Source organism: Hyperolius riggenbachi, chromosome 6 (genome assembly GCF_040937935.1).
Source record: "Hyperolius riggenbachi isolate aHypRig1 chromosome 6, aHypRig1.pri, whole genome shotgun sequence".
In the NCBI taxonomy this organism is placed as follows: domain Eukaryota; kingdom Metazoa; phylum Chordata; class Amphibia; order Anura; family Hyperoliidae; genus Hyperolius; species Hyperolius riggenbachi.
Window position 1 is genome coordinate 275,231,755 of NC_090651.1, and position 72,089 is coordinate 275,303,843.

The following is a 72,089-nucleotide window of genomic DNA, read 5'->3' on the forward strand; positions in this document are numbered from 1 at the left end:
AAATCAAAACCTGGACTGTGCAATACATATGTTATGTAAGTAGAGCAAGTATTTATCTACTTATATATGTTTTTTTCTGAGATAGTATGGCTGACAGCTCCTCTTTAAAAGGCATTTTATGATTGGGTGTGAAAATATAACCCACAGGGCTGGGTGGCCCATGATGCCAAGTGAAGTAGCTTCCTCAGATGGCATGGGCCCTGGAACGGCATCCTGCTCACCTCCCCTCACCCCCCCCCCCACTCAACAGCATCCTGCCCACTCCCCCCTCCTTCCCTGCGGCCGCCGCTCTGTTACCTTCTGAGCTGGCGGCGGAACCTGCTTCCTCTATGCTCTTCTTTGGTCCCCGCTCCTCCGTCATAGAAGACTTCTGATCAGACAGTCACAGCAGCACGATCCGGCTGCTGTGCAGAGGAAACAGAATAGCGGTTCGCCTGGTAACGCGATATACAGGAAGTAAGTACTTCTTGTAAGTACAGATCAATTGATTTTTTAGTTTCAATAGATTTTTATTGAAAAAAGTAATAAAATTGAACAGTACAAATATAACGAACCAACTGGTGAGTCTTTTGTGCTTATACAATGTAGTTGTACATCAGATTGCATCATTTTTAACAGTTCCAAAAAGCGAAAACATAGAATTATGTCATTTTACATATTTGAAAAGAAATGATACCTCAAGGAGGAATGAAGCAGTCGGCAGAGAACTTTCTATTAATTCACATAATCTCATGCAAGAGGAGAGATACATACAACCATAAGTCACATTGTTCAGGTATGCTTATATATAGACTAAGTATACTATTAAAGTGTAGTATAAGCTGGTATAAGCATTAGCCCTTAAAGCACACCCTATTACATCATGTCATTAAGCACCATATTAAGGCACTAGATGGTCATTATAGATAAGAAAGGAATAGAAAGGAAAAGAACGAAGGAGTTAAGGAGATGAAGGTTGAAAAGGAGAGATAAGATGGTCTTGTCAGGGATCAATTGATTTGTAATCGATTTTGACTAAAAATTGATTGAAAGTATCGATTGGACAGAATGGAATTTTTTATTAAATCGTGGTTTGAGCCAGAGCATTGGCAGATCGATGGGCCTATAGCTTTGCACTGCGTCACACAGTGCAACTCTGCAGTTCAATCAATTGTCAATTGATTCCCTGCTGGAATCTACTGGAAATTGATGTGAAGTGCATAGTAGGAGTGGATTTCTTCTGAATCAATTTTTTTCAGAAAGGAATCGATCATTTTGGAACATCAGGTGGAAATCTATAAGTTTATGGCCAGCATTAGATTTATAAAGTGATAATATTTGATTCTTCCCTCTCAATTATTCCTCACATCAACTCCCTAACCAGCTCCTGTCATCTCCAACTCAAAAACATAGCACACATACAACCTTTTCTCTCTCAGGACACAACCAAAATTTTAGTACATGCTCTTATTATATCTCATTTGGACTATTGCAATATATTGCTTGGTGGACTTCCAACTAACCGACTGGCACCTCTGTAACGATTGTGGAATTATTTCCGTGGTCAGAGCACAAGATGCGCGCCGACACTATGGAAATCCTCCACAAACGTCTGAATAACAGAACCCAGCTGCGGTGCAATGCACCTGTAGAGGGGAATTCCTGCCGGCAGATGGAGCTGTGGAGAACAGAGGAACAACCCCTCTGTACTACCACAGATGCCAGATAGGAATTGTACGAGGGGAAGCAATACAGGGCAAGATAGGCCCTAGTGAAAGAGAGTGAGCACAGAGACAGAATGTATGTATGTCCACCAATCTAGTCGCCACCTGGCGACGGTGAACACACAACAGTGAAGACCAAGTGGGAAAGCAATCACAAGAGATGGCGATTGCTAACAGCGACATAAGACTGAATAAGCACAGAAGATTGGAATGTATGTATGTCCACCAATCTAGTCGCCACCTGGCGACGGTGAACACACAACAGCGGAAACCAAGTGAGAAAGCAATCGCAAGAGATGACGATTGCTAACAGCGACACAAGACTGAATAAGCACAGAGATAGAATGGATGTGTGTCCACCAATCTAGTCGCCACCCAGCGACGGTGAACACACAACAACAGAAACGAAGTGGGACCGCAATCGCAAGAGTGGCGATTGCCAATAGTGACACAGGACCGAATTTAGACAGAGCACAAGTGTAGCAAGAAAGACACAGCAAACAACAACGATCAGAACGTCAAAGAAAACAACAAACGCTAGCTAAACGCGAACTCCGCACTCATTCGCATTAGCGAACGTGTTTAAGACACGTTCACTGCGCGTTAGGTGCCCAGTGATAAGCGTGCCACCCTAACTAACCAATGTAACACAAACACGAAATAGAGAACGCGAACGCTTGCTAAACGGTTACCTCACCAAGCCTGCCGCAAGCGTTTGTTCCAGACAAGACAGACAGAAGGAGTAGCCAGTAGCAACTGCAGCTCTGGCCTACACACCCAGACAGAGTGCTAAAGGAACCACCGCCACTACTGCTAGAGCGGATGTGATCCAGACAGACAGACAGATGGAGCAACCAGTAGCAACCGCTGCTCTGGCTTGCACCCCTAAGACAGAGTACAGAACGATTTCCTGTCGACCGCCGCTGGCGACAAGACAATCGCAACAGATGACAGTACAAGGCAAAAAAGATAATACAACCTGACTACGCTAGAAGGGATGCCTAGTGCAGTCCCAAGGAATTAATCTAAGATAATCTTAGCAAACAATAGCAAAGGCTGATACTCCAGGTGAGTAGCAGGAACAAACCATCATGACCAGCAAGGAATTCTGGGAGCAAAAGGTATTTATACTGCAAACCATCAAAGGGAACAACTAAGCAATTTGCATGCCAAGTGCACGTAAATTCCTCCCCAGAACAGCAACTCTGCAGCTTGCAGAGTAGAGCTAGCACTCAGACCTAACAAATGGTCAAACAGCTGTCTGTCTGTGCAGACAGCAGCGCAGATCATTACAACCTCCAATCTCTACTAAACTCTGCTGCTCGTCTCATGAATCTCTCTTCTTGCTCTTCCTCTGCTGCTCCTCTCTGTCAAGCTCTTCACTGTCTACCAATTAACCAGAGGATCCCGTTCAAACTCTTAACCCTAACCTACAAAGCTCTCCACAGTCTCTCTCCTCTGTACATCTCTTCACTAGTTTCCAGATACCAACCCAACCGCAATATCAGATCTGCACACAAGCATCTTTTATCCTCTTCTACAATTACCTCCTCACATTCACGTGTACATGATTTCTCACATGCCTCACCCCTCCTCTGGAATGCCCTTCAACAGCAAATCAGCCACTCTCCCACCTTTAAAATCTTTAAACGCTCCCTCAAAACCCACCTTTTCCGACAAGCATATGCTCTAACTTAGGCTATACACCCTTCAACCTCACGTCTAGTTTTACTCCTTACTAAATATCCTAATCACGCACTGCCAGTACATATACTGTATACTTCCCCACCTCTTGTTTCCACCGCATTACTTTAGATTGTAAGATCGCAAGGGCAGGGTTCTCACCCTTTTGTGTCTTGGAATGTTATTCATTTAATAGCTTGCACTTTGTTATACATGTTAAATATGTTATTATAATCACCAGTTCTGTATTTTGTACCAGTGTCCATATTTGATGTATATCATTGTCTGTATCATTATGTATCCCTTATTTGTTTTCTTACATTGTACAGCGCCATGGAATATGTTGGTGCATTATAAATAAATACATAAATAATAATAATAATGCTAACAGCAAGCTCTTTGTACCAAGTCTCCCCATACTAGTACTGTAGTCAAGAGACAAGTTAGCAGCAGACAACTGCCAAATAACTAACTTAGATATTAAAGGAATAGAAAGCTCTTTGTATCAGAACTACCTGTGGTACTTTGTGGGTTTGAGTACAGCCAAACTGACAACAGTTTTGACCTTTGTATGCAAGTTTTTTTTCAACCAGACTGGGTATCTGCCAACAGTGGGTGGTTTAGAAATCTATATAAGGGAAAAAGCTCTATCAGTTCATAAGCCCTGAAACTTTACTGAGCTGTGAGTAAATCAAATATGTTTGTCTTTTTTTTCTGTGTATTTTTGTGATTGTTGTAATCATCCTATTTTTAAAATAGTTTTGCCCATTTTAAGTGCTACATTTTGAAGGATTAAAGAAATAACTAAAATAATGTTAGCCGTAAAAGCTGTGCCTTTTTCTTTGTTTGTCATGCTACATTAGCTGTAGCATTGATCAGCATAAACCGAAAAAAATCTTAGTATTAAATTGGCCTTTTAAAAATAAGTATTAAAAAAATTAAAATAAAAAGAAGGGCATGCCCAACAGAAAGAGGTAAAATGTGATAAAAAAAAATAATAATACAGGCACTAAAGGAAGGATAGAGGCAATAAAAATGGGGACAGTAACATTTGGCTACATGTTTTAAGCTGGAAGTCCAAGTACTTTTGTTTGTGTTGCAGATCAGTGAAAAAAAATGAAGACTCTCTTACTGTGTGCGGCGCTGCTCCTCTGCACAGGTAGGAACGCCCATTTTTGTATGTTTGGTATATTTTAATGACCCATAGTTTAACCATGAAATGCCCCTCCATCTATGAAATGCCCCTCCATAAAGGGGTTAAAACTGGTGTGCGCACTGCCACGGGACGCATGCACATACATTTCAGCAGAATGAACATTTATTAAACTTCTAATTTACAATAATTAGTGCACAAATAGGACGTTTATAAACATCCATTTTGCTTTGAGTGGTTAAACCATATAACCCCATTTTCTTGTGCTTTTATCTAAATCCAGAAAAAAACCATTACCTCTCCTCTCCCCTCCTCTCACACATCACTGCTTTTCACCAAGATGTGATGTGCCCAAATTTGTGTTCAAATAGCTGTTTTATAAATCCGGCCCAAGCTTACTGGATCACTTAGATTCTCCACTATTCTGTGGTGGCCTTTTTTGTAAATAAGGCCCCATCGGTGTTTCAAGCATGGTAACTAAGTGGTTAGTACTCCTGACTTGCAGATCTAGTGTCTTGGCATCAATTTTTACTATGGACAGTATTTGCCCTGTTTAGGGTTGATTGTGTACGTTTGAATGCTTGCTTAGGTATTGTCCAGGCGGACTAGTGTACTCCCACTTCTCAAAAGCATAGTGGCAGGCTAACTTCCAAAATGAGTTTTAGATTCTAGTAGATGCATTACACCGTGAACCCCTTTGAGAGACTTTGGCCTCAATTCACTAAGCTTTATCAAACACTTTATCAAACGTTTGATAATTTACCTCATGGGTAAAATCTAATTTTGAATTCACTAAGGTGTTATAGATTTATTGAACGTTTTATTGATAAAACGTTCAATAAATCTATAGCATCTTAGTGAATTCAAAATTAGATTTTACCCATGAGGTAAATTATCAAACGTTTGATAAAGTGTTTGATAAAGCTTAGTGAATTGAGGCCAATGGGCCTGATTCAATTTACTTTTTTCTCCTAAGTTTTCTCCAGAGTGATATGTTCACATTATAAATAAAATGCCTTTCAAGAAACCAGCAAGTTAGAAAATAATTTTGACACTACTTTTTCACCTGCTTTTTGGTACTTTTTCAGTCGCAGAATGCAAACGTTATTTTAAACAGAAGATGAAACATGATCTCCTTGGAGAAAACTTAGGAGAAAAAGTGAATTGGATTGTGCACATTTAATGGCCCTTAAAATATCAGCCCCTTTAGACAAAGACAAGACAAATAACATTTATATCGCGCTTTTCTCCTGGCGAACTCAAAGCGCCAGAGCAGCAGCCACTAGGGCGCGCTCTATAGGCAGTAGCAGTGTTAGGGAGACATGCCAAAGGTCTCCTACTGAATAGGTGCTGGCTTACTGAACAGGCAGAGCCAAGATTCGAACCCTGGTCTCCCGTGTCAGAGGCAGAGCCCTTAGCCATTACACCATTAGGCCATTGATTCCCTCCCCGTTCTCCTGTACTGCTCCGATGCGTCTGCTGGCCAGCCTGGTCTCTTCTTCCAGTCAGCTCAGTTGTACTGTATTGCGCATGCACAACTCAGCAGCGCATGTGCCCCATCACGCTCCCACTGCCTGGAGTGTTCTGCTCCTGCACAGTAGCAGGGCCGGGCCGAGGCATAGGCTGGAGAGGCTCCAGCCTCAGGGCGCAGTGTAGGAGGGGGCGCACAATTCATTCAGCTGTCATTCCTAATTGTGTATGAAGCAGAAAGAAATAAGAAAAGGGGATACATAGCAGTGACTGCAAGCCAGATAACTAGATATTAAGGTGTTGGGGAGGTTGTGGGCCCTGTGGCCCTCTTAGTCTAATAGCAATCAGTGTGTGACAGCGGGGGGGGGGAGGGATGGAGGGGCGCACTTTGGTGTCTCAGCCTTGGGTGCTGGAGGACATTGTCCCTGCTCTACACAGTAGTACCACACAGCAGGAAAAAGGCTCCTAGGGAAAAGAATACAGTGGGTGCGTGTGTGCTGCCGGGCCACGCATGCAAAGTACAGCGAGCCTCATAGTGTCTGAAAGAAGAGACTGGCCCAGGCCGATAGAAAGGGAGCCAATGGCTGTAAGGGGGCTGAAGGAAGCCCCAGGTAAATATAAATGCTGTAATCATTTTCATCTCAGGTTTCCTTTAAAAGGCATTTCATTTATAGCCTCATATGCAATTATCGTTTTCTCATAGGAGATATTTTATCTTGTATTTAAAATAATTTTTCTGCACTTTGCAATTAAAAAATATATCAAACGTAGGTGAAAAAGTACTCTCAAAATTATTTTGAGTATTTTCTTGCTTGCTGGTGGAGCTGGTCCACCTACAATCAGCACAAATAAATATCCCATCATGATTGGTTGGTGCCACGTTTGTGCCGATTTGTGCTGCAAAAATTAAGATTTGTGCTGCTTTCATTTTGAAGATATTAGCACTTATTAGTTCCAAAACAATACCATCACCCAGCCCCCATACAACAACCTACAGGCATGAAACTGGTATGGGTGGGTAGTGCTGCGCATGTGCTCATTTGTGCTACAAAAACCATTTTTTTAATCTTTTATAGTTTGAGATATTTACGTTTTAATAGTCAAAATAGTCATAGTTTAAGTTCAAAAGTTCACTCGGGCTCACTCAGCCTTTGCAATGTTGTAGGGGGCTGAGTGAACTTTTGACCTTTATAAAAATGTTCATGTCTTTAGGCTGTTGTATGGGGGCTGGGTGATGGTATTGTTTTGGAACTGATAAGTGCTATTATCTTCAAAATGAAAGCAGCACAAATCTTAATTTTTGCAGCACAAATGGGAACAAACGTAGCACTAACCAATCATGATGGAATTTTTATTTGTGCTGATTGTAGGGGGGAAGGGGAGGCTAGCTCCACCAGCGAGCAAAAAGATACTCAAAATAATTTTGAGCGTACTTTTCACCTACTTTTGATATGTTTTTTTTTTTTTTATTACAAAGTGCGTACAAATATATCTGTGCTGATTGTAGGGGGGCCAGCTTCATTGAGCTAATTGCATATAGCCCATAATGTTAAAATATCACCTAGGAGTAAACTTAGGAGAAAAAGTGAACTGTATATGGCAAATTAAGTGATGTGAACTGTTCAACATACTCCGTAAAGTTGGCATACTATGCACTGATACTAATCCCCAAAATAAATAAATAAACATGATTCAAGTAGTGTAAGTGGTAGCCCAAAGCACCCAATCAGATATAGGATCTATGCAATATAATTATACAAGCCCAGATAAGCAGAAGATTCCAGAAAGGAAAATGAATCTAGCTACCATATTTTTCATACTATAAGACACACCTAGGTTTAGAGGTAAAAAATCAGAGGAAAAAAAAATACTAAACCTGGTGCGTCCATGGTGCAGTGGTGACTTATGGACCTTTTCCCTCAAACTGTCTCAAAGCTACTGTATGTAAGATACACCGACCATCTACACTCCATTAACCCCTGCTGCCCCACCAGCTAAGCTACACTACACTACCCCTTCAGTACTTATACCTTACTGCATCCAGTCACCATGCTCCTCTCCCCCTTCCTCCAGTCCTTCTGCTCTACAGGTGTTCCCCTTCTCCTCCCTCTCCCACTGGCCATACACACTGCGACTGCCTGCAGCTATACATGCTCCAGTCCTTCTTCCTGATGGGCCCTGTACTTACTGATCAGTGGTTCCCTGTTACTGCGTGACCCCACCAGTGCACAGCATGCCTGACGCTGACACATGTGGGGTCATGCAGTTACCAAGAACTACTAATCAGGAGGTACAGAGCTCACCAGGAAGGAGAACTGGAGCGTGTGTAGCGGCAGGTAGCCGCAGTGTATATTGCCAGCTGGAGACAGAGGAGGAGAGGAAATTATGTAGAAGCAGAACCGGAGTGCGGTAAGTACTTCCTCTCACACTCTGTACTACTTTTTTGCCATATATTCCGAATATAAGACTGTTTTGGAGAAGAAAAAGTGCATCTTATATTGTGAAAAAAAGGTATTTTAGCAAGCAAAGGCTTTGAAGGGAACCCTATGTCAGAGTGATACAGAGGCTGTCATATTTATTTCCTTATAAACAATGCAAGTTGCATGGCAGTCACACTGATCCTGTGTCTCTAATACTTTTGCCATAGACCCTGAACGAGCATGCAGATCAGGTGCTCTGACTCACGTCCGGTTGGATTACTCACATGTTTATTTCAGGGTTGTTGGAACGATCGGTGTCTGCACGCAGAGAGAATCTGATTATTGGTGATCTGCAGTATCACCAAGAATACAGATCTATACCTGATTATGGATGATCTGCAGAATCACCAATAATACAGATATAGTGCTAACCTCTGGACACCTCTAGATATATATGGTGAGTGTGTGGTGTAACAGTATGACTCTGAGCAACCCACCTGAAGAACAGGTGACCCAAAGCAGTACAGAAGACACTGCTATGGAGAGTACAGAAACCTTCCAGCAGCCTGAGAATCTCCAAGGGGTGGAGTCAGGCTGAAGGTAGGAAGGACCAGAGAGTGAGTGACACCTGAAGGTGGATGTCACTGACTGATCTTGGAGACTATCTCTTAATGGAGAGAGATAGCTCTCAAGGTCGGGCAAGCCAGGTCGGCAACACACGGACAGATAAAGTATAAAGACAGAATGCTGATTCGGTATCCAAGTCAGGTAGGGTTTGGCAACGTGATATCAGATATGCGTGGTACCGAATCAGAAAGCAGAGGGATAGTCAGGAAAGCAACAGGTCATAACAAATATCAAACAATGCCTAGTCTTGGGTGTGAGGTCCATGGTCTCTACACCCTGGAACTAGTCTGATGTATAACAGAATGATAACACAAGTTCCCTAGTCTTGGGTGTGAGGTCCATGGTCTCTACACCCTGGAACTAGTCTGAAGTATAACAGAATGATAACACAAGTTCCCTAGTCTTGGGTGTGAGGTCCGTGGTCTCTACACCCTGGAACTAGTCAGAAGTATAACAGAATAATAACACAAGTTCCCTAGTCTTGGGTGTGAGGTCCGTGGTCTCTACACCCTGGTACTAGTCTGAAGTATAACAGAATAATAACACAAGTAATCTGGCTCAGTGTGAATTCCCAGGTCATCCTGGTTCAAACACACTGTTGGATCTGACTAAGGTCTGAGTGCTTCCACGCAGTGATCGCAACGGCAGACAATTTGAGAGTGGCCAGCAGTAACCATATATAGGGCAGTGCTCTCTGGCGCCACCCTAAAGTGATCAACCAATGGTTACCAGCTCTGAGGTCAGCTGACCGGCCTGGTCAGCTGATCCCCCCTTGACCATCATAAAAGTTCTGCCTTTCAGCGCGCGCGCGCGTATTCCTAAACCTGTGTGAACTAACAGGCTCAGCCACACCAGCTGCACACTGCTGCGTGCAAACCGCCACGCTGGACACGGAACCAGCCGCCTTGCTGTCAGTACATGCGGCGGCTTTTCCGCATTCTGCCATGTCACTAGATGCACGCTTCCACGTGCAGACCGCCGCGTTGGACGCGGAATCAGCCGCCTTGCTGTCAGTACACGCGGCGGCTTTTCCGCGTTCTCTCACAGTTGTGTCTCAGACACTACTGATGCCAGAAGATCAACAGCACTGCCAGGCAACTGGTATTATTTAAAAGGAGATAAATATGGCAGGCATATTACTCTCATCTCAGGTTCACTTTAAGCTGCTGGTTAATTAACCTCCTTGCCAGTTATCCCAAGCTCAGCTCGGGGTAACCTGCGCAGGAGGATTTCTCAGGCCCCACTGGGCCGATTTGCACAATTTTTTTTCCCTACACGCAGCTAGCACTTTGCTAGCTGCGTGTAGTACGCGATCGCCGCCGCTCGCCACCGATTCGCCGCTACCCACCGCACCGGGCCGCCCCCCCCGCCCCAGACCCCTGCGCAGCCTGGCCAATCAGTTCCAGGCAGCACTGAGGGGAGGATCGGGGCTCCCTGTGACGTCCCCACGTCCATGACGTCGGTGACGTCATCCCGCCCCGTCGCCATGGCGACCAGGGAAGCCCTGCAGGAAATCCCGTTCTCAACGGGATTTCCTGCATACTCTGATCGCCGAAGGCGATCGGAGTGGGTGGGGGGATGCCGCCGCTTAGCGAGCCCTGGGCTCGCTACATGATTTTTAAAAAAAAAATCAAAAAAAAGTGCGGCGCTGCCTCCTTGCCGGATTTTTTAGACCGGCAAGGAGGTTAACCAGCTGTCAGATTGGTGATCAGCAGCTAGAAGCTTTCATTTGCTACATTCAATTTCCTTTTTGGGTCAGCATAGATTTGCATGTTATAAAAAGTTGCTCTTAGCACTAAAAAACAATGTTTGGTTGTTGGCCAGGTTACTGAGTGATGTGTAATCACAGACCTTGCACTTTGCACTGACTTATTACATGAGCCCATGTGTTCTGAATATTTAGTGTGCAGGGCTTGAAACTCTCACATTTTCACTAATCTTCATCTTACTTTATGTGTATTATAGCTTTTCTGCACTCAGCAAGCAAACATACATAACGCATCAGTGTGCACTAAGGCAGAGCTCACATGTCCTACAACGGGTCTCTAATCAATAATGCAATATATCCATATTATTCATAACTAGCGTTACATGTATTTTAAAGATAAGAAAAAGTTGGGATGTGAAAACTGATGAGAAAAATGTTTTATGTATAAAGGCTGCTCTCTATCTGTTATCTGAAAATGAAGATCAGCAAAATTCTCTTCTTTTTCTTTCTCCACTATTTTCCATGAAATACCAGGGCCCATATGCAATTCATTTTTTCTCCTGAGTTTTCTCCTAGAAGATAATTTTTCACCATCGATGTAAAATAACTTTTTAGCACTTGGGTGTTTAAAAAGTACTATCAAAAGTATTTTGAGTATTTTCTTGCTTGCCGGTGGTTTAAATGGCATTTTACTGACAAGTTTGAAAATGTTACCTAGAACGTTGTGTTCCCCAACCCCGTGCTCAAGGCCCACCAACAGTGCATGTTTTGTGGAAATCCACACAGGTAGTTAAAGCGGACCCAAAGCAAACATTTTTTTTAATTAAAAATATTTAGTTGCACCACTCTGACACATACAAAGATAAATAAACACTCCTTCAAACCTATGATCATTTCAGTGCCTGCTTTTCACCCTTCTCTTTTCATAGCTTGGGTTATACTGGGGGCAGCCATTAGCAATTCCTCCATTGCCAGACACCATCTACTCCACCAGTTTGCCGGAAAAATCCCGGCAATATGAAAGGAAGGGAGGGGTTCCTCCAATAAATGTAAAATATTTTATATTTGTCATCATGCAGCTGAAAAAAGGCTGCTATTTATTATTATAATTTAGAAAATAGGTTTTATTTCTGAAATCTTGTATTTTTAATTTGGGTCCACTTTAACCAGCTCTGCTGAGACACTAATTACCTCACCTGCGGATGTTTGTGGTTTTCTGCAAAACATGAACTGTTGGTGGGCCTTGAGGACAGAGTTGGGGAACTTTGACCTAGGAGAAAACTCAGGAGAAAAAAGTGAATTGCATATGGGCCCATATGCGTTAAATAATTGTAGTTCTGTTATAGCAAAAGAAAATATCAATACAGTGGTGCAGCAATAGGGGCAGGGGCGTTGCTAGGATCCTAAGAGAACTGGAGCACTTTTGGGCTCTCCAGACAGAAAATGGGTGTGACCACAGTCCATTATGTGGGTTTGGTTATGGGTGGAGCCAAATTTACTTGAATTTAATAGTTGTCTATGTAGGCCTGCTCAGCAAAATGTTGGATGAAGCCCCCTCTCTATTAATACACAAAAATTGCAGCATATCACAAAAATAAGCAGTGTCACTTAAACATAATTAGGCAGAGTTACCTGGCTTCTGTGCTGGCTGGTCTGGCTTTCTGCTATATGGGTTGGCCTGCTGCCAGGTTGTCTGGCAGTCCCCCCATAGCATTCCCTGACCTTCTAGTGGGCCCCTCCCATGCTCCCATAGGCCTCCCATTGAGACACCATAACTCCCAGCCCCCATAGAACAACTACAACACCCTGCATGCCCCCATAAAGGCATCACAGCACCCAGCATGGCACCACAGCAGTATGCCCATATAGAGACACCACAGCACCCAGCATGCCTGCCATTGAGGCACCATAGCCATGCTGGTTGCTGTGGTGCCTCTATGGGGCATGCTGGGAGTTATGGTGACATGTTGGAAGATGTGGTACCTGGAGCCTCCATAGGAAGCATCGTTGTGTGTGCCCTCACTGTTCCTCCACCCGACACCCCGCCTTTCAGTAGAGTAGCACAGCAGGAGGAACTACTCATCTCCCTCATCCGCTCTCCAAGTCGGGAGACATCTTCTGTAGCTTGCGATTCTCCCCCTGGCATCAAATGCTGGGGATACACGGTACGTTCCTGTACCGTGTATCGAGCAGCTGATGCGGCCAGCTGATAATATTCAGCAGGTCCGATGATGCTGCTCGATCCCCGCCGGCGGACAATGACAGGGAATCGAGCGGCTGATAAGGAAGCGCCGGCGGGGACGAGCAGGAATCGATCCGCGTGGACGAGCAGAGACGCGCGGGAGTTGATCCGGCGGCTAATCGGCCGCCGGATCGACCCGTGTATGCCCAGCATAAGAATCAGATGCTAGGAGCTCTAGCATTTGATTCATTCTCAGACACTAGAGGGACAAGCCCGGAAGAGAAGATGTCTGCAGAATCTGGAGAGCAAGTCACCAGAGGCAAGTACTGCCGTCCTCTGCCTGACTCTGCCCGAGGGACATTCGGGGCACCCCAGAATAGATCCGGGGGACGTGCCACTGATTTTTGGGGCTAGCAATGCCCTTAGGAGATGCAGAGGTTGCTGACACACCGGGGCCCCTGGACCAGAGGGGGTCCACTAGTGGTCCTCCTTTATCCATCTTATTAGCATTGCATTGGTGCTATGCTGGTAATGAACATCTGTCTATGTGCATTGAACAGTAGTGATCGTTAACTAACTGTTTCTTTACTCTGATTACACTTCTCTGACACTGCAGATGTCCTTGGTAAATTTTGAGGCTCCATATCAATTGAATTCTTGGGGTGCCATTAAAAACTCACCCCAAGCTCCTTACTTACGCCACTGTATCAATATAAGGGTTGCGCTCCCCAACAACAGAGAATAAATGGGAGTTGCAAAAAATTTAGATCTAGGAACAGTCACAGTTCAAGAGATGGAGTGTTCAAATACGTGATATAGGGAATTGCTTGCTCATAAGATTACATCAATCTTTACTCCAATACAGTTTCAAAAAAAAGCAGCACTCAGATCTAAATGCAGGGCAAGATTTTCCATAAGGCACTGTAGACTCTTGCCTACAGGCACCTGATGATGGAAAGGCGACTTGGCTCACTCCCCTCCCTGAGCGCCTTCCTCCTTCCCTATGCAGAGTCCTGATGAGAGTGTAAATGAGAGGTTACGCACCCTGCTCTCTGCATTCCATTGATGAGATGTCCCTGCAGTCAGGGTCGCCTCTAGCTACTTAATACTGAGGTTCCTCTGGCTACTCAATACTTGGGGGCACCTCTAGCTGCTTAATACTGAGGATTGCTCTGGCTACAAAAACATATGATATACCCTAATAGAAAAGTATTAAAACTTAACTTTTATTAAAGTTTCATTAAAAAGAGTCCAAATTGCTGACCATATAGTATTAATGCGAATAGGTTGACTGGAGGTAAAGTATAGGGTCAAAAGACCATCCTCCTAGTTCACATTAGTATTTAATAAAACCCCTACACCAAACTCAACATGTTTCATTTCCTCAATTGGAAACTTCGTCAGGAGAAGTACGTGCCCTAGTGATAGAGTAACAAAGTGCTCAACATAATAAATACATAATATAGTTCACATATTAACAATTGGTTAGCAAGAGACAGAGTAACGGCCACTACAGCAGCCTGCTGAGAAGTGAGCGTCCAGTCTCTCCTTTTATACTGTTAGCAAGCCCTCACAGGATGCTGGGTGGGGTGGGAACAACCACACCCCTCCTCCGGGTACATAGATCCACTCCTATTGGATCCTGCCATTGTCCATCAAATTATTAGGCCAATAGTAAAAGCTGGCTATACTTGGCCATGCATCTATAAAAGTTATCACAAAATACCTGTAGGTGAGTAGAAAACGCATGCTAAATACCTAAGGAAGCCCACATTCGATACCAGAAAGCCGCACTCTCTCCGCTGCCTGGAAAGCAACGAAAACTATTCCTCAGTATATTCCTTATTCTGATTGGTGGATGCGCGGCTGGAGGAGGCGGGGATAGGCGCCATGTGGAGGAATAGATGGACAGGTATGTCGGCCAATGGATGCGCCGACCACACCTCCTCAATGGATGCGCCCTCTCAGCCATCATTCCGCCGGGTGAATAAATTAAATGACGTAGGTGCGCATAGAGTCCGCCCAGCTGTATACGTGATTGCCATGGCGACGTGTAGGCTAAGCGTAAGGGGCAGTGAATAAGTTAAAAAACAGTACGCCATTGGTTAGCATACTTTTACATCACAGTTGCCCCGGAGATGCATCCTTGTCAAATGTAAACAATCCCCTGCGTACTAATAGCCGTATCCTCGTTAGAGATCACATTATAATCAAAAATAAACTTTCCTATGCGTACTAATAGCCGCATCCACATTGTAACTTACATTAAATTCAGAGGAGGAAAAAAAAGGGAATATAGAGAGACACACAGTAAACCGGATTAGCGCAGATCATGATCAATCACAGGGAGGGACCACCATATAGCCAACATAATGGTACATTCGATGTATGAAGATTTATGCATTAAAGCCAAACATACCTATAGATATATCAATGGAATTATTATAATTACTTACAAAAGCAGGGCAGGAGACGGAGGATTCATTATAAAGCATTTTAGGAGAAACTAACATAAGACCAAAAGCTACATTCTAGGTGTACACATGAACAAAAGGCAGTTATGTTCCTACCAGTGCTAGTTATATAAAGGGAGCAAAAGTGAAGCCCTCATTCAGACCGTAGGGATTCAGAGTTCCAAGTCTGTATATCCATTTTGCCTCCTGTTGTCTCAATTTTTGATCAAGATTGCCCCCTCTGGGGCCCATTCTCCACTTCTGTATCACCCAGAATTGGAGACATGTTGGATCACTTTTGTGTTTATCTTGCCAATGTCTAGAGACTGAGGTATTGCGTTTATGGGAGATGTCTCCTAGATGTTCCAAGATCCTTTCTTTTACCGATCTTGTGGTTTCACCAATATATAGGAGCAAACATGGGCATTGTAAAGCATAGACGACACACTCTGTGTTACAATTATAGAAATCCAGTAAATCAAAGATTCTACCATCTTTTGGGGCCTTGAAGTTTTTACATTTCAAAACATTAGCACATGCCTTACATCTCCCACACTTATACATACCCTGTAGGGGGCCACCGAGCCATGTCTTTTTAGTTATACCAATGTGATCACTTTTAACTGGTAAGAAGGAGTGTGTGAGGCTATCCCCCAGATTCCTCCCCCTCCTATATGTTATCAGTGGTGATTGTGGGAGATATTCTCTCAATTGTGGATCCAATTTTAGGATAGACCAATGTCTTCCCAGGATTCTTTTCACATTATTTGTGAACTGTCCTTTGGGGATCCCCTTCTTGAGGGGTTCCGGATGGAAGCTGTTCCATGCTAGCAATGAATTGATGGCCGTAGGTTTAAGAAAACTCTTAGTATCAAGGCCTCCATTTTTGTTTTTAGAGATTTGAACATCTAGAAAGTTTATCTTGTCTGTGTGTATCTCATGTGTGAAGAACATACCAATATCATTAGTATTAAGTTGCTCAACGAAGTCCACAAAAAGGGTTCTGGGGCTGTCCCACAAGATGAAGATATTATCTATGAAATGGCCCCAGAAAAGGACATGAGAGGTGTAAATTGCCAAGTCCTCCCCAAAGACAATCTGATCCTCCCACCAACCCAGAAAGAGGTTGGCATATGAGGGGGCACACGCCGTCCCCATAGCACAACCACTCTTTTGCAGGTAGTATCTGTTCTGGAATAAAAAATAATTATGAGTTAATATGAGCTCAAGTAGTTCCAGAACTAAGGAGGAATGTTCTTTGAAATGGATACTCCTTGATCTGAGAAAAAAAATGGTTGCATTAAGGCCTAGTCTGTGGTCAATGTTATTATATAATGACTCCACATCGAGGCTAGCCAGTAGAGTGTTCTCACCAATATGTATATCATTTATTTTATTAAGGAGATCCATAGTGTCTCTAAGGTAAGATGGAAGACTTTCCACAAAGGGTCTTAAAAAAGAGTCCACATATCTGCTAATCTGTTCGGTAAGGCAGTTATTCCCTGATACAATAGGACGTCCCGGTGGTGTATGGAGATTTTTATGTACCTTGGGGAGTGCATAGAAGGTTGCAACAGTGGGTGATTTAGTTAGTATACAGCCACAATCTTGGTCATCAAGAATGTTTCTACTTTTTGCAACCTTTAACAAACCTTCCAGTTCTTTATAGAAGGTTGCTGTGGGGTTCCCTTCTAACTTTTTGTATTGCTTTTTGTCCGTTAGAATATTTGGGCACATTGTAATATATGCCTTCCGTGACATCAAAACAACATTTCCACCTTTATCTGATTTTTTTGATGACAAGTTCATCATTCATCATCAAACCATCCAAAGCCAGTTGTTCACCTTTACTGAGGTTGTGGATAGGAAAACTTCTCATTTTCGCTAAATCCTCAAGATCTCTTACCACAGTATCAACAAATGTTTGAATTGTGGGATAGCCACTGATGCTCGGGCAAAATTAACTTTTAATCGCAAGATCACTTTTTGGTGTCCCCAACTGTATTTCTTCTGTATTACTCTCCTCCAAGAGGTCATTTAAAATACTAAGTGCATTAGCATCTCTCTCCTCATTTCTTTTTGCCTGCATAGTAGGGGAATTCATATACTTATAGACTTAAGTAAAAGATGTTAATCTGGCGAACAGATTAACATCTTTTACTGTTTCAAAAAGATCGAACTCAGGTGTGGGTACAAAGGTAAGGCCCTTAGAGAGGACAGAATATTCGTTATCACTTAGAGCATAGTTTGTCAGATTTATGATACGCATCGTGTCAATAAGTTCATCGTTTACATCTACCACTCCTCCTCCTTCCTCCTCCATTGATGGGCCTTGTACCCCCATCTGTCCCTGTTCCTCAGTTGTCTTGGTGTTTCTGGGGACGTGGGATTTAGCTTTTTTGGTTGCCCCCTGCCCCGTGGCTTTTTTGGTTTTACTGGTCTCTCCCCAGATTTTTCAGTTTCTGATTCTGTGTCAGTGGTGGTCTCGTCACCAGATGACACAGGGTCGCGTGGGGTCTGATCTTTTATCGGTGTCTTTTTCCAGTTATACACGGGTTACCTAATTCTAAGGAGCACCTGTAGCTGCCGATGACAGGCAAGGGAAGTAAGGGAGAAGTGACAGCTGGGCCAGCCAGAACACTAGCAGTACAGTTTGGTGGGGGTTTGTAGGTTCATTGAAGGTGAAGTCTAGGGTGCCAGGATATCTGTGCATATAGGCTCCTGTAAGGTAAATCCGGGCCTGTCTAAATGTCATGAGATTGATACAACTTCCAGAGAAGTCCAGAGTGATCCAGAGATCACCCTATAAAGAAAAGATACTGCACATAATGCCTGAATCCAGCAGAATAATAAAAACACCAGTGTGAGCACCACACTTCAAACAGGGACGTGTCCACTCCAGGAAAATGTTACTTTATGGGAATGTAAGCCCTTTCCCATGAGCAGGTTGTACTCACCATGTACCCACTTGTCACAATGCTCTTCAGCCCCCCTACGATCTGGGCAAGGATCTTCCTTAAAACCTCAAAGGATGAGAAAGGAACTTTCATAGTGTAAAACTGCTTTTTATTATTAAAAGCCTACCAATAAAAATGCTCATACAGTGTATAAAAAGAGAACAAGCTTATCTGAACAGGTGCTGCCATCTGCCGTGGTCAGATCATGCAACCAGCCTCAAGTTACACCACACACTTCCCTCTACCTCCGGGTACTTGCGTCCATGTATATCCAAGCTCCGACCTATGCGTTTTGTCACATGGTAGTCCCCTTTGAGTCCTGTTGGGATGAAAAAAGATACAGAAAAATGTACATTTTAAAAAGTAAAGGTAAATACTATATTAGCATGCAGTAGGATGCGAAAGTTTGGGCAACCTTGTTACTCGTCATGATTTTCCTGTATAAATCGTTGGTTGTTACAATAAAAATTGTCAGTTAAATATATCATATAGGAGACACACACAGTGATATTTGAGAAGTGAAATGAAGTTTATTGGATTTACAGAAAGTGTGCAATAATTGTTTAAAGTGAATAGGAACCGCATTTAAAAAAAAATGAAGCAAATACTTACCTAAGGAGAGGGAAGGATCTGGGTCGTATAGAGCCTTCCGTCTCCTCTCTCGGTGCTCTCTATCCTGTGCTGGCTCCCCCCCATTTCAATCCCCCACCGAAAGGGTATTTGAAAGTCTTCGGGAGCCGTGTCCTCCCGAAGACGTGCGGCTCCATACTGCACAGGCGTGAGCGTGCAAGAGAGCGTGCTTGCGCAGGCGCAGTACAGGGCCGCCCTTCTTCAGGAGCACTCGGGCCCCCTGAAGACTTCTGAAGCCTCCTTCGGCCGGGTAAAGCAGTATTTGACTAATTTAGTCAAATACTGCTACCGGGCGAGCCAGCACCGGAACGAGGGGACCAGGAGAGGAGCGGGAAGGCTCTATACGACCCAGAGCCTTTCCTCTCCTTGGGTAAGTATCTGTCTCATTTTTTTTAAATGCAGTTCCCATTCACTTTAAACAAAAATAGGCAGGTGCATACATTTGGGTACCACAAAAAAAAAAATGAAATCAATATTTGGTAGATCCTCCTTTTGCAGAAATTATAGCCTCTAAACGCTTCCTGTAGGTCCTAATGAGAGTCTGGATTCTGCTTGAAGGTATTTTGGACCATTCCTCTTTACAAAACATCTCTAGTTCATTCAGGTTTGATGGCTTTCGACTCCGAGCATGGACAGCTCTTTAACTCACACCACAGATTTTCAATTACTGTATATTCAGGTCTGGGGACTGAGATGGCCATTCCAGAACGTTGTACTTGTTCCTCTGCATGAATGCCTTCATGGATTTTGAGCAGTGTTTAGGATCGTTGTCTTGTTGAAAGATCCAGCCCTGGCTCAGCTTCAGTGTTGTTACTGATTCGTGGACATTGGTCTCCAGAATCTGCTGATACTGAGTGGAATCCATGCGTCCCTCAACTTTGACAAGATTCCCAGTTTCTGCACTGGCCTCACAGCCCCACAGCATGATGGAACCACCACCATAGTTTACTGTAGGTAACAGGTGTTTTTCTTGGACTGCTGTGTTCATTTTCCTCCATGCATAACGCCCCTTGTTATGCCCAAATAACTCAATTTTAGTTTCATCAGTCCACAGCACCTTATTCCAAAATGAAGCTGGCTTGTCCAAATGTGCTTTAGCATACCTCAAGCGGCTCTGTTTGTGCTGTGGGGGGAGAAAAGGCTTCCTCTGCATCACTCTCGCTTACAGCATCTCCTTGTGTAAAGTGTGTAGAATGGTTGAACGATGCACAGTGACTCCATCTGCAGCAAGATGATGTTGTAGGTCTTTGGTGCTGGTCTGTGGGTTGACTGTTCTCATAATTCGTTGCTTCTGTTTATCTAAGATTTTTCTTGGTCTGCCACTTCCAGCCTTAACTTGAACTGAGCCTGTGGTCTTCCATTTCCTCAATATCTTCCTAACTGTGGAAACAGACAGCTGAAATATCTGAGACAGCTTTTTGTATCCTTTCCCTAAACCATCATGGTGAACAATATTTGTCTTCAGGTCATTTGATTGTTTTACTTTTCTTTTAAGAGTAGCAACATGGGGGATGTTACTACTCTTAAAAGAAAATTAAAAGAGGTTGGAAACTTACAATTAACCCCCTTAAATACTTTTTCTAATATTTGGATTCATCAAGCTTACAAAGCCAATTTAAGTTCCAATGATTAGTTCTAAAGGTTTGGGAATCAATAAAATGACAACAGTGTCCAAATGTATGCACCTGCCTAATTTTATTCAAACAATTATTGTGCACTTTCTGTTAATTCAATAAACTTAATGTCACTTCTCAAATATCACTGTGTGTGTCGCCCATATGATATATTTAACTGAAATTTTTTTATTGTAACAACCAATGATTTATACAGGAAAACCATGATGATTAACCCATTCGTGTTCCGTCATTTTCACTTGAGAAATGTTCACCTCCCATTCATTAGCCTATAACTTTATCACTACTTATCACAATGAACTGATCTATATCTTGTTTTTTCCACCACCAATTAGGCTTTCTTTGGGGGGTACATTTTGCTAAGAGCTACTTTACTGTAAATGCATTTTAACAGGAAGAATAAGAAAAAAACTGAAAAAATTGATTATTTCTCAATTTTCAGCCATTATAGTTTTAAAATAATACATGCCTCCATAATTAAAACTCACGTATTGTATTTGCCCATATGTCCCGGTTATTACACCGTTAAAATTATGTCCCTATCACAATGAAATAATGGTGCATTTTTTCCGTTTTGCATCTATCACTATTTACAAGTTTAAAATAATAAAAATATAGAAATATTTCATCTTTACATTGATATTTAAAAAGTTTAGACCCTTAGGTAAATATTTACATGTTTGTTTTTTTTATTGTATTGTTTTTTTTTATATTAAACATTTTATTTGGGTAGTTTTGGGAGGGTGGGAGGTAAACAATGGGCTCGATTCACAAAGCGGTGATAACCCAGTTATCACGCCTAAAAGACTTTAGGCGTGATGACCTTTTCACCACTGAGTTATCACCGATTTTTCCTGCTCTTCGCGCGAAGTTACCGCGCGTAAGCGCGTTCGCGCGTACGCGCGTGAGAGCGCGCGCAAAGTCCCATAGGGCTTAATGGGAGCTTCGCGCGAAGCGTCGGGTGTTGCGCGCGCACTTACGCGCGTACGCGCGTACGCGCGCACGCGCGGCAACTTCGCGCGAGTTTCTACTTATCATGCCTAAAGTGACTTTAGGCGTGATAAGGGCCTTTTCACCACGGTGCTAACACTTTGCACCGCTTGGTGAATCGAGCCCAATATGTTTATAATATAAATGTGTGTTGATTTTCATTTTTTTTTACTTTTAGTTGTAGTATTACTTTTTGGCCACAAGATGGCAGCCATGAGTTTGTTTACATGACGTCACTCTAAGCGTAACACATGCTTAGAGCAACGCATAGGGGAGGTATCAGCCAGAAAAGGCGCAGCTTCCGAGAGAAGCTGTCGCTTTTTCAGCGGGGGAGAGGAATCAGTGATCGGGCTCCATAACCCGATTCACTGATTGCCTGGCTAACGAACCGCGGGCCGGTAAATCGGCCGCGGGAGCGTGCGGCAGCGCGCATGGTTCCTGGACGTAGTTTCTACGTCCAGGAATCAAAATAGGTTAACAAGGTTGTCCAAACTTTTGCATCCCACTGTAAATATATCAGCTTCTTTACCCCTCTCACTTCAAGTGTGCTTTAATTTGAAGCACATGAACACTTGAATCTCTTTTTAATGTTACAGAAATAGTCCCTTTAATGGCAGTTGCCACTGTCAATGTTGGGAGCAAACTTTGATACCTCTCACATAAAAGTTTTAATCTAACCAATTAAGCCTTTTGGACGTAGCTGCTACGTCCAAAAGGCTGCTGCCGCACGCTCCCATGGCAGTTCGCACACGCTCCCATGCCGCCACCTGCTAACCCGGAGATCAATGAATGGGAACACAGTTCCCATTCATTGATCTAAGTCCCCGTTAGAAAGACCGACGTTTTCTGAAGAAAAAAAAAGTTTCACGTCCTCTCTTCACTTCCTGTAAGTGTGATCTCACGCTTACAGGACGGAAAAAAAATGAGGCCGTCTTGTGGCCAAATAGTAAAACTACATCTACATACATCTTTTATTAATTAGTACACAATCAATTACATTTAAAATTAACTGTTTACCTCTCACACTCCAAAAAATACCCAAATATAATTTTTAATAAAAAAAAATAAAAAAAATAAAAAAACAAAACAAAACAGAAATAATTACCTAAGGGTTTGAACTTTTTAAATATGCATGTCAAGAGGGTATATTACTATTATTTGTAAAATTATAAGCTTGTAAATAGTGATGGACGCAAAACTAAAAAAATGCACCTTTATTTCCAAATAAAATATTGGCGCCATACATTGTGATAGGGACATAATTTAAATGGTGTAATAATCGGGACAAATAAAATATGCTGGTTTGAACCCTCCTGGTGGCTGGCGGTAACCCCGACCTACACTCGGGGTAGCCGCCGCAGAGGATTTCTCTGCCCCAGGAGGGATTTTTTGAATAAAACTTGTTGTATCCTTTGTAGCTAGCACTTCGCTAGCTACCACTGTCCCCCAAGTCCCTCAGCTCTTTTTTGATCGCCCCCCATCGCCACCGTTATACGTACTCCCCGCGGATCCCACGATGGCACAACCCCTCCAATCAGCTCTAGGCTTCGCTATGGGGAGGATCGGGATTGCGCATGACGTCATGACGATCATCGCAATAGCGACGACTGAAGCTCATTGGGGAAGCTGCGGCTCTCACGGGATTGCGGCTAGGTAACGTATAGTGGTGGCGATCGGGGGGGGGGGATATAGACGGGTTCGGGGGGGACTTGGGGAACAATGGTAGCTAGCCTAGTACTAGCTACAAAGGATACAACTACTTTAATTTAAAAAATCCCTCCCGCGGACGCAGCCTCAGAAACTGCGTACCGCCAGGGAGGTTAATTATGGTAGCATGTATTATTTTAAACCTTTAAAGGGCGAAACTGAGAAATAACAAATTTTTCCATTTTTTCTTAATATTCCTGTTGAAATGCATTTAGAAAAAAATAGTTCTTAGCAAAATGTACCACCCAAAGAAAGCCTAATTGGTGGTGGAAAAAACAAGATATAGATCATTTCATTGTGATAAGTAGTGATAAAGTTAATGACAAATGAATGGGAGGTGAAAATTACTCAGATGCATAAGGTGAAAAAACACTGAAGGCTGAAGTGGTTAAAACACTGTACAATAACTGTGTTTTTAAATGGACATCAAAATAAAATAAGCAAGATTTAAAAATGTTTGCCATTGACCCTCGCAATTCAAATCTGACGCAGGTGATCAAACTGAGCAGCTGAACAGAAAGTGCGAAGTGGGTGTGTCTAGAGATGAACATCAATTTTCAATAATCTGCCATGCCTGTGCAAGTAAACCAGCTCTGCTCTCTTGAGATCTAAAATCAATATTTTGCTTTTGCAGGGGTACAAGGTCGCTCCTTCTGGCAGAGTGATGAACCTCACCCAAAATCTGACCATGCTTTTTGGACTGTTTTAGAAAATGCATACTCCATGATAAAAGTTGCAGCAGATGTGGATTATGTGGAGATTGCAAAAGAGTAAGTAATGATAATTTATGTACAGCAGTAACTTTTTTTTGTCATCACTGTATGTTGCTGCTGATAGAAGACAGACTGCTCATACAGTTCAATTCAAAGCCTGTCTCCTAACATTAAACAGCACCTTCAGTGGTGGGCAGGATTGGCTGCAGGCCATAATCTGTGAAATTCCCAGTTTATAAGCACTGACTTTCATCGTAGCTGTAGAGAAAAATACATGTCCCTACTTTACTGAAGTACATTATTAATCTCACTTTGTTGACAACGATAACTATTCCCGAATTCTGGATCTGTCTATTAGTTTCTGTTTCTCTTCCTGGGCTAGGTGCACCCCCGAGAGTAACTTTATAGAAGTGAAAAAGCGTTTGGCGCACCTCCAAAAACAGGCCTTCGGGGGTTGTGTTAGTACACATTATTCCCTGTCTGGCATTCGGCCAAGCAGGAAGTGATGCATGTTTGTGGTCACTTCCTGCTTTGGGTATGCGGAAGTGCACGGAAGCGTATTACAAAAATACGCTTCTGCGCATGCGCACCGCAGCATCGTAACGCCAACGTGGTTAAAGAACCCTGCGTCGCCATAGACTAATATGACTTCTGGGCTGACGCAGGTCGCCGCACGGTAACGCAGGTTTGCGTTAGCGTTAAATTAAGCACTTCTGGCGCAGTGTGCCGCAACGTGGGAAGTATGAACTTCCCCATAGACTTTCATTGGGCTGCGGTAGCAGTGTGGCAATTTGACAGGGTAAGCTTACTTCAGAAGCTTACCCTGCCCCCCTCCACCTCTCCATTCCAGCGCTGAGATCTCCCTGAAGCTCCTCGACAAGGGCTAGTCAATGGGCTCATAGCCGCACCCCACAGGCACTGGTTGACTGCTTGCTCAATAGTATAGAGCCGCTCAGGCCTGGCTTTTTCCGCTGAGCATGACTGACTCTGAACTATTGTGCAAGTATGAGCTGTCCTGTGCCTGCACAATGTGGCCCCACGAGTTGACGGATGGAAGCACACCTGCAAACTTCCAGATGATGATTTCCTAAGTCACAGGTGATATCAAACGTGTTACATTGTGAAACTTCTTGGCAGCTGGGTATCTAGACAGCAGCTCATTCCTTGAGAATCAGAGCTCAGCAACTCCACCGAGGGACCAATGCTGTGACAGTATGTGGCAGTCTGAAAGCCTCACCCAATTCCCAACCTGAAGCAGCAGGGGACCTGTGATCATTTCATTGAATATATATTTAGTCAGTTTAGGCATGGGGCTAATTTATTACAATTTAGGAGTCCTCCCAATATACTGTGGTGGTCTATAGTTGCTTCTGGAGTCATACTACCATGGTGCTGAAGAGTCAATGTGATATCGTCCTAATTACCTAAAACAGCAGCTGTCTTTGCTAAAAACAAACCCTCAAATTTTTATGTTCATTCTTTCAGCCAATATAGAAATTTCCTCCTTTAGACATTTTGATTAGAGATCTAATATCTTCTAAGAATATATTGTTTTTATACTGTATGTTGTTAACTGCATACAAACTTTTTTTTTCTTTTTCCTACCAGGTATCAATTGAGAGAGAAGCTGGACGCTGCTAAAACCAGTTTTGATAAAGTGGAAACAGTAATGGAAGATTACTTTGATGAAATCTGGAAGAAATATGATGAGAAGCTTACCCAAAACTTCCCAGCTTTCAGGACAAAGGTTTATCCACACTTGGATGATTTTCAAGAAAAAGTAGGAGACGAGATATCAAAAGCTTTCATTAGTGTCGTGCCCGTTACATCTGAACTTGCACATGGTATGAAAACACAGTGGGATATATTTTGTGAGCATCTGAAAGAGATAGCAGAAAAAGCCAGAGACAAGCTCCGTGAAGATATGGATGACCTCCGCGGAAAGGTTCAGCCTCATGCTGAAGAGGTCAAAGCAGAGTATGAAAAATATAAAGAAGGTGTGAAGGAAGGATTTGATGAAAAACTCCAGAAGTGGAAGCATGAGGTAGATAAGGAATACGAGAAAGTAAGGGAACACTTGAAGCCCTATGCAGAGAGAGTTCAGTCTGAAGTGTCTCCACGTGCCAAAGAGCTGTACGACAACCTACAGAAACTGCTGAAAGCTTATTTTAAACAAGATTAATCATAAATGCGATGATTTCATTTATTGTTAATTTTGTTCTTTTCATGGACTAAAGTCCATAAAATGTTACGAGAAATTATTTGCATCTTAATGATCATCACTAGTAGCAATATATCTGCCTAAAGGCAAATTATGCATGCCCCTTAATGAGTTGCTAGACGAAACATACCGGGCGGAGCTCGCGAGGCAGTGACGTGGAGGTGTATCTGGAGGACCTGCTTATCCTGTGAGACGGATGCCTAAGTGTTTTAACAAAGCTCTTTGTAGGCTGAAGCCAATGTCAGTGTGCCACTGTTCATTTTTAATATGTAATAAAATGTTTTCCTCTTTATGTATTTTCTGGAGTTTTAGATAAGTTGTGTGGACTGTATGTATGCACTGAGTTTGGCTTGCTGGCGTGTGGATCGAGTCAACCCTAGCCGCTGATCAGTGAAAACGGGTGGAGAGGGCGAAAGGATAGCCTGTGAGACCGGAAGGTTATGCATATATGCATATGCTTTTACGGTCTGAAAAATGGTAGGCAACAGGCACTAGTGAGCTCACACTAGCATGGCATGAAGTTGCTAGTGATTGGGCATGCAAGGTGTTGTAGACACTACACTTTGAGAGGAGTTTATGGGGGAGGAATATTAAAAATATATTGTCTGAAGCAACAATACACGATTGTGTGTTTTTGTTTGGCATCTGAGGAAAGGAGTTTTCTACAAAGACAACTCTTCAGAGAATTATGCAGGAGAACAGAGGCGCCAAAAGGATAAAAGGAAGCTAAATGAGCTTAAAAACCAAATTCTTGGTAAATAGAGGAGGTAGTGGTGGACTTATCTCCTCCAAGTAGACACAAAACGACTGTAGTAAAGACAGTCAATATATTTTATTTATGAACTCCAAATATGCAACGCGTTTCACAGGTTTGATCCCGCTTCATCAGGCAATAACAACGGAGCAATAGCATATGTGGTCAGTAGAAGAGCCAGGCACCTCTGAGGGTGGGTGGGTGGAGGGTTGAACCCCCTTTTTCTCATCTACAGAGAGCGACTTCTTATTCCTGAGTGGGGTCAGGAAAATCTCCCCACCTCCCTTTACAGTGGCTGCCTAATGGTAACCCTGGTTTGTGAGTATTAATATTTACTCTATCTAGTAACCATTTACCAGTACATATTACACTATTGGGGCTCTTGGTGTTCCTTGTTTTAACTCGTCAGAGAAACTCTACATAAAATGTTGTTTAGATATTGTATAGTAAGCCTGAACTTGTATTATAAAAATATACTGTTCAGCAATAGTACACCGTGATATGTACTGTGTGTATATATTTTCTGTGTGTTTCTGAAAATGTATTCCCTTGGGAGGTGTTGTGAATCAGTACTGTGGGGAGGTTTCCTTTACAGTTGTTTTTAATAACATAGGAGTGCACTCTCAATCCATCGTATATCATGGCCAAATTGGCTGCCAATCTCATGAGAATCTTGTTAAAGAGGAACTCCAGTGAAAACAATGTAATGGAAAAAGTGCTTCATTTTTACAATAGTTATTTATAAATGATTTTGTCAGTGTTTGCTCATTGTAAAATTTTTCCTCTCCCCGATTTACATTTTGACATTTATCACATGGCAACCTCTTTACTGCTGGCAGGTGACGTCTGTGGAAGGGGGTGCTGCTTTTTTGGCATTTAGAAACAGCTGTCACTTCTCACAATGCAACAAGGCTCCCACAGCGTAATGTCAGCACCCTAGTGCTGACATCACACTGTGGGAGGGGTTTCACCCCAATTTCAGCCATACAAAGCCTCCTGATGATCCATTTGAGAAAAGTAAAAGATTTATCATGGGAAAGGGGATAAAAGGTGTCAGCTACTGATTGGGATGAAGTTCAATCCTTGGTTACGGTTTCTCTCTAAGCCGTTTATTAAAGAGTGATCACATTTTACGATATAGCAATTGGTGCTATGATTGCTGTACTGTTCTAACCATAAGGGGCTGATCCACAGTTCCATTCACTTGACTGGAGTACCATACTTTTCCAAGTAGAGACAAGCGCTACAACCTAAACCTTTAACCTTTTGCTGACCGCGTCACGCCGATGGGCGTGGCCGCGGCGGCAGCCCCAGGACCGCCTAACGCCAATTGGCGTAAAGTCCTGGGGCTCTGTTTAGCAGGAGATCGCACGCAGGCTGCGCGCGCATCTCCTGCTTGGTGGGCGGAGCTGAGCTCCGCCTTCAGTCTCGGAAGACTGTTACACGGCGAAAGTGCCATCAGCAGCAGCGCTGTACTGGGGACAGCCGTGTGACACGGCTGTCCCCCTAGGGGAGAAGAGAGCGATCGGCTCTCACAGGCAGAAGCCTATGACAGCCGATCGCCATGATTGGCCGGCTGGGGGGAGGGAGGGGATTTAGTTAAAAAAATAAAAAAAAATAGTAAAAAATATTTAAAAAGACACAAATAAATATTTATTTAAAAAAAAATAAACACAGGGGGGACGATCAGGCCCCACCAACATAGATCTCTGTTGGTGGGGAGAAAAGGGGGGGGATCACTTGTGTGCAGAGTTGTACGGCCCTGCAGCTTGTCCTTAAAGCTGCAGTGGCCAATTAAACAAAAAATTGCCTGGTCACTTGGGGGGTTTAACACCATGGTCCTCAAGAGGTTAAAAATAGTACCAACACACAGGTCCTAAGTTGGAGCTGTTCCTTCAATATTCAGTCTTCAACACTTTTCAGAGAAGGTAGGGCATACACAACCATTCAAAGTGAATGAACACCAATATTAGCATATGAATGAGTCCCAATCCAAGTAACAGTCCTCCTGTGGTTTAACAGCTTTTATGGTCTTCCAAACAACTGCTTTTCTCAAAACTGATTCCACCACCACACCTCCAGGAAACAAGCACACACACAGACACATAGCAGCTGCCTGCAGCACACACTCTGACTGTCACACAAATGACATCAAGCTAATCAATGATTTAACAATAGTGTAGTGATAGTGAAGGGGTTAATCACTGAACAGCTTTCAGTTTATCACTGCTAGGCCAGCAGCACTTCAGCACACACTCTGACTGTCATACAATGACATCAATCAAGCTAATTAATGATTTAACAATAGTGTAGTGATAGTAGTGAAGGGGTTAATCACTGAACAGCTTATCACTGTTTACAGCCCTTGCTACTAGGCCCAGCAGCACTGGAGCACACACTCTGACTGTCACACTATGACATCAATCAAGCTAATTAACGATTTAACAATAGTGTAGTGATAGTAAAGGGGTTAATCACTGAACAGCTTTAGGTTTATAGCTGTGTACAGCCCTTCCTATGCCACCAGCACTGGAGCATATGTCTCATCATGGCAGCCCTCCTTATAATACAGGGGGGCTGGCCAGTGTTCATTTCTGTGATTGGGTGCCAGGGTTTAGGCTGAGAGCCCTCTAATTGGCTCAATAAGGTCAGGTGGGGCTGGCCAGGGTTCCCCTCTGTGATTGATTGCTAGGGCTTCTGCTGGGAGCCCTCTGATTGGCTCCAGGACGACATCTCCTTAGCTCAGGGCAGGGCCGAGACAGAGGCAAGAGAGGCTCCAGCCTCTGGGCGCAGTGTAGGGGGGGGGGGGGGGCACAACTCGCTCAGCTATTATTCCTCTATTGTGTTTGAAGCAGAGAGAAATCAGAAAAGGGGATCCATGGCAGTGACTGCACGCCAGATAACTAGAGATTAAGGTGTTGGGGGCCCTGGAGTGCCTCTAAGTCTAATAGCAATCAGTGTGTGATGGCTGGGGTGGGAGGGATCAAGGGGCGCACTTTGGTGTCTCAGCCTTGGGTACTGGAGGACCTTGTCCCAGCTCTGCCTTAGTTACAGTATTTCAGATTCGGATATCTGCAATATCCACGGATATCCACATTATGCGGCCAAATATCCGCATATAGCTATCCGGATTTGGGCCCAGGTATCCGGAATCCGAATCTGGTCAGATAGCGTAAAAAACTTTGAATATCCGGAATCCGGATGAGCAGCCCTGGTTCTGGGCATGCATTCTTGCAAAATGATGCTCATGTATGACTGGTAGTTGTCAAGACTGCATAACACTGTCCCGTTCTCGGCTGCTGTGCCCACCTGGGCAGGAGTCACAAACGGGGGACAGGGCAGAGCAATGAAGAGAAGCCCATCCAAAGCAGAGAACAGGTAAGTAGCAAACATCCTGTCAAGGCCTTCTTCGGATGTTCTGTTGTAATTATGGCATCTGAATGTCATTTTTTTTTATATTTGCTAAAAAATCTATGTATCTTTTTCGAATGTTGAATCTACCTATAGCTGTGTGCTCTAACATATTGTCAGTATACAGGAACAAAGTCTGAAGAAGGCTTATTAGCAGAAACACAGAAGGGGGAAAGAGGCACCCAAGGTGTAATAAATTTTAGTTAAAAACAGATAAAAAAAGAAAAGAGATGAGGTGGCTTACCTCAAAGAAGACAAATTCATATGATATGGAAATAAACCGAGGTGTAAAAAAAATATAAGTAGCAAGCAAATGTATATATATATATATATACTAGCCGACCCGCGGCGTAGCATACGCCGCATAAGAGGGTAGAGGGCAGGAAAGGGGTATTGGGCACAGCAGCGGGGAGGGGGGGTTGGACCCTCCCTCAACTGGGTCCCCCATGTGTGCACTACCTCCAGCTTAAGCTCAGCAGGAACCCCCCCCCCCCCTCACCCGGGAACCCCATGCGCGCTTCCCCTCCTGCTTAAGCACAGTAGCAGCCGCCACTATTAGTAAGAGGCAGTGGGCAGGGATGACTCACCTCTTCCATGTTCCATCGTGCATTCCACTGTCGTCACTTCCTGCAATGCCGCACACTGTATTGGTGTAATTTGCCTTTTTAACCTGCCTGGCGTTCTATTAAGATCGCCAGGCAGGCTGCGGGAGGGTTTTTTTTTAATAAAAAAAAAACTATTTCATGCAGCCAACTGAAAGTTGGCTGCATGAAAGCCCACTAGAGGGCGCTCCGGAGGCGATCTTCCGATCGCCTCCGGCGCCCAGAATAAACAAGGAAGGCCGCAATGAGCGGCCTTCCTTGTTTTGCTTATATCGTCGCCATAGCGACGAGCGGAGTGACGTCATCGACGTCAGCCGACGTCGTGACGTCAGCCGCCTCCGATCCAGCCCTTAGCGCTGGCCGGAACTTTTTGTTCCGGCTGCGCAGGGCTCAGGCGGCTAGGGGGGCCCTCTTTCGCCGCTGCTCGCGGCGAATCGCCGCAGAGCGGCGGCGATCAGGCAGCACACGCGGCTGGCAGAGTGCCGGCTGCGTGTGCTGCTTTTTATTTCAGCCAAATCGGCCCAGCAGGGCCTGAGCGGCAGCCTCCGGCGGTACTGGACGAGCTGTGCTCGTCCAGACCGCCCAGCAGGTTAAAACAGAAGGAAATCTGCAATAATTCAGCTATAAGTGAACATTTGTGGTTACCCACAATGCACTGCTACTAAATATGCAAATTACCCCTTTCCCGCCTTGGTAAGCCAAGCAAGCATCCAGAGCCACAGGTCTATAGCAAGCATACAGCTTTAAATTTTACACAGTCATATCAAACCCACATATAGACAGCCTGTTTCAGACTTTTGGTCCTCATCAGTACATGGCAGGTATTGCTACGGCTGTATGAGATAGGGCTTGAACCAGTACAACAGAGTAACCAAGCAGCTCAGGGTGACCCAAACCACTCGGAATGTATAGGGGGATAAAAGGGACCAAAAAGACCTCCTACTAAAAAAAGCAAAGCTTGGTGTAATTTGCCTTCCTAAAACAGAAGGAAATATGCAATAACTCATCTATAAGTGAACATTTGTGGTTACCCACAATGCACTGCTACTAAATATGCAAATAATTACTTTTCACCCTTAGTAAGCCAAGCAAGCATCCAGAACCACTGGTGTATAGCAAACCTATAGCTTTAAATTTTACACAGCCATATCAAACCCACATGTGACAGTCTGTTTCAGACTTTTGGTCTTCATCTGTACATGGCAAGGATTGATATGGCTGTATGAGATAGAGCTTGGACCAGTACAACAGAGTAACCAAGCAGCTCAGGGTGACCCAAACCACTTGGAATGTATAGGGGGATAAAAGGGACCCAAAAGACCTCCTACTAAAAAAAGCAAAGCTTGGTGTAATTTGCCTTCCTAAAACAGAAGATAATATGCAATAATTCAGCTATAAGTGAACATTTGTGGTTACCCACAATGCACTGCTACTAAATATGCAAATAAATCATTTTCACCCTTAGTAAGCTAAGCAAGCATCCAGAACCACTGGTTATAGCAAGCCTATAGCTTTTAATGTTTGACTTTTGGTGCGCATCAGTACATAGCAGGGATTGATAAGGCTGTATGAGATAGGGCTTGGACCAGTACAACAGAGTAACCAAGCAGCTCAGGGTGACCAAAACTACTAAGAATGTATAGGAGGATAAAAGAGACCAAAAAGCCCTCCTACTAAAAAAAGCAAAGCTTGGTGTAATTTGCCTTCTTAAAACAGAAGCAAATCTGCAATAATTCAGCTATAAGTGAACATTTGTGGTTACCCACAATGCACTGCTACTGAATATGCAAATTATCCCTCTTTGCCCTTGGTTTGATATGACACTACTTCTTCTTCTTGCTTGGACCAGCCCCTTCTTCTTGCTTCGACCAGGCCTGGGGGCAGGGCGCTACTTCTTCTTGCTTGAAGGTTGAGGCACTTACTCTATTATATATATAGATATATATACACTCCGAAGGGTGAAAACAACGCGTCTTGCAGGTGTGGCCCCGCTTCATCAGGCAATGGGGATGGAGCATACAGCAACAAGTATCTATGACTCAGCCTAGCGCCTCTGACATTTTTGTGAGTATAACTTTACACACTTGCCTTTCATTACCCACATCAATCCAGTACATACTGCACTATATTGGGCTCTCGGCGTTCTCTCTCGTTTTCTCATTGAAAATTCACATGATAAATCATGAATGTTTAATATGCACTGGCAATGGTTTTTTCGTGGGTATATGTTCACTTCCTCAAGCCAAATTAAGTGCCAAAGGGTGCTGTGAGCCAAAAAAGAAAGGTGCCTCAGTTTTTGCTCACAGCACCCTTTGGCACTTTATTCCGCCTCAAGAAGTTGGCACAGACCCACAGAAAAGCGTTGCCAGTGCATATTAAAAATTCATGATTTATTGTATGATTTTTTCTTCTTTGAGGTAAGCCACCCCATCTCTTTTTTATCTCTTTTTAACTAAGTTTTATCACATCTTGTGTGTTTATTTCACCTTTTGTGTTCTCCACCCGCTTTTGATAGGGAGATCCATTTGACTCGTTGTGGCTAAGCCACTTCCTTGACCATTTAATTATTTTGTACCAAGAGCGTCAACCAGTATGGATACCCGAGTGGAGTCAGGTTTATTCATCTCCACCTGTCTGCGGTGGTTGGTTGCTCGTCTGAAATTGTGACTACCACAATTTCACAACCATTACCTATCACCAATTTTTGTGACATACTGCTCCATTGGGGCTGCCGTTGTCTCTGTGCTTTTTCTTTTCAGGGTGCTTTTTGATCACCCTCCTCTACTTATTAGCAAAGCTTGGTGTATTTGCCTTCTTAAAACAGAAGGAAATCTGCAATCATTCAGCTATAAGTGAACATTTGTGGTTACCCACAATGCACTACTACTGAATATGCAAATTATCCCTTTTTGCCCTTGGCAAGCCAAGCAAGCATCCAGAACCGCTGGTGTATAGCAAGCCTATAGCTTCAAATTTTACACAGCCATATCAAACCCACATGTAGACAGCCTGTTTTGGACTTTTGGTCCTCATCAGTACATGGCAGGGATTGATAAGGCTGTATGAGATACACCAGCGGTTCTGGATGCTTGCTTGGCTTACCAAGGACGAAAAGGGATAATTTGCATATTCAGTAGTAGTGCATTGTGGGTAACCACAAATGTTTTGTTCACTTATAGCTGAATTATTGCAGATTTCCTGCTGTTTTAAGAAGGAAAATACACCAAGCTTTGCTTTTTTTAGTAGGAGGGCTTTTTGGTCCCTTTTATCCCCCTATACATTCCTAGTAGTTGTGGTCACCCTGAGCTGCTTGGTTACTCTGTTGTACTGGTTCAAGCCCTATCTCATACAGCCTTATCAATCCCTGCCATGTACTGATGAGGACCAAAAGTCTGAAACAGGCTGTCTACATGTGGGTTTGGTATGGCTGTGTAAAATTTAAAGCTATAGGCTTGCTATACACCAGTGTTTCTGGATGCTTGCTCGGCTTACCAAGGGCGAAAAGGGATAATTTGCCTATTCAGTAGTAGTGCATTGTGGGTAACCACAAATGTTCACTTATAGCTGAATTATTGCAGATTTCCTTCTATTTTAAGAAGGCAAATACACCAAGCTTTGCTTTTTTTAGTAGGAGGACTTTTTGGTCCCTTTTATCCCCCTATACTTCCTAATAGTTTGGATCACCCTGAGCTGCTTGGTTACTCTGTTCTACTTATTAGCAGAAAGCTTACTCTTTCTTTTAAGTCTTTTAAGTGTTAATGGTATCGTCCTGATTCAAAACTTTCTGCTTCTGCCGATAGCTAAGACAGTACAATGCTCTACTGCTAGAGGAAAGTAGAAGGACCCCAAACTGCACAGGCTGGCATAGATGTAATGTCAGCTAAGGTGTTAAACAGTGACAGTTTAGCACTGAAAGGGAAGCAAATAGCACTTTTTTTCCTGTCTTTTATCCTGTTTTTTAATAGCTGAAGGATCTGAAAGACAGACCTTAAAATAAGCAAGGAAAGAGTTAAGCAGAGATCACTGCTGGCTAGCAAGAAAAAACAAAAAAGAAAACATTCATAAATGTAAGTTTAGATAAGAAAGTAATTAACAGCACTGGGATCAGCCTGACAGCTGTAGGAGATGGGGAGTGGAAGCTAGAAGAGCTTGAAGAGTGGAAACTAGAAGAGCTGTTCTATCTGTGAATGCATTAAAACATACCCAAACTTAGTTCTTCTCTCTGCTCCGTTCTGTAAACTCCTGATATTTCTCTCAGCAGATTGTACAGAGGACTGGATTATCAGGTGCTAGCAGATGCTGGCTGTCATAACATACCAGCAGGGGCGTAGCAATAGGGGTTGCAGAGGTTGCGACCGCATCAGGGCCCTTGGGCCAGAGGGGCCCGAAGGACCCTCCCTCCACTACAGTATTAGCTCTCTATTGATCCTGTGCTCATAATAATAACTTTTATAGGTACTTTTAATTGTGGTAATCATTAGCAAACTGTTTCCCATCCCCTTCTTGTACCTCTGACACTGTAGTTTCCATTTGCAGGTTTTGGTGCGCCATATCAATTGTTATGTATAGAGTGGTTGGGGGGGCCCATTGCAAAACTTGCATCGGGGCCCACAGCTCCTTAGCTACGCCACTGCATACCAGGAAGTGAGAGAGATGCAGAGATTGGGAAACTCTGTAATTCAGGCATAGAGCAGCGCAGGACACTGCGCTTTGACATATGATCCTTCACATCTCACGCCAGATCAAAGGAGCACCCGGTACGTGAAAGCAGTGCACATGTTGATTTCTTAACCCATGCAGCTTGGTGCATCAACCCTCATGTCACATGTTGCCTCGGGTACACTTTTAAGGACTACTGTAGGGGTGTCAGGGGAAAATGAGTTGAACTTACCCAGGGCTTCTAGTGGTCCCCCACAGACATCCTGTGCTGGCGCAGCCACTCACCGATGCTCCGGGCCCCGCCTCCAGTTCATTTCTGGAATTTCCGACTTTGAAGTAGGAAAACCACTGTACCTGCATGTCTGTGTCCTCGCTCCCGCTGATGTCACCAAAAGTGTACTGCGCAGGCACAGACCATACTGGGCCTGCGTAATACACTCCTGGTGAAGTCAGCGGGAGGGAGGGCGCGGCTGTGCAGGCACAGTGGTTTTCCGAATTTAAAGTCGGAAATTCCAGAAGTGAACTGGAGGTGGGGCCCGGAGCATCGGTGAGTGGCTGCGCGGGCTCAGGGTGTCTGCTAGGGACCATTAGAAGCCCCGGGTAAGTTCAACTCATTTTCCCCCGACCCCCCATACAGTAGTTCTTTAAGGCATATTTTGAGGATGACCAATTAACCCATTTAACCACTTGAGGACCCACCCTTTACCCCCCCTTAAGGACCAGCGCTGTTTGATGGGATCTGTGCTGGGTGGGCTCTGCAGCCCCCAGCACAGATCAGAGGGCACGCAGAGCGATCAGATCGCCCCCCTTTTTTCCCCCCTATGGGGATGATGTGCAGGGGGGGTCTGATCGCTCCTGCTGGTGGCATGTTGCGGGGTGGGGGGCACCTCAAAGCCCCCCTCCGCGGCGACATTCCCTCCCCCTCCCTCTCCTACCTGCCCCCCCAGTGATCCGGGCTGCACAGGACGCTATCCGTCCTGTGCAGCCAGTGACAGGACGTCCTCTGTCACATGGCGGCGATCCCCGGCCGCTGATTGGCCGGGGATCGCCTATCTGCCTTACGGCGCTGCTGCGCAGCAGCGCCGTTCAATGTAAACAAAGCGGATTATTTCCGCTTGTGTTTACATTTAGCCTGCGAGCCGCCATCGGCGGCCCGCAGGCTATTCACGGAGCCCCCCGCCGTGATTTGACAGGAAGCAGCCGCTCGCGCGAGCGGCTGCTTCCTAATTAATCAGCCTGCAGCTGGCGACGCAGTACTGCGTCGCTGGTCCTGCAGCTGCCACTTTGCCGACGCACGGTATAAGCGTGCGGTCGGCAAGTGGTTAAAGCAGGGGTCCCCAACCTTTTCCGGCCCGGGGACCACTTACTGACCAAATTTTTCTCCGAGGCCCGGCGGGGGGAGGGGGGGGGGGTTATTGCGCGCGCGACCTAGTGGACAGTGTCGTGCGCAGCGGGTTACGGGGGGGAGGGGCTGGGGTGCGGCGGCATAGCTAGCATAGTTGCCTCAGTATAGGGAGTTTAGTTGCCCCAGTATGGCTAGTATAGTTACCCCAGTGTAGCTAGTATAGTGCCCCAGTATAGCTAGTATTGTGACCAGTATAGCTAGTATAGTCCCAGTATGGGTCGGTAGTGCCCTAGTATAGCGCCCAGTATAGCTAATATAGTGTCCAGTATGGGTAGGTAGTGCCCCAGTATAGCTAGTAAAGTGCCCAGTAAGGCTAGTAAAGTGCCCAGCATGGCTAGGCTAGTATAGTTACCCCAGTATAGCTAGTATAGTGCCCCAGTATGGCTAGTAAAGTGCCCAGCATAGCTAGTATGGTTACCCCAGTATGGCTAGTATAGTGCCCCAGCATGGCTAGTATAGTGCCCCAGCATGGCTAGTATAGTGCCCAGCATGGCTAGTACAGTGCCCAGCTATAGCTAGTATAGTGCCCAGCATGGCTAGTATAGTGTCCCAGCATGGCTAGTATAGTGCCCCAGCATGGCTTGTATAGTGCCCCAGCATGGCTAGTATAGTGCCCCAGCATGGCTAGTATAGTGCCCAGCATGGCTAGTATAGTGCCCAGCATGGCTAGTATAGTGCCCCAGCATGGCTAGTATAGTGCCCCAGCATGGCTAGTACAGTGCCCAGCTATAGCTAGTATAGTGCCCAGCATGGCTAGTATAGTGTCCCATATAGGGCCAAGATGACAGACCCGCCGCGGCCCAGCTGGAAACTGCCAACGGAACGGCAGTGGGCCGCGGCCTGGTGGTTGGGGACCCCTGATTTAAAGGACAACTGTAACAAGAGGGATATGGAGGCTGCCATATTTATTTCATTTTAATCCTCTGCCTCTAATACTTATAGCCATAGACCCTGAATAAGCAGGCAGGAGATCAGGTGTTTCTATTATTGTCAAATCTGACAAGATAAGCTGCATGCTTTTTTTCTGGTGTAATCCAGACATTACTGCAGTGCAGCCAAATAGATCAGTAGGGCTGCCAGGCAACTTCATATTCTTCTCACTTGAGTTGTCCTTTAAAGAGAGCCTGAGGTGGGCTCATAAGATTAAAAAAAAATTAGGCTACCTGATCCGGGGGGCTGAGCGGAATTAGGTAGCCGCCGAAAAAAAGCCACACTGGCCCACTTTCACTTTCGTGACCTCTGGATTATGATGCTGGAAAGAGAGATTGATTCTCCCAGCATGCAGGGAGGCGGGAGGAGCGGTAGGGGGCCTGGAAACCCTGCAGGAGCGCCCCTGGTGGCCGTTTTGAACAGGAAAACCCTCTCCTGTGGAGATGATGCACTCTGTACAGCACAGCCCATACGGTAATTGAATGCTCAGACCATGGTTTCTGGATGAACCCGTCATAGTAAAGGGTCAGCAATGGCTGATCTCTGTCCCCCGCTGTTGACATTCATCAAGCAGCTGAAATAAACAGTTCTTCTGCTTCTTTGGAAATACCAAACATTTACTTTGTACTGATTAACCTGGACAGCTGGAAGAGTGCCAATAATTGCTTTGCTAGACCATGACCCTGTACTTGCCCTCGGTCAACACACAAAGAGCTTGGTAAGCAGAATTACTGGAAATTTGGAAATATTCAATACATCTACTACAGAATTATGTTCAAAGATGAGCAAGGCATTATTTCCCCCAGACTTCTTGTATGTCATTAAATATATGGTCAATTATTACATTTACTAACTACAGATGGATAGTGCCTCTCATTTGTAGCTCCTTCTATTCCCCCACATTGTTCAGTTATGACTGCACATCCCACTTCTCTGTCTTTTTATCTCACTGGACTTTTGCCCATCAAGAGGAGGGTGAGCAGAGCATATAAAAATGTCCGAACGATAAGCACAGGAACACTTCTTCCCTGACAGGTAAGATCTCTACTTCACCTATTATCATAATTATCTCATGTTTGATACTAGAATACAAAATATTTTTGGACACTATGCATAGATGTCAAACTTTTCATAGAGTGCTTTATGTGTTTAGCTTCATGAGGACCACAGGTTTATACCCCCCTAGTGACCAAGCGATTTTTTGCATTTCAGCACTTCGCCACTTTAACAGTTTATTGCTCGGCCTACAACTTACCACCCAAATGAATTTTACCTCCTTTTCTTCCCATAAATATAGCAGTGTTTTTGTGGTACCTGATTGCTGCTGTGATTTTTAGAGTTAAATGTCCCCCCCTCCTCCCACATTGGCTCTAGATTGCGATCCATACACTAAGCTCCACTCTCACAGGCATCATCCTATGGGAGGGATTAGAATGTGAGCCAATCAGAGGGACTGCTAAGTAACAGGGCTGTCCCCTGTACAGTGCTGCGCTAGACCAGTGATGAGAACAATGCTCTCAGTTGTCGCTTGGCCTAAGCGATCCACCAGGCAGATTGTTGGCCAAGCAGCCACGGCGGAGGGAGGGGGGATTGTTGTGCTGCCATCAACTCTGATGCAATTGGTGCCAAGTGGTATGGAATCTGTGCCACCTATACATCGTCAGATGTTGCACCGCGGGTAGTGTGGCCAGTTTCATAAAGACTGATGCGTACTGCGACGGGGGAGCAACAAACGAACGGCGGCGGAAAGCGACATAGCGCCCCCTTGTGAAAGGAGCTGTAGGGGTTGTAGCTCCATTGAAAGTTTTTTACATTGTTTGGGGGACTGTATAATTGCACAGGCCTTTGTTGAAAATGTTTGGGATATTTTCAACAAAGCCAATTCTATTTCTATTTCCTGTACCCCATCTCAAGCTCTCCTTTATTGAACATTTTTAACCCTTCTTGTCATCCAATTTGAGCAGAGGCTGGACTTGGTGTTAGAGATTGATAGATTGACCCATGTCATTTCCTCTTCTAGTTACAAATCTTTTGACTATGCAGAATGGTCTACACATAGAACACATAATTCTTTTCATTAATGTTTTTTTCCCCTTATTCCAATTATCTTAATATAAATCCTGGAATTGTTCTGGTTTTCCTTTTAGTATTTCTAGTTAACTGTTTAGTTCATTTTCATATAACTTCTGTTATTATGTCACTTATCAAACTAATTATGTCATGCATCTTTACTAATTATCTGAAATTATGGAGTTATATGGTTTCCTATGAATCATTGACATTATTATTTAGTATTTATATAGCGCCAACATCTTCCACAGCAATGTACAGAGTATATTGTCTTGTCCCTTAACTGTGAGGGGCTCCCAATCTAATCCCTACCACAATCATACAGTATCCCATATGCAATTAACTTTTTCTCCTGAGTTATCCCCCAGGAGATAATTTTGATATTTTCTTAAATCACTTTTTCAACATTTTACAATTGAAAAGGTTCCCAAAAGGTAGTGAAAAAGAACTATCAAAAATAATTCAAGTATTGACTTGCTTGCTGGTGGCCTACAAAGCATATTGTAACAAGGAGTAAAAATATCACCTAGGAGAAAACTCAGTGAAAAAAGTAAATATATGGCCCAGTATGTCTATATATGTATCATGTAGTGTATGTATCATAGTCTAGGGACAATTTAGGGGGCGAGCCAATTAACTCATACGTATGTTTTTAGGATGTGGGAGGAAATCGACGTGCCTAAATGAAATCCAGGCAGACACAGGGAGAACATACAAACTCCATGTAGGTAGTGCCCTGGCTGGAATTTTATATCACCCCTGGCTGTAGTTCTGATGTGTTTTAGTCAACTCATTTTGTAAAATAGACGAAAAGAAGATCTAACTCTGATTCATTCATATTTAGCAACTTTGGATTTGAGTGGATGTAAAAGACATTCTCTGCAGTATAAGATGCAAGATAAGCAAATTAGAGACAGGAGGGGATCTACTTCTCAGTAACTGTCTTTTAGTAAATATCTTCTTGTTACAGGTTACAGAGGTTCTTCTCACCATGAAATCCCTGGCATTGCTGTTGCTCCTATGTATAGGTATGAGATGTTGTCATTCACTGATAGAGCTGATCAGAGATGTAGTTTCACTATTTGTATATATTCTATATCCTAGGTTCTCAACGCGTGGTACGCGTACCCCAGGGGGCACTTTGCTGGTTCCAGGGGGTACTCAGGCTTGATATACTTAACCAAGAATAACAAATTTAGAGTTTGAGAAGATGATACATCTTATTTAAACAACACCAAATTTGTATTTTAGCTAATTAAAAGCAATAGTAAATGCTTGGAAATTGTTTAGAACCAATTATCATGTACTATGATTAAATACATATTTGTCAAGGGGTACCTGTGATAACATTTACTATGCCAGGGGGTACTTGGTGAGTGCAGGGTTTTATAGGGGGTACATGCCAATAAAATGTTGAGAAACACTGTTCTATATCAATATCAATGAAACCTTACTGAAGAGTCCTCCCACCGCTGTCCTGCTCTACATGCACCACGAAGATATTTTCCCATGCAGAATTGTTGTAAAAATTTCAATTTTTCACTTTTGGCTATGTTCACAGTGAAGCATTGCGGTGTGGCCTTAGAGATGCATTGTAACGTTGCTTGCTGCTCTGCAATGCAATAGGTGATGGTCACAATGCGGAATAGTGCCACGCGGCATTGTAATGCAGTGCGTTACTCTGCAAAACGCGTGTGCTAGCAGTGATAGTGAAGCATACCTTTCATTGACTGTATGCTTCGCTGTACTGTACTTCACTGTACTGTACTTTACTGTATACGATGCAATGCGCGATTTCCTGGTCCATTGCATTGCATTCCTGCTGTCACAGGGAATGCAACACAACAACCACTGTGAACCTAGCCTTTCACTGCTTTGTCAATTATTTTTCTCCAGCACCTTGAATGTGACAGAAAAATAATTATACAAATTGTAAAACAGACAGCCTCAAAGGTAACAGAATCACCCTTTAAGGTGCCTACATATGGCAACCACAATTTTTGTTTTCTACTCAATTGGATAGTTTAATCAATTCAACTTAAAACAAAAATGTCTTAAAGGACAACTAAAGCGAGAGGGATATGGAGGCTGCCATATTCATTTCCATTTAAGTAATACCAGTTGCCTACATATACTGCTGACCCTCTGCCTCTAATACCTTTAGCCGTTGACCCTGAACAAGCTTGCAGCAGATCAGGAGTTTCTGACATTATTGTCAGACCTGACAAGATTAGTTGCATGTTTGTTTTTGTATGTATTGTTAACAGGAAATAAATATTGCAGCCTCCATATACTTTTCATTTCAGTTGTCCTTTAAGGAAACCATAAGTCTTGACCATTGCCACGGATCAAGCAATGGTCTGTCGCAATTGCAAACCAAAAATTGACCATTGCTACGGATCAAGCTTCTTATCAATAAATTATCTAAAAGTAGTAAGTAGTAACTCGATCAATTAGATACCTGGTAGTGAACAGACTATGGGCAGATCTGAAAAAAACAAGTGTTGGAAAACTCAGCTCATTGTTGGCTACTGGTCATCATTTCAAATTGAGTATTTTGTTGAAATAGATGACCAGAACAGATGAGAATGTGTTAGATTGGCCCTATTTCAATGTAGTTTTTTGGCAGTTGGACAGATCAATTGTCATTCACTAAGTACTTTTGAAAAGAAATCCCTGAAAATCTCCTATGAAGAGATGGACTAGTCCAAAACCTGTCATTTTGTCAGATTTACTACCTACTTTAAGCGACAGCAACATAGGAGAAAAGTATTTATGGCTCATTTTACGCTAGAAAAAAATGTACTTCTTATTTGTGTATGTTTACACCTTGCTTAAATTTTAACATTTTTTGCCATAGTGCCTACCCCCCTCCCCCTGCATCCCCCTTCTCCCCGAGCACAGCGGTGAGGAATAAATGCAGCAGGCACAGACTCACCTACTAATGGATCCAAGTGCTGCCGTTCCCATCTATTCTCTGCACTACCGCCAGCGGTAGTGCAGAGAGTATAGAAGGGAACTGCAACTCCTGGAACCATTTTTAGGTGAGTCTCTGTGCGCCACTTTTATCCTTCCCCAATGTGCAGCGCGGGGAGGAGGGGGAATGAGGCAGGTGGCAGATGTGGCAGGAGTGCAGAAAGGAGGCAGACATGACACTGGAGGAGGGGGGCCAAGGACAGTGACAGGAGATAGCCTCTGGCCCCCCTCAATGCGCCCTAGCAGCGGCTGTGACCACCACCACAGTGAAGGGGAGACCAGGCGACCAATCAGAGAGGAGAGAGGTGAGTGACAGAGGCTTCAGCCAATCAGGCTGATTCAGCATGCCATGTCACTTCTCTTTAGCATCTGTGTACGAAGTTAGAGCCTGGGGGCATGGGGAGAGAAAACCTATTTGGAAAAAAAGTAAGATTGATTTTAAACTTTGAATTGCCTGGTTAGCATCCTTTTTACCCATGTAACAGCCTGCAATAGAGAATTGATTTTGTATTTTATGCCTAACAGTTACTCTTTAACATGTTTTTTAACCTAGGATTGAGAGTTCCTGAAGTGCTGGTAAATAATGATGTATACATTTCACTTGCTTATCTCTTTTGTTTACTGTATTAAATTCCTTTCACTCTTAACTGACGGCAAGTCTGCCAAAATCTGACGGCTGAGTGAATCATGAGGGGAGGGGGAATACCCTCACTCTACATCTGTTAAGCCTGTGTTTGAGAAAGCTCTCAGCAGCTGCCTGTATCCTGTGTCTCTGACTAAACTGTCTGCAGAGAGCAGAGAAAATGTAACTTGTTATAAACATTTATAATTGTGTGTGACACCACAGCTTTTCATACTTTTTTTTGCTTTCAGGGGAAAATACTCTGTAGGCTGATATGCAAAAAAACACCACTGGCTGTGCATTGAAGCAGACATCCTTTTTGTGAATGATTTGTTCCAATAGAGCTAAATAATACACACAATGAATTAAAGCTTTTGCCTCTGATATTTAACATGATATTTAACATGAAAAGTAGGAAAATGTTTACACAGCTACTTAGACATTATTTGTACATTGTAATTTTAGAACTTGGTTTAATAGTGTTTCTTTTAAAAAAAAAAATTTAATTGCCTGGGGCTTCTTGCAGCTCCCTGGAGTCATCCTGTGCCCACGGCATCCTTCTGATTCCCTCCGGCCAGCAGCAGCAACCCCCCATAAAGGTGGCCTGTCGCCGCCAGTCGCCCGCTACTGCGCATGTGCGGCCTGCAAAAATCGGTACTGTGCATGTGGGAGCGTGATCAGGGTGTGCACAGCTCCAGGCCACACATGCGCAGTACCTGGTGACTGGCGGCGATGGGCCATCATTGCAGGAGTTGCCACTGCTGGCTGGAGAGTATTAGGAGGACGTTGTGGGCACAGGACGACTCCAGGGGGCTGCAAAAAGCCCTAGGTGAGTTAAAACCATTAATTGCCAGGCAACTGGTATTGTTTAATAGGAAACATCCATATCACTCTCAGTTAAGGTTACCTTTAAGTGCGGGGTTCTTGCAGCCTGCAGGAAGCATCCAGCACTTGCGGCCATCTTTGCATGTGCATTTGAGCGTGCGGCAGCCAGCCCTGGATGTGAGATGCAGGGTTTTTATTACCAGTCAGTAATCGCTCCGCATATCAACCGCTGACATGCTTGTGGCTACAAACGCTAGCATTCAGTTGCATTATTTTGCACCCGCTTAAAGGACCACTATTGCGAAAAAAGCAGTCAGTTAAAATCTGACAGAACCGACAGGTTTTGGACCAGACCATTTCCTCGGGGGGATTCTCAGGGTTTTCTTTGTTTTCAACAGCATTTCCTGAACAGCAGTTGCAAAGTCTAACTGACAAAATAGTGTGCAAGTGAGTAGGGAGGCTGGCTGGTATCTTACAGTTTTGGCAGTTAAACTGCTGTTCAGGAAATGCTGTTTAAAGCAAAAAAAACCCTGAGAATTCCCTATGAGGAGATGGACTGGCCCAAAACCAGTCAGTTCTGGCAGATTTTAACTGCCTATTTTTTCTCGTCAGTGGTCCATTAACCCCAGCTATTGTGCAGCTAAATGGCGAGAGCCCTAAGAGTGCGTTTTGTCTCTTTGCTTCTTGCAAATGTACCAGCCCTTACTTGACCTGTATGTTAATTCTCAAAGAGAACATTTTCAGAATTTAGTGATCATTTTGTTGGCATTTGTAGATGAAAGTAATTGATTGTGGATTTCTTAAAATTTTAAAAAAGCATTTTGCTGCTGTGCATGTAACTGTGGTTGTGTATGAACTAACAAATCATTACTTCTGTCTTTAAGGCATTCAAGGCTATTCTATTGTCCAGCAAGACGAACCCCAAAGTCCCCAACCTAAAAAGCCTGGAGTAAGAGAGAGCGCAAAAAACCTTTTCCGTGACTTTTATTTGGTTGGAGCAGAGTCAGCAGCAGCACTGTACCATGAGGACCCCCAGGAAAAGCTGTAAGATGATCATTTCAAATCACTACCATCACCGGGACAGTTTTTGGATATGTTGGTGCACTGGGCAAGGCACCTTTTGCCTCCTCCAATTTTGTGAATAGGAAGATCACACCCTACATTAATTACTGTATTTATTGGACTATAAGACTCACTTTTTCTCCCCCAAGAGTGGGGAAAAAGTCACTGCGTCTTGTAATCTGAATGCAGGGAGCTCCTGACTTGTGAATGACTGCCAATACAAACCTCCAACCCACCGCAATGTCGGGAACTCCTTGTACTGTGCCCATACAGAGGGGGACACTGGGGGACAAACTGGACACAAAGGGGCATAGAGGAGGACTCAAGGGGGACACAAACAGGCATAGAGGAGGACACAAGGGGGACACAAAGGGGCATAGATGAGGACAAAAGGGAGACACAACCGGGATTAGAGGAGGACACAAGGAAGACAGAGGCGGGCACATGGGGCACACAGGAGGACACAAGGGGGACAGAGGAGGACACAGGGAGACACAAGAGGTACAAAGGGGGCATAATCCACAAGATGCCCCTTTACCATGGATGCACCAGGTTTAGTATATATTTCTTCCCCTGTTTTTTGTCCTCTAAACCTAGGTGCGTCTCATGGTCAGGAGCGTCTTATAGTTCAAAAATACGGTAGTTTGCTGGTCACAATGGCAAATTGATTGAGGAGGTTATATACAGAAATGATGCTGTTTTTCAAAATAAGCCTATAAACAATACCAAAATAACTACCAGGTCAATTAAACCTCACCAGCCCAAATCCACTGACATAAGAAACCCTTCCAATAATAGTTATGAGAGGTGTGTTGCCACTTTATAAAAATATTATACTGTTTATGTATATCCTAAATATATTCAGGTTAGAATATTATCCTGGAAATCCAGAAAGGTTGAAACACTCAAAACAGACCAAATTTAAAACAATCATTGCTTAATGAGTGTATTAATAGCACTTACAACATGATTGTTATGCTTTTCATGACTAATCAGCAGTATCCATTTAGGTGTTAAAATTACAATTTAACTCATTCTTAACGGAGCTAGCAGTTGTGTATAAGAATATTATGAAGCACAGACTACTTAGAATAGCTCTGTGGTGCCCCTCCTACAGGTGTCACCGTAGGCATCTGCCTGGTTTGCCTATGCCTAAAAAAAGGCCCTGACCTTCATATAGTTAATTTCATCTACTTCCTAAAACATAGGTTTTAGGTAGCTAGATATACCCCTTATAGTTTTCCATAGATAAAGGTGCACTCCAGTATTAGGCAACCAATCTTCCTTTCTTCCTCCTCAGCATTCTGTTGGCAGCTGAGCTGCAAACTGCAGGGGGTACATCGACTGAATGTATGGTACTACCGTGAGCGATGCCCAACTTTCCCACTCGAACACCCTCCTCCTTCTTTATCTGTGTTACCTCCTCCTTGTCCTTCTTTTTAGAAGCTATTTCGAGGGACATCATGTTTACATTACCAAGACCATCATCTGGATGTCCAAACCCCTAGAGAGCAAACAGAGCTGTACAAATGAAATAATGCCATGCTTAAAGGACAACTATTGCAAAATAATGGTTACATTTTAAATACATACATACAAATGTACATGTCCCCCAGACTAAAATCCACTTTAAATTACCGTATATACTCGCATACAAGCCGAATTTTTGACCCCCAAAAAGGGGGTCAAAAGTTGGGGGGTCGGCTTGTATGCGAGTCTTCCCTGGTGGTCCGTGGTCCGCGGCCCCCGCTATCCCCTCCCGCCGCCGCTGCTATTACCTGCAGCGGCTTCCTCTTCCCCGGTGCTTCCTCTTCCCCGCTCTGCTCTCTCATGCCCGTATGAAGAGATCACAGCAGCGCGCCCGGCGGTGCTGCTGTGACGATGCAGGGGGCAGGAACGAGCGGTTCCCCTGGTAACGGCGATACAGATCGCCGCTACAGGGAGCCGCGCTCTTTCCTGCCCCCTGCATCGTCACAGCAGCAGCGCCGGGCGCGCTGCTGTGATCTCTTCATACGGGCATGAGAGCGCAGAGCGGGGAAGAGGAAGCGCCGGGGAAGAGGAAGCCGCTGCAGGTAATAGCAGCAGCAGCGGCGGCGGGAGTGGGGCGAGCAGGGCACTATACTGGCCACTACCTACCTACACTGGGTACTATACTAGCTAAACTGGGCACTATACTAGCTAAACTGGGCACTTTACTAGCTAAACTGGGCACTTTACTAGCTATACTGGGGCACTACCTACCTATAATGGGGCACTACCTACCTATACTGGGGCACTACCTACCTATACTGGGGCACTATACTAGCTATACTGGGTATTATACTAGCTAAACTGGGCACTTTACTAGCTATACTGGGGCACTACCTACCTATACTGGGGCACTACCTACCTATACTGGGGCACTACCTACCTATACTGGGGCATTATACTAGCTATACTGGGAATTATACTAGCTAAACTGGGCACTATACTGGCTATACTGGGGCACTACCTACCTATACTGGGCACTATACTGGCTAAACTGGGCACTACCTACCTATACTGGGGCACTACCTACCTATACTGGGGCACTATACTAGCTATACTGGGAACTATACTAGCTAAACTGGGCACTTTACTAGCTAAACTGGGCACTATACTAGCTATACTGGGGCACTATACTAGCTATACTGGGCACTATACTAGCTATACTGGGGCACTACCTACCTATACTGGGCACTATACTGGCTAAACTGGGCACTATACTAGCTATACTGGGCACTATACTAGCTATACTGGGGCACTACCTACCCTTACTGGGCACTATACTAGCTATACTGGAACACACTGGGGGGATCACGCGGCCAGCATTTCCTGCCCCCGGCTTATATGGGGGTCAATCATTTTTCCCTGGTTTTTCATGGAAAAGTTGGGGGGTCGGCTTATATGCGAGTGTATACGGTACTTTATAATTAGAATCAGTTGTGTCAAAAGAACTGAAATCACACTGGGAGCCAGAAAAAAAAAAAAGAATGAAAAAAGTGGAAAGAAAAGATAGGACCCCTGAAAACATTTCAATCAAAGACAAAGGCCCTTATTCCCTCTCCTAGGAGATAATTTTTCATTTTCAGTTTAAAATGGCCTTTTAGCACTTTGCAATCGAAAACATACTAAAAAGTAGGTAAAAAAAAAGTACTGTGACAAAAATTTAGAGTATTTTCTTGCTTGTTGGTGGCTTTAAAGGTATTTTATTGATAAGGTGTTAAAATATCACCTAGGAGAAAGCTTGGGGGAAAGAAGTTATATGACCATGACCAATAGCCTCTTTATTTTAACTGATTGGGCCTGCTCCAATTCACTTCTTCTCCTAAAGGTGCCCATACACTAACACGATTTTCCGCCAGATAGACAGCAGATTTGATCACTGTGATCAAGTCTGCTGTGAAATTGATAACGCAAACGCGACACGATCGACCGATTTCTATCTGAAATTTATCGATTCCTTCGATCTGCCCAGGTGGAAAATTTCGCTCGATTGCCGGCGGGTTGGGAGCGTGTCGTTAGCAGCGTTCGATACGGCGACGACCGATGCAGCAATGCATTACCTGTCCAGCTGGCACGAGTCCCCGGGTCCCTGCAGTCTCTCACTTCTTTCGGCATCTTCTCTTCAGATAGAGGGATCTATCTGTTGGTCGATCTGGTGGCAGTCGACAAGTATATGGCTGCCTTAAGTTTTCTCCTAATAAATAATTTTCCATCTTCTGTTTAACATAACTATTCAGCACTCTGCAATTGAAAAAGCACCAAAAAGTAGGTGAACAGTACTGTCAAAATGATTCTGAGTATTTTCTTACTTGTTAGTGGCTACATATAAGATGTGAAAATATCACCTAGGAGAAAGCTTAGGTGAAAAAGTGAATTGGATCGGGCCCATTAATATGCTATCCCTGGTGGATGGTTATTTGCTTGCCCCCCTCTAAAGCTCAACACACACCAGACAATCTTGGTTGTACAGATTTACCAAATCTATGTAGTATAAGGGCCAACAGATTGAAAATACCTTGAATGATTGATTGGATAAGCTCTTATACTACACGAAAGTGGTAAGATTGAACAACTAAGATTGTATGGTGTGTGTTGAGCCTAAGGGTGCATATAGATGGCACATAAATGCCCCATATTGCTGCTGTTCCATCTTGAAGCACTAGAAGAGGTGAGGAGCCCAGCATTGGCCATCACCAGTGCTTTGTGATGGGGGATCTGACCTTCTGTCCCACTTGCAAGTCAACCCACCAGTACGACCTGAAGATGCATGACATCGATAAATGCTCAGGTAGACTCCAATAAGCTTATCAGTTCTCCCTGTGATGACCTTCACTGTGCATCCCTGGGACTAGGGCTATCTGACATTTGTAGGAAGTTGCTCATGAAATTCCAGTTTGTAAAATTCAAGGCAAAGCAGATTCATAAAATTCAGGAATCCATACAAATAAGGGATAACAAATACACTAATTCCTAAATGGTATAGTCTCTACCAGCAGTGGCTGGATAGCGTACTGGTTAAAGGAAACATCAGGGAAAAGTAATGAAATGAGCTTTACTTATCTGGGGCTTCCTCCAGCCCCTGGCAGCCGACATGCCCTTTCTTGCAGCTCTGGTGTTCGCCAATCCCGTCCGTTGCAGTTGCCGACTTTACCAGGTCGGCATCCACTGCGCCTGCGCGAGAGCCTCTTTCAATCATGCTAACGTTCTCTGGAGCATCCTCCGCAGAACTACTCCAGACCACGTTAACGTTATTGATAGCCGCGTTCGCGCAGGACTAAGAGGATCAGTGTACACATACATGTCGGCTGCCAGGGGCTGGAGAAAGCCCCAGGTAAGTAAAGCTCATTTTATTACTTTTCCCTGATGTTTCCTTTAAGGGCACCGCCTCTGACATAGGAGGCTAGGGTTAAAATCTCGATTCTTCCTATTCAGGAAGGAGTCCACGGGTAAGACCCCCTAAAGGTGTGTACACACGCACGACAGAAGCCAACGACGGGTCCGTCGGCACCTCCCGCCGAGCGGATCGTTCAGGAACAGCCTTATCAGTCCGCCGACAGTGCGTACACACGCACTACAGTCTGCTGAAAACCTGCCCAACGGGAGGTGCCAACGGACCCGTCGTTGGCTGCTGTCGTGCGTGTGTACGCACCTTAACACTGCTACAGCCTACTGAGTGCACCCCTAGTGGCTGCCTCTCAAGTACTTTGAGTCTGACAGGAGAAAAGCGTTGGAATTGTTATTACCTCTCACATGAAGTATTTGTGAATTCTGTTTCTGTCTGGGAATTATATCTTAATTTCCCAAACTGTCAATCACCATTTGAAAAACAGAGCTTTTCATGGAAAATCTATTTTAAGCGAATTCATCTCTTAGGCAGGACACACACTTGTCCTTGTGATTTCGCTGGTGTCTTTTTGTTTTTCTGTTGCTATGTGATCGTGTTTCTGTTCATCTTTTCCACACGAGATTTCTCTCATTCATTTGGGATTTTCGTTTTGCAGTGAAATACAACAGAGTTGCAAACGCAGGCAATGTGCAGAAAAAAGCAGATGGCTGTTCAATTTTGTAATATGGAAAAAAATGTGAAAACACAATGCTTACGAATGCAAAAAAAACTGTTTCCAGAGCATGCCATTGACTTCAATGGCAAGTGTGGCACAATTCAAAAAAATGTGCTGCCTACTTTAGAAATTTTCCTTTGAGATGAAACTCTCCTAACATAATTTTATTACCGGAAAAAACAACATTAGATGTTTTGTCTTTTATTAATGGATTTTTTTGTTTTCATATTATAGGAAGCATTTATCAAAAACAGGATCAATTCTAACACATGCTTTCAACCTATTGGAGGCAATTGGTGAATCCATTTCTGAAATCCGGACAGAGGTGCAAAAAGAAATCCATGAAAAATACCCAACTTATTCAACTGAGGTCTTGCCCCTTTATAAGGAATATAACCAAATAGTAATAGAATACACATGGTCCTTGAAAGAAGAGCTTGCACCTTACTTTACGGAAACATTTGAAGAAATTAGTAAACAACTACAAAAATTTCAAGGCCAGGTTTCCGCTGTCTTCAAAAAACACGAACTACAATTTAAATCTTTTCAGGAAAATCTAATTGACAAGGTTAAACCCTTTGCTGAAAAAATTCACAAAGAATTAGAGGCAGAGGAGCAGCAAGAAACTGGCAGAGGACAATCTGCAAAAACGGACGAAGACCCTTCAACAAAATACAAAGAGATTGTTCATGGTGGATTGCCTCATAAAGCCGAAGATGCCATTAAGATGATTGAAAAGCTGAAGGAACTATCAAGCAAGATTAGATACTCAGTCGTAGAAGAGCAAGAGCAATAAATTGTTTTTCCTTACCTGTCTCAAGTGCATTAAAGAGCATATCATTGTACGTTATGCATCTTCATTTTGTGTTCTATAGTCCAAGTCTTATTTTATCAATAATTTGGACGGTTATTTGTATAAGAAGGAGAACAGTAGTCCCCTTAGTATCTATCAATAATAGTGTTCAAACCACAGTAATCTTAGATAATAATAAATCTTTATTGTTAGATTCAAGCGACATGATGATTAAAAACAATTAAAAACAACAATGAGGATCCCCTGGCCTCTTGCCATCCAGTTTCCCTTGTAATGTAATACAATAGAATCACAGATCCGCTCAGTAAAAGGTGGGACCCGGGGTAGTTGGTATGTTGATCAGATGGGCATGTTCAAATAAACAGCCACTTAGGGTATCAGATTAGAAAATAAAACAAGCTAAATAGCTGTATCAGCATAACCAACGTCCTAGGGAGCCACAAGGATTATAAAGTAGCATGACAATTACTGCTGGTCTAAGGAACTGTGCAAAAATACAAATGCATAAAGTGCTGTGCAATATAATTGATATAGGTCATATGCAAGACTTCAATGTGAACCAAAAATAGGTGTTGACAATACTAGAGCAAACAGCAGGGTCCAAGAAGGACTAAAGCTAGTGATAAATAAACAATAGGGGGTAGTGCAGGGAGAAAACCAGTGGAAAAAAAAAAAAAAAAAAAAAAAGGTGAAAAATGATAAAAACGAAACAGGGAGTGATCCCAAACATACCAGAGTCAAATGACCACGTGTATCAGACCCAAGCCCGCAGTAGGTAAAGATCAAGTATGCGTATAACCATGTAAAGAAAGAAATGATTCAGGCATCTGAGCAGAGCTTACCCTCGTGTGGGGAATGGGATGGGGCCGTGGGGATCCAGATCCTACCGGTTGCGCCAAAAGCTACCTCAGGGATAACGCTATCTATCAGCTGGTCGCTTAAATACTAAACTTCCGCAATGGACGCGGCCGCGTCATCAGCGTGATCAGGCGCGCCGTCGCCACAGCAACGGCGCTGCCGTATCCGCCCCTAAAACTACGGTGGCTCCTGTCAGACATAGTTCATTGGAATGTATGGGAAACTCAAAGCGGTCTCGAAAGAGACATCTAGTGGACAATACAAATGATGCAAAGTCAAGAGAAAAATAGGTGGAGAGAGAGGAGAATGAGGAAAGAGGCTACCTGGGACATCTAGTGGTGAAACAGAAAACAGCATCTTTCCACAAAAATCAATGACCATATTGTTATAATTGTATCCACAAACCAGTATCTACAGACCAAATATCAATAAATACTGGAAAACATTATTAACCCATCAGTGGTTAGATTCCATATACATTAATTATAAAAAGATATATACAACAATAAATTTGACTGTATTTTTTACAAAAAGAGGTAAGAATGTAATGCAAAATAGATATGTAGGACACATCCAAAAGAGTCATATCCCTCCTATATTCTTTAGCCCATCATCCTCCTGAGGATTGATCCATGTAGCCATATATAGACTCTTCGTCACTTAATGTATGAGGCATTCAGAATGGAATACAGAGTCCTAAAGGTTCCATCAGGGGGACTGTAACAGATACATAGTGTTAATATTCGTCCTCCAGAAAAGTACAAACACATGGGTACATCACCATATCGTCCAAATGTAAAGAAAGTCAGACCGTCTTACCTCACGGTCCTAGATAAAATAATAGGAAGCTATGCAGACATAATTAAGTAATAAAATTAGAATGATGTAAAAAGGCCAGACCCTCTCACCTTAGGGTCTTGGAGAATATCATACAGAAAGAAAAAGTCAGATCTCCTTACCTTGAGACCCTAGAAAAGGAGACAATATACGTAAGTCTCTAAATTTCCAAAGCCCCCTACACACCCACCAAGGTGATATAGGTCAGAAAAGTATGGTGCCCACATCAGATATGCAACGACCCCAATCTCATGTGGTTGCACTCCAACCTCATTAAGGTGGTAAGAAGCACCCAAACCCAAATTCTTCATTAAGGCCCATAGGGCATCTCGTACCTAATCTATGTATCCACTGTAGCTCTAGCTGTAGCAATCTGATTGTATGATTGCCACCTCTATTGTTAAGGAAAAGTCTCTTGACTCCATAGACTCTCCATCTGTCCATGTTACCCGGTGTACATAGTAAGGAATGTGCTGCCACTGTGGTGAGCATCTTACCCTCCAGGTTGTCTCTGGGGGCCAATTTTATTGTGGATCGATGTTTCTGTATCCTGATTTTTAAAGGTTTTTGGGTTTGTCCTACGTACCTCTTCCCACAAATGCATTCAAGCATATATATGACCCAGGGAGTTTGGCAGTTTATAAAGTCCTGTAGATAGACCCTTCTGTCATCTCTATGGTTAATTATAAATTTAGTTGGGGGCATTAGGTTGCAGATCGAACAATGTCCACAAGGGTGACTCCCCTTCACGCTTAGACTCTTTGTAGGCAACGTGTAGTGGCTGTGGCACAGTTGGTCCCGTAAAGTAGGTGCCCTCTTGGCTGTAATTGAGGCTTTCTTGGCTAAATATTGTTTCAAGATAGGATCACTTTGTAAAATACCCCAATGGGACTGTACAATCTTATATATTTTGTTCCATTTGTCATTGTATCTTGTTGTTAGTCTAACTATTTGGTCCCCCCTTGGTTTCTCTCTCTTGGTGGTGGAAGGTTGTAGCAAGGTCTCCCTGTTCGTAAATCTGGCTCTTCTCCATGCTTTTCTCACATATTTGTTTGGGTAACCTCTCTCGCGGAATCTGCATGCCAGTTTCCCTGCTTCTTCCTCAAACGCCTGTGGCGTCGAGCAATTCCGCCTCAGTCTCAAGAACTGTCCCACTGGTACATTCCTCCTTGTTGTGGGCGTATGATAGGAAGAAAAATGCAGCAGGCTGTTAACAGCAGTTTTCTTCCGGTAGAGAGTTGTAATCAGATGTCCCTCCTCATCCTTCATAATATGCAAGTCCAAGAAATTAACTGTTGTGGAGGAGATATCAGACGTTAAAAATATATTCATATCATTGGTATTCAGCAGATTCAAAAATCGTTTAAGATCCTCTTGGGGGCCTTGCCATAGGATGAGGATGTCGTCTATGAAACGATGCCACCCCGCAATAGCGGGGTGGAATCGTTCCAGAGACGACACCCACACACACTCTCTCTCCCACCATCCCAAAAATAAATTTGCCACAGATGGGGCGCATTTAGCCCCCATGGCTACGCCCCTTATCTGCAAGTAAAAAGTGTTGTTAAACAGGAAGAAATTATGTTTCAAAATAAATTCAAGTAGTTGAAGTAACCAAGAGTTTCTCCTTTTGTTCTCAATTGTCTCCATATCAAGAAAATATTTCACAGCCCGAATTCCATGATCATGTGATATATTCGAATAAAGACTCTCCACATCACATGTGGCTAAAATGTCATCTGGACCCATTTGTACATCCTGTATTTTTGTCAAAATGTCCGTCGAATCACGGACATATGAGTCAAGGGAGACAACGTGGGGCTGGAGAAAGAAGTCTACAAACGAGCAACACTTCTCACTCAGGCCCCCAATGCCCGACACTATTGGTCGTCCTGGGGGATTTTGTTTATCCTTATGCACCTTGGGGAGAATATAGAAAGTGGGAGTTATAGGTCTTTCTACCCAAAGATATTTAAATTCTTTATTAGTGATAAACTGTTCTGACAGGCCTTCCTCCAGAAGGAGCTTCAGCTCCCCCTGAAAGCACTCCGTGGGATTCCCTGAAAGCTTCCTGTAGAAGTCTATGTTGTTCAATTGTCTATATACCTCTCTCTCATACTGCTCCCTTGGCCAAACCACCACGTTGCCTCCCTTATCTGCCTCCCTAATGATGATGTCAGGTCTCCTGGAAAGGTCTCCCAGAGCTTTCCGTTCTTGGCGTGTCAGATTGTCAAACTCTCTCTCGTTAGTGTTTGGGATCTGTTGGATTTCTGAAGATACCACATCAAAGAACACCTGGACCTGTGGGCAAGTGTTGAAGGAGGGTAGAAATTTTGATGCAGGTCTAAAAGGGGACTGACTTACCCCAGCTTGTGTGCTTTGTTCTTCCAGAAGTGAGATCAAATCAGAAAATATGTTTTTATCTTGCTCATCCAGTCCTAGTGCGTCCAAGGGGGGAACCAAATCATCAGAAGTGTGATAAATTTTCTTAAGCATCAGCCTCCTGCAAAAGAAATAGAGATCTTTTATGACCTCAAATGTATCAAACCTGTTAGTGGGTGAAAAGGTTAAGCCTCTTCTCAATAGGCTTTCCTCTGTCTCAGTAAGCTGTATATCGGATAAGTTAATAATTGATAATACCTGGTCATCAGGATGTCCAGAGTTGTTGCTGTTGCCTTTGTGTTTTTTTTTCCTATTTGTCTCAACTCTTCTAATCTTCCCAAATGATTCAATGCACTACTTTCAAAGTCCGATTCTCCGAAGTCACTGGAGTCAGAAATATAATCCCTGGGTAGCCTTCCTGCTCCGCCCTGTCCAGATGGTTCTTGTGGATTTGGGACAGGCTTTTTTGGTTTTCTTTTTGGCCTATAAGGAGGTTTGGGGAAGTTTTGACCTCTTCTGTTATTTTTGTGTCTCCAAATATAGGCCTTAGATTCAGCATAATCCCGTCTATCCCTTACAAGTTTTTTCTTTTTAATCTCAACCACATCTGTCTCTATGTGTTTAATGTCACTCTTTAGACGCTCCAAAAATGGTTCTACCAAGGATTTCTGGTCATATTTCGATATTTGTTGTAATAAATCCAGACTCTTCAGTTTTAATTTGGTTAAAAGCTCTCTATCAAGGCTAATTAGCATCTGTACTATAATCTTTGCACATCTATTGAGGCCACTTTCCCAAATCTTTTTATGTCTATCTTCCAGTTGCCATGAGGGGAAGATCTGAACTCTAATGCCTCTTGGGTAGATCCCTTCTTTATCATAGCGTTCTAGGCTATTAATGTTCCACCACACTTTAACATAGTGGACGTGTGTGTCCTTGATTTGACCACATAGGCTGGTGAAGTCTTCAGGCAGTGTCTCAGTTCTTATTTCCTCCTCTCTCTGAAACACCTCATTGAGTTTTTCATTCCAATTTTGTTCCAATGAATCTATAAAATTATATGCCATAATGGCCACAAGCCAATAAAATAGGCTCTGAAACGAGACAAAAGACAGCCTCAATATCAACATATTATTCACTTCAGAAATTAGAGCCAAAGAAGCTTGCTGTTTGGTCCGATACACCAACAGCTATACCATGTAAGGAAAATTCATATCTAGGGACTAGGATCATCGATCCAAAAATAGATAATTTGTATAAGAAGGAGAACAGTAGTCCCCTTAGTATCTATCAATAATAGTGTTCAAACCACAGTAATCTTAGATAATAATAAATCTTTATTGTTAGATTCAAGCGACATGATGATTAAAAACAATTAAAAACAACAATGAGGATCCCCTGGCCTCTTGCCATCCAGTTTCCCTTGTAATGTAATACAATAGAATCACAGATCCGCTCAGTAAAAGGTGGGACCCGGGGTAGTTGGTATGTTGATCAGATGGGCATGTTCAAATAAACAGCCACTTAGGGTATCAGATTAGAAAATAAAACAAGCTAAATAGCTGTATCAGCATAACCAACGTCCTAGGGAGCCACAAGGATTATAAAGTAGCATGACAATTACTGCTGGTCTAAGGAACTGTGCAAAAATACAAATGCATAAAGTGCTGTGCAATATAATTGATATAGGTCATATGCAAGACTTCAATGTGAACCAAAAATAGGTGTTGACAATACTAGAGCAAACAGCAGGGTCCAAGAAGGACTAAAGCTAGTGATAAATAAACAATAGGGGGTAGTGCAGGGAGAAAACCAGTGAAAAAAAAAAAAAAAAAAAAAAAAAAAAGGTGAAAAATGATAAAAACGAAACAGGGAGTGATCCCAAACATACCAGAGTCAAATGACCACGTGTATCAGACCCAAGCCCGCAGTAGGTAAAGATCAAGTATGCGTATAACCATGTAAAGAAAGAAATGATTCAGGCATCTGAGCAGAGCTTACCCTCGTGTGGGGAATGGGATGGGGCCGTGGGGATCCAGATCCTACCGGTTGCGCCAAAAGCTACCTCAGGGATAACGCTATCTATCAGCTGGTCGCTTAAATACTAAACTTCCGCAATGGACGCGGAATGGGATGGTGGGAGAGAGAGTGTGTGTGGGTGTCGTCTCTGGAACGATTCCACCCCGCTATTGCGGGGTGGCATCGTTTCATAGACGACATCCTCATCCTATGGCAAGGCCCCCAAGAGGATCTTAAACGATTTTTGAATCTGCTGAATACCAATGATATGAATATATTTTTAACGTCTGATATCTCCTCCACAACAGTTAATTTCTTGGACTTGCATATTATGAAGGATGAGGAGGGACATCTGATTACAACTCTCTACCGGAAGAAAACTGCTGTTAACAGCCTGCTGCATTTTTCTTCCTATCATACGCCCACAACAAGGAGGAATGTACCAGTGGGACAGTTCTTGAGACTGAGGCGGAATTGCTCGACGCCACAGGCGTTTGAGGAAGAAGCAGGGAAACTGGCATGCAGATTCCGCGAGAGAGGTTACCCAAACAAATATGTGAGAAAAGCATGGAGAAGAGCCAGATTTACGAACAGGGAGACCTTGCTACAACCTTCCACCACCAAGAGAGAGAAACCAAGGGGGGACCAAATAGTTAGACTAACAACAAGATACAATGACAAATGGAACAAAATATATAAGATTGTACAGTCCCATTGGGGTATTTTACAAAGTGATCCTATCTTGAAACAATATTTAGCCAAGAAAGCCTCAATTACAGCCAAGAGGGCACCTACTTTACGGGACCAACTGTGCCACAGCCACTACACGTTGCCTACAAAGAGTCTAAGCGTGAAGGGGAGTCACCCTTGTGGACATTGTTCGATCTGCAACCTAATGCCCCCAACTAAATTTATAATTAACCATAGAGATGACAGAAGGGTCTATCTACAGGACTTTATAAACTGCCAAACTCCCTGGGTCATATATATGCTTGAATGCATTTGTGGGAAGAGGTACGTAGGACAAACCCAAAAACCTTTAAAAATCAGGATACAGAAACATCGATCCACAATAAAATTGGCCCCCAGAGACAACCTGGAGGGTAAGATGCTCACCACAGTGGCAGCACATTCCTTACTATGTACACCGGGTAACATGGACAGATGGAGAGTCTATGGAGTCAAGAGACTTTTCCTTAACAATAGAGGTGGCAATCATACAATCAGATTGCTACAGCTAGAGCTACAGTGGATACATAGATTAGGTACGAGATGCCCTATGGGCCTTAATGAAGAATTTGGGTTTGGGTGCTTCTTACCACCTTAATGAGGTTGGAGTGCAACCACATGAGATTGGGGTCGTTGCATATCTGATGTGGGCACCATACTTTTCTGACCTATATCACCTTGGTGGGTGTGTAGGGGGCTTTGGAAATTTAGAGACTTACGTATATTGTCTCCTTTTCTAGGGTCTCAAGGTAAGGAGATCTGACTTTTTCTTTCTGTATGATATTCTCCAAGACCCTAAGGTCTGGCCTTTTTACATCATTCTAATTTTATTACTTAATTATGTCTGCATAGCTTCCTATTATTTTATCTAGGACCGTGAGGTAAGACGGTCTGACTTTCTTTACATTTGGACGATATGGTGATGTACCCATGTGTTTGTACTTTTCTGGAGGACGAATATTAACACTATGTATCTGTTACAGTCCCCCTGATGGAACCTTTAGGACTCTGTATTCCATTCTGAATGCCTCATACATTAAGTGACGAAGAGTCTATATATGGCTACATGGATCAATCCTCAGGAGGATGATGGGCTAAAGAATATAGGAGGGATATGACTCTTTTGGATGTGTCCTACATATCTATTTTGCATTACATTCTTACCTCTTTTTGTGAAAAATACAGTCAAATTTATTGTTGTATATATCTTTTTATAATTAATGTATATGGAATCTAACCACTGATGGGTTAATAATGTTTTCCAGTATTTATTGATATTTGGTCTGTAGATACTGGTTTGTGGATACAATTATAACAATATGGTCATTGATTTTTGTGGAAAGATGCTGTTTTCTGTTTCACCACTAGATGTCCCAGGTAGCCTCTTTCCTCATTCTCCTCTCTCTCCACCTATTTTTCTCTTGACTTTGCATCATTTGTATTGTCCACTAGATGTCTCTTTCGAGACCGCTTTGAGTTTCCCATACATTCCAATGAACTATGTCTGACAGGAGCCACCGTAGTTTTAGGGGCGGATACGGCAGCGCCGTTGCTGTGGCGACGGCGCGCCTGATCACGCTGATGACGCGGCCGCGTCCATTGCGGAAGTTTAGTATTTAAGCGACCAGCTGATAGATAGCGTTATCCCTGAGGTAGCTTTTGGCGCAACCGGTAGGATCTGGATCCCCACGGCCCCATCCCATTCCCCACACGAGGGTAAGCTCTGCTCAGATGCCTGAATCATTTCTTTCTTTACATGGTTATACGCATACTTGATCTTTACCTACTGCGGGCTTGGGTCTGATACACGTGGTCATTTGACTCTGGTATGTTTGGGATCACTCCCTGTTTCGTTTTTATCATTTTTCACCTTTTTTTTTTTTTTTTTTTTTTTTTTTTTCACTGGTTTTCTCCCTGCACTACCCCTTATTGTTTATTTATCACTAGCTTTAGTCCTTCTTGGACCCTGCTGTTTGCTCTAGTATTGTCAACACCTATTTTTGGTTCACATTGAAGTCTTGCATATGACCTATATCAATTATATTGCACAGCACTTTATGCATTTGTATTTTTGCACAGTTCCTTAGACCAGCAGTAATTGTCATGCTACTTTATAATCCTTGTGGCTCCCTAGGACGTTGGTTATGCTGATACAGCTATTTAGCTTGTTTTATTTTCTAATCTGATACCCTAAGTGGCTGTTTATTTGAACATGCCCATCTGATCAACATACCAACTACCCCGGGTCCCACCTTTTACTGAGCGGATCTGTGATTCTATTGTATTACATTACAAGGGAAACTGGATGGCAAGAGGCCAGGGGATCCTCATTGTTGTTTTTAATTGTTTTTAATCATCATGTCGCTTGAATCTAACAATAAAGATTTATTATTATCTAAGATTACTGTGGTTTGAACACTATTATTGATAGATACTAAGGGGACTACTGTTCTCCTTCTTATACAAATTATCTATTTTTGGATCGATGATCCTAGTCCCTAGATATGAATTTTCCTTACATGGTATAGCTGTTGGTGTATCGGACCAAACAGCAAGCTTCTTTGGCTCTAATTTCTGAAGTGAATAATAATTTGGACGGTTAATCTATATATATAAAATCGGATGTATGTGTGTGTGTGTGTTGTGTGTGTGTGTGTGTGTGTGTGTGTGTGTGTGTGTGTGTGTATGTGCCGCGATCACGCAAAAACGACTTGACCGATTTGAACGAAACTTGGTATACAGATCCCTTACTACCTGGGATGATATGTTCTGGGGGTCTCGGCGGCCCCCCTGCACACCTGGGCGGAGCTACAAACAGCAAATCAGATTTCACCCATTCATGTCAATGGGAAAAATGTAAAAGGCTGCCATTCTCACAGTGATCAAGCCAGAGACCCCACACTTGGCACAGTTGGTCACTTGGTGACCGAGGTTACAAATCCAGGAAAAGTGGGCGGAACATAAAACAGCCAATCAAATTTCAGCCGTTCATTTTAAATGGGAAAATGTAAACTGCAGCCATTCTTAGACTGTTAATCGCAGGGTTCTCAAACTTGCCACAGTTAGTCACTGGGTGAATGTGATTAAGATTCAAGAAAATGGGTGGAGCCTACAACAGCCAATCAAAATTCACCAATTGATTTTAAAGGGGAATATTTAAACTGCTGCTATTCTTACACTTTTAATGGCAAAGGCTTCAAACTTGTTACAGTCGGTCATTGGGTGACTGGGGTCCAAATTCACTAAAGGGGCGGGGCCACATACAGCCAATCAGATTTCCTTGCTGGATAAACTGCTTCCATTCACACATTTTTTTATGCCAGGAACCTAAAAGCTCACAAACTTGGTCATTGAGTGACTGCGGGTCCAGGTTACAAAAAGTGGGCGGAGCCAAAACAACTTTTACTGGGAAAATATAAACTGCAGTCATTCTTACGCCGTTAATGGCAGGGTTCTCAAACGTTGCACAGTTGGTCATTGGGTGACTAACATTAAGATTTTGGAAGGTGGGTGGAGCCTACAACAGCCAATAAAAATTCACCTTTTGATTTTCAAAGGGAATATTTCATCTGCTACCATTCTCTTATACTGTTAAAAGCAGATGCCTCAAACCTGGTACAGTTGGTCACTGGGTGACTAGGGTCCAAATTCAGAAAGGGGGTGGAGCCACAAACAGCCAGATTTGTTTATTTTTCAATGGGAATATACAAAGTATTGATACCAAGGACCCCAAAGCTGATAAACTTGATAATGGAGTGACTGTATGTCAAGGTTAGAAAAAGTGGGCGGTGCCAACAACTAAATTTTTAACATGGCAGGGTTCCCAAACTTTACACAATTGGCCACTGGGTGACTGGGATGAATATTCAGAAATGTGGGTGGAGCCTACAACAGCCAATCAAAATGTACCTATTGATTTTCAAGGGAAATATTTACATTGCTACCATTCTCACACTGTTAGTGGCAGAGGCCTCAAACCTGATACAGTCAGTCATTGGGTGACTGGGGTCCAAATTCACTAAAGGGGTGGAGCCACAAACAGCCAATCAGATTTGTTAGATTGATTTCTGCCATTCTGTTATTGTCAGGGTTCTCAAACGTGACACAGTTGGCCACTGGGTGACTGGGACTAATATTCAGAAAAGTGGGTGGAGCCTTAGGCAGCCAATCAAAATTCACCTTTTGATTTTCAAGGGGAATATTTACATTGCTGCCATTCATGCACTCTTAATGGCAGAGGTCTAAAATCTGCTACAGTCAGTCACTGGGAGACTGGGGTTTAAATTCTAAAGGTAGCGGGCCAAAAACAGCCAATCCGATTTGTTTAATTTCAATGGTAAAATGCAATTTATTGATGCCAAGGACCCCAAAGCTCCTAAACTTGGTCATTAAGTGACTGTATGTCAAGATTAGAAATAGTGGGCGGAGCCAAAAACAACTAACTTTTTACATGGGAAAATGTAAACTGCAGCTTTTCTTACACTGTTAATGGCAGGCTTCTCAAACTTCACACGGTTGGTCACTGGGTGACTAGGATGAGAGAGGTGAATAGTGTGAGGGGCTGAAAGCCCAGCGTCATGGAATTCCGTGCGGTGTGAAGGCCTGGAGGAGCTTACCGGTGAACGGAATTCCGTGACGCTGGGCTTTCAGCCCCTCACACTATTCACCTCTCTCATTGCATGCTGGCAGTAGGCTTTGTCCCTGCTCACACGCTCTTCCTCATAGACACCATTTGGCACCCACCTTTGGGCACTGGCAGCCTGCCATTTTTCACTCCACAATAGTCAGGCTGGCACAGGGGATTGATTACTTCATTCCCACCTTGTTCCCATCACCATTTCACCTTGCCTGTCCCTATCCGGTGTTCAGCTGCACCTCTGCCTCCCTCCAGCACTGCTTCACCCCTGCAGGTATAGGTTGCTGGTGTGTTTGGACAGTTACACTTACCTTGTGTTTTTTATTGATGTACCATTCATTGAGGGCATCTTTATTTGTGCTCTTGTTTTTATGGTTTTATTAACTGTATGCAGGCACGTGCAGAGGGGGGTGCTCTGGGTGCCCAGGCACTCCCCCTTTTAAAAATCTTCAAAAAAGGCCCCTCTCGCTGCACAAAATAAGCCCCGCCCCGATCGCGATAAGCCCCGCCCACCCGCGGGAAGCTCCGCCCCCGCCTGGGACACTTTCAAGTGTAGAGGCCCAGACAGGCATCCTAGTGTGGCATACTGACCTCTCCCTCCACCTAGGACCCATACTGACCTCTATCTCCCCCAGCACCCAGTGACCTCTCCCTCCACCTAGTACCCACAGTGACCACTCCCTCCCCTAGCACCCACAGTGACCTCTCCATCCACCTAGCACCCACAGTGACTTTTCCCTCCTCCTAGGACCCATACTGACCTCTCCCTCCCCACAACCCACAGTGACATCTCCCTCCACCTAGCACCCACGGTGACCTCTCCCTTACCCGGCACAGCGGCACCCACAGTGACCTTTCCCTCCATCTAGCACCCACAGTGACCTCTCCCTCCACCTAGCACCTACAGTGACCTCTCCCTCCCCCAGCACCCACAGTGACCTCTCCCTCCACCTAGCACCCACAGTGACCTCTCCCTCCCCAGCTCTAGCAGTGATCCTGCCTACCCCAGCACCCACACTGACCTATCCCTCCCCCAGCACCAACAGTGATCTTTCCCTCCCCCAGTGGCTACCCTTCTGTCCCCTGCAGCACCCACAGGGACCTCCCATTCCAAAAGCGGCACCTAAAGTGACCTCTCCTATTTCCAGCACCCACAGTGGCTTCTCTCAACACCCAGCATCCACTCCCTCCTCCAGTAACCACACTGACTTCTCCCAGCACCCACAGTGACCTCCCCTTCCTCCAGCACCCATACTGATCTCTTCCTTCCACAGCACCCACAGTGACCTACCCTTCCCCCAGCACCCACACTGATCTTTCCTTCCCTCAGCAAACACACTGACCTCTACCTCCCCTAGCAGCAACTATACCATTCACAGCAGCACCCACAGTGACCTACCCTTCCCCCAGCACCCACACTGAGCTCTACCTCCTTTAGCAGCAACTATGCCATTCACAGCAGCACCCATAGTGACCTCCCTTTCCTCCAGCACCCACAATGACCTCTACCTCCCCCAAGACCCACAGTGACCTCCCCCCAAAGGACTCACAGTGACCTCCCTTTCCTCCAGCACCCATACTGATTACTGACCTCTACCTTCCACAGCACCTACAGTTACTCCCCCACAGCACCCACAGTGACCTACCCTTCCCCCAGCACCCACACTGAGCTCTACCTCCCCCAGCAACCTCACTGACCTCTACCTCCCCTAGCAGCAACTATGCCATTCATAGCAGTACCCACAGTGATCTCCCACCCCCTGCACCCACCGCAATCCCACCAATATTCAGCACCCACATTACACTCAACCAGTAACCCCACTATAACAAGCACCCAGTACTTGCACCAAACACCCTGCACCCGATACTCACATCTGGCCCCCATACGGCACTTAGTACTTGCATCAAACAGTCACATGACACCCAGTACCTGCACCCCTTCAACCTATAGCTGGCACCCAGTACTCACACCCACATGGCACAGTACTTGCACCCGGCCCCAACATGGCACTCACTACTCACACCTGCAAACCACCTTCACATGGCACCCACTATCTGCACTCACATAACTAGTACTAGCACCCAAAGTACCTGCACTCAGAACCCACATAACACACAATGCCCACCCATAGCTAGCACCCAATGCATGCATGGCACCAAGTATTCACACCTATGTGATACCCAGTACCTGCACCCAACACCCACATGCTTCATCTGTAGTAGTTCCAGTTGCACTAAGCCTCCACTTAGTGCCTAGCACAAACACTAAGCACTCACATATGACATCCAGTACTTGCACCCAGAACTCACAAGGGACTGAGTACCTGCAATCAACACCTACATGATGGTTGATACACACCCATACAGCCAGAATCCACATGACACCCTGTGCCAGCACCCAGAACCCACATGGCACCCAGCATCTGACTTTAGCATCCACATGACAACAAATACCCCACTAGCCAGCACCCATCACCCATCACCCACATAGCCCCATAATCAACACCCACATGGCACAGTACTCACACGTCAAGTTCCAAAGCCATTATATACACATAGTACCCACGTCCATGGCCAGCACCCAAATAGCACCCAGTACCCATCCTTGGTGTGAACCCATATGAGACTCGGTAATCTCCCATGGCACACATCCAGACCACACATAGCACTCCCTACTCACTCATGTCCAACACTCACATGGCTCCCTGTACCAATTAGAGATGTCGCGAACCTCCGATTTTCGGTTCGCGAACCGGGTTCGCGAACTTCCGCAGAAGGTTCGGTTCGCGGAAAAATTCGCGAACCGCAATAGACTTCAATGGGGAGGCGAACTTTGAAAAATAGAAAAAATTATGCTGGCCACAAAAGTGATGGAAAAGATGTTTCAAGGGGTCTAACACCTGGAGGGGGGCATGGCGGAGTGGGATACATGACAAAAGTCCCGGTGAAAAATCTGGATGTGACGCAAAGCAGCGTTTTAAGGGCAGAAATCACATTGAATGCTAAATTGGAGGCATAAAGTGCTTTACAACATCTTGCATGTGTATACATCAAACAGGGAGTGTAATTAGAGTACTGCTTCACACTGACACACCAAACTCACTGTGTAACGCACCGCAAACAGCTGTTTGTGTAGTGACGGCCATGCTAGACTACTGCGCAACATGGCGTGATTGCTCTTCCTCACTCAGTGATGTCAGGTAATGTGTGACTTCCTTCTCAACTTTCCATGGCATTGTTAAAAAGCTTACGTTTTGTTTTTAATTTACATTTTCTACTTGCTGTGTACTTGTTCAGTACCGCTACAATGAGAATCCTGTGGAGGCGGGCAAGTCTGCCATTGTGACCCCGGGTAATGGCCGGGGAATGAGAGGTTTGAATCCGGTGTGGAGCCTGAGCAACGGCTACCACTACACATCCAAGGAGGGCAGCGGGCAGGCATGCACGCCCGCCCGCCCCGAGGTAGTGACCAAAAATAACAATACAGGAGGAGGACTTTCGAGGCCCTGCTGTGTATTTGAAATGAATGTACTTTAAATCCTTTAACGAGAACCAGTTATGGCGGGCAAAGATGACACCACATTCCTTTCACGAGAATCATATGGAGGCGGGCAAGTCTGTCATTTGTGACCCCGGGTAATGGCCGGGGAATGAGGGATGGAATCCGGTGTGGAGCCTGAGAAACGGCTACCTCCACACATCCAAGGAGGGCAGCAGGTAGGCATGCACGCCCGCCCCGAGGTAGTGACCAAAAATAACAATACAGGAGGCGGACTTTCGAGGCCCTGCTGTGTATTTGAAATGAATGTACTTTAAATCCTTTAACGAGAACCAGTTATGGCGGGCAAAGATGACACCACATTCCTTTCACGAGAATCATATGGAGGCGGGCAAGTCTGTCATTTGTGACCCCGGGTAATGGCCGGGAAATGAGAGATGGAATCAGGTGTGGAGCCTGAGAAACGGCTACCACTACACATCCAAGGAGGGCAGCAGGTAGGCATGCACGCCCGCCCCGAGGTAGTGATCAAAAATAACAATACAGGAGGCGGACTTTCGAGGCCCTGCTGTGTATTTGAAATGAATTAACTTTAAATCCTTTAACGGGAATCCGTTATGGAGGGCAAGTCTGCCATTGTCACCGCGGGGAATGAAGGTTGGATTGCGGCCCGAAGTGGGAGCCTGCTGAGACCCATGCTGTAGCTGCCCTGACCGTGCTTTGCAGACCAGGCATCTGTGGTCAGATGGACCCTTGAGCCAGCGGAAGACAAACCAAGTCGAAAGCATTTGCCAAGAATGTTTTACGGAGGGCAAGTTTTTTTGCCCTTTTTTTAAATTTTTTGAAAATGATAGATGGTTGTATTTTTAAATTGTTTGAAAGTTTAGATGGTTGTATTTTTAAATTGTTTGAAAGTTTAGATGGTTGTATTTTTAAATTGTTTAAAAGTGTATCCATTCTTCCTCCCCCCCAGCCACGAACAATACCATGGGAACGTGGAGCAGCAGAAGCCCCCTGTGACGGCTGCCACGGTTGTTCTCCGCTGCTTGTCTTTTGAGGGGTGCTTCTTTTCCTCAGGTGTTCTTGCCATAGCTGTTTGTGCCTTCTCTCCAGGTGCCTTCGTAAAGCACTTGTCCCTACGTGACAGTTGGCCTTTCCACGGCTCAATTTTTGCTGGCAGAGACAACAGATGGCTTTGCTCCGATCTGAGACACACACGTGAAAAAATTTCCAAACCGCTGAGCCCCCCTGGGCTGATGGCGCTACGGTGGCATCAGCAGCTGACGTTGAAGGGCATGTTGGCTGTCTGGCCATAGCTGGCGATACATGGCGCCGGACACTGCCCCCAGCTGATTCTGAGGACGAGCTCCCTCTTGTATTGCGTTCCGGAGTTGGAGCCTGATCAACGTCTACCACCACACATCCAGGCAAGGAGGGAAGCAGGCAGGCATGCACGCCCGCCCCGAGGTAGTGACCAAAAATAACAATACAGGACTCAGGAGGACCTTTTGCGGCCCTAACTTTAAATCCTTTAACGGGAATCCGTTATGGAGGGCAAGTCTGCCATTGTCACTGCGGGGAATGAAGGTTGGATTCCGGCCAGAAGTAGGAGCCTGCTGAGACCCATGCTGTAGCTGCCCTGACCGTGCTTTGCCGACCAGGCATCTGTGGTCAGATGGACCCTTGAGCCAGCGGAAGACAAAGCAAGTCGAAAGCATTTGCCAGGAATGTTTTACGGAGGGCAAGTTTTTTTGCCCTTTTTTTAAATTTTTTGAAAATGATAGATGGTTGTATTTTTAAATTGTTTGAAAGTTTAGATGGTTGTATTTTTAAATTGTTTGAAAGTTTAGATGGTTGTATTTTTAAATTGTTTGAAAGTGTATCCATTCAAGTGCAAGTTATGCACTGACTGCCAGGTATAATGTGCAGTCACAGATGCAGTGAAAGGTATGCAGTGACTGCAAACAGCCGTTTGTGTAGTGACGGCCGTGCTGGACTGGTGCGCACCGTGACGAGAGTGCAGGTGATGGTGGCTTTTCAGCCCATATGCTTGCCCGGCTGATGTAGCTGAATGACAGAACAGTGACTTTTCAGCTGATCAAATTTGGTCTGACCACAATGAAGCAACGACCTTAATATCTTTTGTGTGCCACCCCCACCCGAGACACTCAAATAGCCGGCGGTCATTGCTTCATTGTGATGCGCAAGCCCCTTCACCGCGGCAAGGTAATGATCACGAAGGGGGATGGGCACATGTACACGCACCAGAAAAATTAGTGTAGCGGCCGCTGCTAGCAGCGGCCTTAAAAATTCAGGAATCCGCCTAGAGTCCTGGACCCTGTTGGTAGTGGCGGAGAAGGCAGTCAAGCGGCCTGCAGGCAGAGATGCTGTGTGTGGGGAGTGGACTGACTTAGTCTTCGGTCGTGCAGTAGCCCTCCGTGATCCATTCCTCATTCATTTTGATAAAGGTCAGGTACTGAACACTGTCGTGACTTAGGCGACTTCTCTTCTCAGTAACTATGCCTCCAGCTGCACTGAAGGTCCTTTCTGACAGGACGCTTGCGGCAGGGCAAGAGAGGAGTTGTATGGCAAATTGGGACAGCTCTGGCCACAGGTCAAGCCTGCGCAACCAGTAGTCCAAGGGTTCATCGTCGCTTTTCGCAGAGTCTACATCCACACTCAAGGCCAGGTAGTCGGCTACCTGCCGGTCCAGGCGTTGGTGGAGGGTGGATCCGGAAGGACTATGGCGAGGAGTTGGACTAAAGAACGTCCGCATGTCCGACATCACCCTGAGATCGCTGGAGCGTCCTGTTCTTGCCTGCGTGGACTTGGGAGGAGGAGGGTTACTGCCAGTGGTACCTTGATTGCGTTGTGCAGCCACATCACCCTTAAACGCATTGTAAAGCATCATCGACAGCTTGTTCTGCAAGTGCTGCATCCTTTCCGCCTTTTGTTGAGTTGGTAAGAGGTCCGCCACTTTGTGCCTGTACCGAGGGTCTAGTAGCGTGGCCACCCAGTACAGGTCATTCGTCTTGAGTTTTTTGATACGGGGGTCCCTCAACAGGCTGGACAACATGAAAGAGGACATCTGCACAAAGCTGGATGCAGAGGTACTCTCCATCTCCTCATGCTCTTCCTCAGTGACGGGACGCAACTCCTCTTCCTCCCCCCAGCCACGAACAATACCACGGGAACGTGGAGCAGCAGAAGCCCCCTGTGATGGCTGCCGCGGTTGTTCTCCTTCCACCGCCTCTTCCTCCTCCACAGAAACACCTTCCTCATCATCACCATCATTAGAGTCTGACTCCTCTCCTTCCCCACACGACTCCTCTTCTTCCTCCTCCTGCCCTCTCTGTGCTGCCGCCGGTGTTGTGGAAACATCGGGTTCGTGTGTAAATGGCTCCAATGAATCCTGCTGCCCTAACTCTTCTTGTTCACGCTCCTCCACAGCTGTATCCACCACTCTACGCACGGCACGCTCCAGGAAGTAGGCGTAGGGGATCAAGTCGCTGATGGTGCCCTCATCGCGACTCACCAGTTTGGTCACCTCCTCAAAGGGCTCCATGACCCTGCATGCATTTCGCATCAGTGTCCAGTTGTTGGGCCACAACATCCCCATCCTCCCAGATTGTGTCCTTGTACTGTAATGATACAGGTAGTGGGTGACGGCTTTCTCCTGGTCTAGCAGGCGAGAGAACATCAGCAGGGTGGAATTCCAGCGAGTCGGGCTATCGCAAATCAGGCGTCTCACCGGCAAGTTGTTTCTACGCTGAATCTCTGCAAAGCGTGCCATGGCCTTGTAAGAGCGCCTGAAATGCCCACACAACTTCCTGGCCTGCTTCAGGACGTCCTCTAAGCCTGGGTACTTGGACACAAATCTTTGCACGACCAGATTAAGCACATGTGCCATGCAGGGTATGTGTGTCAGCTTTCCCAAATTCAACGCAGCAATGAGATTGCTGCCGTTGTCACACACCACGTTGCCGATCTCAAGCTTGTGCGGGGTCAGCCATTGCTCCACCTGTTTGTTAAGAGCAGCCAGGAGAGCTGCTCCAGTGTGACTCTCCGCTTTCAGGCAAGACATGTCTAACACTGCATGACACCGTCGCACCTGGCATGCAGCATAGGCCCTGGGGTGCTGGGGCTGTGTAGCTGGGGAGGAGATGGCGGCACCAGCCAAGGAGGAGGAGGATGATGACAGCGAAGCGGTGATAGCAGGTGGAGAGGAGGTGGCTGGAGGCCTGCCTGCAAGCCGTGGAGGTGTGACAAGTCGGTCCTCTGCGCAGCCACGTACTCCCTGCTTGCTGCCATCGGTCACCAGGTTGACCCAATGGGCTGTGTATGTAATGTAGTGGCCCTGCCCGTGCTTGGCAGACCAGGCATCCGTGGTCAGGTGGACCCTTGACCCAACGCTGTGTGCCAGAGATGACACCACTTGCCTCTCAACTGCACGGTACAGTTTGGGTATGGCCTTTTGAGAAAAATAATTGCGGCCTGGTATCTTCCACTGCGGTGTACCAATGGCCACAAACTTACGGAAAGCCTCCGACTCCACCAGCTTGTATGGTAATAGCTGGCGAGCTAATAGTTCCGCCACGCCAGCTGTCAGACGCCGGGCAAGAGGGTGACTGGCAGACATTTGCTTCTTCCGCTCAAATACTTCCTTCACGGACAGCTGGGTACTGCTGTGGGCAGAGGAGAAGGAACCGCTCAAGGGAAGAGGCGGTGTGGAGGAGGGTGGCTGTGAAGGTGCAAGGGAGAAAGTGGATGAAGACGATGCACCTGAAGGAGGAAGAGGAGAAGGAGTTTGGCTTGTCTTTTGAGGAGTGCTGCTTTTACTCAGGTGTTCTTGCCATAGCTGTTTGTGCCTTCTCTCCAGGTGCCTTCGTAAGGCACTTGTCCCTACGTGAGAGTTGGCCTTTCCACCGCTCAATTTTTGCTGGCAGAGACAACAGATGGCTTTGCTCCGATCTGAGACACACACGTGAAAAAATTTCCAAACCGCTGAGGCCCCCTGGGGTGATGGCGCTACGGTGGCATCAGCAGCAGCTGACGTTGAAGGGCATGTGTGCTCCCTGGCCATAGCTGGCGATACATGGCACCGGACACTGCCCCCAGCTGTTTCTGAGGACGAGCTCCCTCTGCTTCTATCATGGAGTCGTC

General features: G+C 44.6%; 2 protein-coding genes across 2 annotated transcripts; both read left to right on the plus strand.

Moving 5' to 3' along the window:
• Window positions 1–4,029: 4,029 nt before the first annotated feature.
• Window positions 4,030–26,543, plus strand: LOC137521537 (apolipoprotein A-I-like). Its single transcript, XM_068240918.1, has 4 exons — window positions 4,030–4,068; window positions 4,489–4,545; window positions 23,952–24,087; window positions 25,639–26,543. The coding sequence occupies exons 2-4, from the start codon at window positions 4,503–4,505 to the stop codon at window positions 26,210–26,212; spliced, it is 753 nt and encodes a 250-aa protein (XP_068097019.1). The 5' UTR covers window positions 4,030–4,068; window positions 4,489–4,502; the 3' UTR covers window positions 26,213–26,543.
• Window positions 26,544–41,010: 14,467 nt separating this feature from the next.
• On the plus strand, window positions 41,011–51,997 carry LOC137521538 (apolipoprotein A-I-like). The gene is made up of 3 exons (XM_068240919.1): window positions 41,011–41,110; window positions 45,390–45,549; window positions 51,387–51,997. Exons 1-3 carry the CDS (start codon window positions 41,074–41,076, stop codon window positions 51,946–51,948), a joined length of 759 nt encoding a protein of 252 aa, XP_068097020.1. The 5' UTR covers window positions 41,011–41,073; the 3' UTR covers window positions 51,949–51,997.
• Window positions 51,998–72,089: the final 20,092 nt, after the last annotated feature.

What these genes read in the sequence shown, in the direction of transcription:
- LOC137521537 (XM_068240918.1), top strand. Translation starts at nt 4,503, where the DNA reads ATGAAGACTCTCTTACTGTGTGCGGCGCTGCTCCTCTGCACAG. An exon ending in GGCGCTGCTCCTCTGCACAG is followed by an intron (nt 4,546 to 23,951) that starts GTAGGAACGCCC and finishes TTGCTTTTGCAG; the next exon opens with GGGTACAAGGTCGCTCCTTC. An exon ending in TATGTGGAGATTGCAAAAGA is followed by an intron (nt 24,088 to 25,638) that starts GTAAGTAATGAT and finishes TTTTCCTACCAG; the next exon opens with GTATCAATTGAGAGAGAAGC.
- LOC137521538 (XM_068240919.1), top strand. Translation starts at nt 41,074, where the DNA reads ATGAAATCCCTGGCATTGCTGTTGCTCCTATGTATAG. An exon ending in GCTGTTGCTCCTATGTATAG is followed by an intron (nt 41,111 to 45,389) that starts GTATGAGATGTT and finishes TCTGTCTTTAAG; the next exon opens with GCATTCAAGGCTATTCTATT. An exon ending in GAGGACCCCCAGGAAAAGCT is followed by an intron (nt 45,550 to 51,386) that starts GTAAGATGATCA and finishes TTCATATTATAG; the next exon opens with GAAGCATTTATCAAAAACAG.